At 35.4% G+C, this 71,648-nt stretch overlaps 6 protein-coding genes and 1 non-coding gene across 15 annotated transcripts; 3 read left to right on the top strand and 4 right to left on the bottom strand.

Moving 5' to 3' along the window:
• Positions 1-7,886: 7,886 nt before the first annotated feature.
• Positions 7,887-10,612, bottom strand: LOC125589904. Its single transcript, XM_048762572.1, has 2 exons — positions 10,328-10,612; positions 7,887-10,256 (listed from the first exon to the last, which is right to left on the bottom strand). Exons 1-2 carry the CDS (start codon positions 10,576-10,578, stop codon positions 9,881-9,883), a joined length of 627 nt encoding a protein of 208 aa, XP_048618529.1. The 5' UTR covers positions 10,579-10,612; the 3' UTR covers positions 7,887-9,880.
• A 4,696-nt stretch (positions 10,613-15,308) lies between these two features.
• Positions 15,309-16,637, bottom strand: LOC106432745 (GATA transcription factor 20). Its single transcript, XM_013873585.3, has 2 exons — positions 16,195-16,637; positions 15,309-15,782 (listed from the first exon to the last, which is right to left on the bottom strand). The coding sequence occupies exons 1-2, from the start codon at positions 16,528-16,530 to the stop codon at positions 15,519-15,521; spliced, it is 600 nt and encodes a 199-aa protein (XP_013729039.1). The 5' UTR covers positions 16,531-16,637; the 3' UTR covers positions 15,309-15,518.
• A 20,184-nt stretch (positions 16,638-36,821) lies between these two features.
• LOC125590368 lies at positions 36,822-38,135 on the bottom strand. The gene has a single exon (XM_048763921.1). The coding sequence runs from the start codon at positions 38,133-38,135 to the stop codon at positions 36,822-36,824; it is 1,314 nt and encodes a 437-aa protein (XP_048619878.1).
• Positions 38,136-38,748: 613 nt separating this feature from the next.
• On the top strand, positions 38,749-38,855 carry LOC125590911. Its single transcript, XR_007326912.1, has one exon. It is a non-coding gene; the product is annotated as a small nucleolar RNA R71 (small nucleolar RNA).
• A 4,307-nt stretch (positions 38,856-43,162) lies between these two features.
• On the top strand, positions 43,163-44,862 carry LOC106432752 (ADP-ribosylation factor-like protein 2). Of its 6 annotated transcripts, none has more exons than XM_013873589.3 (6): positions 43,163-43,348; positions 43,450-43,517; positions 43,605-43,715; positions 43,805-43,967; positions 44,077-44,157; positions 44,524-44,862. In XM_013873589.3, exons 2-6 carry the CDS (start codon positions 43,453-43,455, stop codon positions 44,659-44,661), a joined length of 558 nt encoding a protein of 185 aa, XP_013729043.1. In that variant the 5' UTR covers positions 43,163-43,348; positions 43,450-43,452; the 3' UTR covers positions 44,662-44,862. The 6 variants fall into 6 exon arrangements, with proteins under 6 accessions (XP_013729043.1, XP_013729048.1, XP_013729046.1 ...); XM_013873594.3 differs by having other exon boundaries at positions 43,245-43,341; XM_013873592.3 differs by having other exon boundaries at positions 43,262-43,341; positions 43,424-43,517.
• LOC106432753 (60S ribosomal protein L6, mitochondrial) lies at positions 44,828-46,212 on the bottom strand. The gene is made up of 2 exons (XM_013873596.3): positions 46,114-46,212; positions 44,828-45,370 (listed from the first exon to the last, which is right to left on the bottom strand). The coding sequence occupies exon 2, from the start codon at positions 45,304-45,306 to the stop codon at positions 44,998-45,000; it is 309 nt and encodes a 102-aa protein (XP_013729050.1). The 5' UTR covers positions 45,307-45,370; positions 46,114-46,212; the 3' UTR covers positions 44,828-44,997.
• Positions 46,213-46,443: 231 nt separating this feature from the next.
• LOC106432735 (elongator complex protein 5-like) lies at positions 46,444-48,467 on the top strand. 4 transcript variants are annotated; one of them, XM_013873576.3, is made up of 9 exons: positions 46,444-46,704; positions 46,783-46,875; positions 46,957-47,105; positions 47,178-47,224; positions 47,294-47,363; positions 47,453-47,679; positions 47,768-47,863; positions 47,950-48,025; positions 48,120-48,467. In XM_013873576.3, exons 1-9 carry the CDS (start codon positions 46,538-46,540, stop codon positions 48,317-48,319), a joined length of 1,125 nt encoding a protein of 374 aa, XP_013729030.1. In that variant the 5' UTR covers positions 46,444-46,537; the 3' UTR covers positions 48,320-48,467. The 4 variants fall into 4 exon arrangements, with proteins under 4 accessions (XP_013729030.1, XP_048618528.1, XP_048618527.1 ...); XM_013873577.3 differs by having other exon boundaries at positions 46,445-46,698; XM_048762571.1 differs by having other exon boundaries at positions 46,444-46,698; positions 47,178-47,363.
• Positions 48,468-71,648: the final 23,181 nt, after the last annotated feature.

The following is a 71,648-nucleotide window of genomic DNA, read 5'->3' as shown; positions in this document are numbered from 1 at the left end:
TTAGTTTAGCAAACCAGCACCTCGGTGCCTGTTTTAGGCCATATAGAGACTTCCGTAGGCGGCCTACTTGATTAGGGTTTTCGGATTTGAAACCTGGTGGCAGTTGCATATATATTTCTTCTTCCGAGTCACCATGTAGAAAAGCATTGTGTACGTCCATTTGATGGACTTCCCAGAGTTCAGATTCCCAGCGTTGAGCTGCTGAGACTGCAAGAAGGAATCTGACCGTATTCATCTTGGCGACAGGTGCGAATGTATCCTTGTAGTTAAATCCCTCTTTCTGCCTGTTACCAAGCACAACTAGTCGAGCTTTAGGACACTCGACGGTACCATCGGCATTGTACTTGTTTGAGTATAGCCATCTGCATCCTATAGTCTTTTTCCCTGGAGGCAGATCAGTAACGTCCCAAGTGTGTTGTGTTTCCAGTGCAGTGATTTCTGTTTTCGTTGCTCCATTAAACCGAGGATCTCGGACAGCTTCAGATTACGTCTTTGGGACCACTTCCGTGGTAATAGTGGCGAGAAAGGCCTGATTCTTTTTAGTAGGTTGTTAGATAATTAGCAATAGGATACAGTGTATTACCTGAGAATGTTGGTGAGGAGTCAAGATCAGAGAGTGAGTGAGCGTGAGAGGGGTTTGTAGTGTGAGCCGTATTAGTAACGAAGTTCTTTAGTAGAATGGAGGGTTTCTTAGTATGTTGCCCTCGACCAAGAACCTCTAGTAATCCTGGAGTAGAGGTCGCAGTTAGAGATTTATCAAGCTCAGGCGAAGATGAAGTAGTTGCTGTAGGAGGAGAAGATGGTACTTCAGCCAAATCATCAGTCGCAGGCAACGACTCAATTGGTAATATCGGAGACGCAACCACTGGTGGATTGGCTTGAGTAGTAGTTGAAGGAGACGAAACCACTGGTGGATTGGCTTGAGTAGTAGTTGAAGGAGACGCAACCACTGGTGGAGTCGAAGAGGACGCGGGGTTAGTGGTTTGTGAAGTTACAGTAGTCATACTCCCCCTTGATATAGAAGTTGGTTCAAGCCAATCATCACTAGGTGTGTTGATTTGTAGTATTGGGTGTGAAAATATGATGCATCATCGCTTATGCCAGGAAACGTATCCTTAAAGAAAGTAACATCTCGACTGATGAATAACTCGTTGCGCTCGATGTCAAATAGCTTCCAACCCTTAGTTCCAAATGGATATCCGACGAAGATGCACTTGCAACTTCTGTCTCCAAATTTATCTTTATCCCTTGCTCGTCGATGAGCATAGCAAAGGCACCCAAAAACTTGCAAGAGATCAAACGCCTGTGCTTTTCCATGTAGAAGTTCGTAAGGCATTTTTCCTTCCAAAACTGATGATGGTGTCCGGTTGATAATATGAGCAGCAGTCATGATACTCTCGCCCCAAAAATCAATAGGTAGTTTAGCTTGAAATAGACAAGCCCGTGCTATGTTAAGTATATGTCTATGTTTGCGTTCCACCCGTCCATTCTGTTGTGGTGTGTCAACGCATGAAGTCTGAAGATGAATGCCATTCTCTGCAAAATACGGTTTGAGCACCATGAACTCAGTCCCATTATCCGACCGTACCGCCTTAACACAATGACCAAACTGTTTTTCGGTCATGGTACAGAAATTTTTGAGCAGTGTAGAGACTTCTGTATTTTCCAACATTAGGTATGTCCATACTGCTCTAGAATAGTCATCAACAATGGTTAAGAATTATTTTGCACCAGATGAAGAAGTAGTACGATATGGTCCCCAGACATCACAATGAATAAGTGAAAACGGTGCATCAGCTTTATTAAAAATCTCAGGAAAAAACTTTCCGTGTTTGCTTAGCTCGAAAACAAATATCACACTGACTAAAATCACTAGAATCTATTTTAAAATTATCCAACACCGGTAGAGTAGAAAGCACTTTGTAAGATGGGTGTCCAAGACGATGATGCCATAGTACCATAGACAAATCTTTCGACGTTGATGCTGCATTAACCCCCTCACGCTCTTCACCTGCTCTAATCAGAGTCCTCGAAAAATGGTAATGTAAAACACACAACGTATCAGTGAATATTGCAATACAACCAGTTTGTTTTAGTAGTGTGGAAACCGAAATTAAAGTGCAGTTGAAATCAGACACAAATAGGAAGAAGTTCAAGTTCAAGTTAATATTTGTATTTTATAATCATGGTGCATAGATGAATTGTTATAAACTTTGTACTTAGGATTAGAAAAAATACTATACCTAAAAGTTTAAATGAACACAACCCGAAATAAAAAATTGAATGAAAAGCAAAAAGAAATGAAAGTCAAATACACCAATCGAGCCAATGACAACATTATACATGTTTTTATGTACTAATTTAATACTTTACTAAATAATTCTTTAAAATTTTATTTTGTTAGGCTTTTTTAAAAAAGAAAAACATTCTATTTTATAAATCTTCATTTTATTTACAATTAAAAAAATAAAATAATATTAAATACTCTTTTACAATTTTGTTTAAGATTTTAAAAAATGAAAATAACTGTCATATAACCTATTACAATTATCTTCTCTTCAGAATTTTAGAAAAAAATAAATTGCTATCAAATAATTACTTTTCGTTATTAATAAATAATTTTTAAATTACTATATTTAAAATTCATATCAATACTAATTTTACACTTATTTTGTTAATTAAATATATTTTAGTATCATGTTCATAATCAAATACTGTCTTAAAAAATTTAAAATAAATTTTTACAATTCTCTTTTGGTTGTGACTTAAAAATATGATACAAATTTCTTTTGTTTAGGATTTTTTTTTATGAAAAAGGAAAAAACTATCAAACATTCTTTGTACAGTTTTTTAGGATTTTAGAAAAGAAAATTAATATTACATAATCTTTTACAATTATATTTTGTCTAGGATTTAGAAAAATAAAATTTCTATCAAATAATTATTTTCAGTTAATATTAACTATTTTTAAAAGTTACCATTGTCAAAATTCTTTTCTTACAATATCACGAATATTTTTACAATTTTCTTGTTAATTAAATAATTGTTACTATCATGTTTATCATTAATTTTTAAGTAAAAATTGCTATTAAATAAAATTTTTTTGATGAAATGTTAAATTTATTGATCATCATGGGAAAAGAATAGTCATGTTCAAATGAATGCTAAAAGGGAGACTTATTTGCTATTCTGAACCTTAATTGTGTTCAATCCGAATACTAAACCATAGCTGCAACAATCCCAACAACCCTTTCTTTTCATAATATCGTGTACAAAGAACCTGTTGCCTAATCGTCTTCTCGATCATCTTGCCAAATATTAAATAAAATCTTACAATTCTCTCTGGTCATGATTTAAAAATAGAAATAAAAAATATTAAATGGTTAAGATTAGAAAATAAAGGTTTTTTAGAAATCTCTTTTATTTAGGATTTTAGGATAAGAAGAAATTATTTTCACATGATGGCAGTTTTTATTAACACATTCACAATTTAATTTTTTTAATTGACACATGTTACAATCATATCAGGTGAAATATTTGAAGTTAATTTTGGTTTATATTTTTTTAGCACAAAATTATCAAAATAGTAAAGTTAGTTAATTATAAGAAAAATAAGATTATTTTTAAATTTCTATTTTATTTAGAATTTAAAAAAGGAAATTAATTATTTTATAATTAGTGTTTCCTTTAGGTTTTATACAACTATTTTATTTTTAATAGAAAAAATTATGTTTAGTTATTTATATATTATTTCTTATACATACACACATATTCATACAAAATCATATACGACAACAACATCAAAATTAAAAGCTATGTTAGCATCCTAAGATGTAATAAGGATAATAAAAAGTTGAATTGTATCAAGAAATTAAAAGAAAATACTCATGTAATACTTTTCAAGTAAATACTATTGTGTTTTGTAAAAAAAATATGTGGAAGCTTAAACCTATATAGAAATGTGAAATATTTGTAGCTATTTTTTGTCATAATATCTTAACATATAATTATCTATTAAAAAGGAAAGTTAGTAACTTATAAGAAAATAATAAGAGTATTTTTACAATTTTCTTTTAATTAGGAGTTTTAAAAAGTAATATTATTTATTTAAAGTTTAAATTTTTTCAAAGAAAATAATAAGAGTACTCTTACAATTCTCATGATTGTTACTAAATTCGTTTTTTTTTCAATATCGCAAATATTTTTAGAATTTTTCTTGTTAATTAAATAATTGTTACTACCATGTTTATCAAAAAAAATATTATTATTACTTATAAGAAAATAATAAGAGTAATTTTACAATTCTCATTATTGTTACTAAATTCATTTTGCTCAATATTACTAATATATTTACAATTTTGCTTGTTAATTATCTATTAAAAAGGAAATTTTCTAGAAACAGCTACTATTAAATAACTTTTGAAATTAATTCTTACTATTAAATAATTTTAAAGATTCGTTTTTATTATCTTATAATATATATATATTTAATCATGAGAGATTTTAACACATGTCAATATATTTAAAGGAAACAAACATCATAATAAAAAAAAACTTAATAATAATAAGACTATTATAATTAATTTTTAAGAAAAACTGTTTTTATTATTTTAGTATACATATTTTTGATTATGAGATATTTTAACACATATCATTTTTTTAAATATATAACTGACATGTGTCACAATCATGTTAATTAGCAACTTTGAAAAACTCAGCTTCATATAATAAGATAATAATAATAATAATAATAAGACTATTAAATAATATTTATAATTAATTTATAAGAAAAATCACTTTCATTAGTTTAGTATATATATTTTTGATTATGAGATAGTTTAATACATATCACATTTTTAAATATATAACTGACATCTGTCACAATCATGTTAATTAGCAATTTTGAATAACCAAGCTTAATATAATCTTTTATGATTATATTTTTATCAAAATTTTAGAAAAGAAAATTTATATTAAATAAATTGTTTTCAAATCTTTTTTTCGATTTTGAAAAAAGGAAACTTTCTAAAAACATTACTACTAAATATTTTTAAAAAATTGTTTTTAATATTAAATAATTTTTAAAAGTAGTTTTTTCAAAATTCATTTTTATTATCTTATTATATATACATTATACATATATATTTAAACACATGTCACAATATTAGAAAGGAAACTATTATCAAATAATATTTTGCAATTATCTTTTGATTAGAATTTTAAAAAGGGAAAATTACTACTAAATAATATTTAAAATTACTTTTTAATAAAAAATTTTTTTGTTAATATCTTAATGTATATATATATTTAATTATGAGATAATTAATACATGTCACAATCTTAAAATATATAACAGCCATGTGTCACAATCATGTTAATTAGCAACTTTGAAAAACCAAGCTCTATATAATAAGATGTCCATTATGGACCATTTATTTATCAAATTGAAATTATTATATATTTTTTCCTTAAATAAAACATACAGAATTACCTAATATGATTAAGATATATATTTCAATTAATAATTTTAAATAATAAAGATTTGCTAACAATTTGTATATTTTCTATCATTTTTGTTTAATTATTTATTATTAAAATAAATTAAACAATTACATTAATTATATAATAAAAATTTAATATTTTTTATATGTTGTATTTTGAATTTTTAAAAACGAGTATAAATTACTAAAAATGTTAAAAGTTTCACATAAACTTTTGTGATTAAGGTTTAATTTTTTTTTCTATAATAAGATACATTGATTATAAAATCATATGAATAAATAATTTTATTTTAATAGGTATTTATGTTAATATATATATCATATCGTTTAAATTAAACTATACATCATATGAAAATGCATACTTATATTTTGATATCTGCGTTGAACATTTATTGAAAGTTAATATTTTAATTTTGAAATCTTCAATATTTTTTTAAAATGATTATAAATTATTGAAACCACAAAACATTCCACATTAAAAAAAATCGTTGGTATAAAATTTTGTTACACAAATATGCAAATAATCAAAAAATCATATGAGTAGAAACCTCATTTAATAAATATTCATATTAAAAGTATATTATATATATACATCACTACAAGAAAACATGAGATTAACGACGGCGGTATTCCTCGTGAGTTCGTCGTAAAAGAGGCTTTACGAAGAATTAGCGAGGAAACATGTTTCGTCGTTACTCGTTCGTCGTAACGCATATTTCCTCGCCAATTCGTCATAACTTAGCGAGAAAAACATTTCGTAGTAAAGACGAAGTATATCATTTCGTCGTAAAGACCACGTAATCATTCCACGTAAGGAGGTCGCTATATTTTCTCGTAAATACCTCGAAAGGAGTTCCTCGTAAATTACACGTAAATATCTCGAAAGTATTTCCTCATAAAAATCACGTAAATACCTCGAAAGTATTTCCTCGTAAAATACTCGTTTAACCTTCCTCGTCATTTCCTCGTAAACTTTCCATGTCAATAAGTCGTAATTTAGCTACGAATTTACTTCGTTTTTTTTATTTTACAGAATTTAAAAATATTATTAAAAAAATTAAAATTATTTAATTTATTAATAAAATAATAATTTAAAATAAAAATCAATACGGAAATATTTTATATATAAATAAGTTTTGAATTTATAATACAACAACCGAAAAAAAGAACTAAGGGTCGTTCATCACCTGGTAGAATTCCTCACTCCGCCTTGCAACATCCGCCTCGTTATGTGTGCCGGATGACTTGCCTGGAATGGGATGTTATTGTCGCATGTTCCTCACCATAGACTTCCATTCTGGATTTATGGCGGCTATAACGTCCAAGAAGCCCTCGACTCCACCCATACGAGCTGTGAACGCAGCTTTTGTCGAGACTAACTCGTTATGCAGCTCAGTGACTTCCTCATCCCGTCTCTGACCATAAGACGATATCGCTCTCGGAACATCGTTGACGGAACCAATCTCCAACGTATGTCCTTTTTTCTTAGGGACAACCTTAAAAACAAAAAATAAATATTGTTAGTAAAAATTTAAAGTTAAATTAAATGAATAAAAAAAAATTAAAATTTTAAAAAATTTACCTCCTCGTAAATCCTATCCACTTCAAGTGTGGATAAGGTGACGGGTAATCCGTCGGTGGACTGCTGGGTCAGCTGGGTCTGGTGGTCGTCAACCCGAGCAACCAAGTCGTTGAAGATTTGCTCGGACTTGCCATCTAGAAATTGGCCCGCCTTGTTCTTCTGGGTCCTCTCGTAAAGTTGCAAAGGAGACGGGAGTTGTCCCGTCTCTTTAGCCTAAAAAATATTTAAGAAAGTTAGAATATATATATATATATATATATAAAATAATTAAAAAAAATATTTAATTACCATTTCCAAACGGACACCGGCGTGGGGTTTTTGGCCCGTAGAGTGAAGCATCGGCCCGTGGCCAAACTCATCTACCGTGTTACGGGAGGTAGAGCAAGACTGGCGACTCTAACGGTGTCAGGATCCCGCCAATAACGGATGAGGCCATCCCACACATCCGGGGTAAGCTCAGCGGGTTTGCCACGCTCATATAACTTCACGATCCAGTCACCCTTCCAGTTGGAGAACGTGTCCAACAAGCGAACTTTCGCCTTCGCGTAAAACGCTTTCCTCACCCTCTCATTGACCCCCTGGACCAATGATATTTTTGCTGTAAAAAAAATAAAATTAATAATTAGTTTTTAAAAAATATATATATATAAATCATGAAAAAATTAAAGTAAATATAATTAATTAATAGTAACTTACAGCGTAAATTTTGAACCACGTATTTCTGACGTAGATCGGCGTCTTTTTCCAGTTCGGATGTGCCATGGAGAAGTAACCTTTGATCGTGTCGGTTACGTCCAATGCAAGACATCCGTCAACCCCAAACCTGAAAAAAAACAAATTTAAAGTATAAATTATTTATTAATGTTATAAAAGAATTTTAAAAGAATTAAAAAATAATAATTAATGTAACATACCACAAAGTTCCGTCCGGTCGGTCGGGGTCTATGACTGGTAAACCTTCTCTGCCTGGCTGACTGAGAAGGTCCTCGACAGTGTACAGCGAGTAAGGAGCACTCGGAGGCACCATTAAATCGGGATGAATCTCAGCGTGCATCGGAGGAGCCATCGGAGGAGGCACATGAGGAGGCATCGTCGGAGGAGCCATCGGAGGAGGCACATGAAGAACCAATAGTGCACTAGAAGAAGGCAACCGAAAGACTCTCTGAGAAGGCTGAGTCTCGGGGACAGTCTCCGGACCCGAAGAACTGTGATCTGAAGAAGAACCAGAAGCTGAAGAAGACGGGTCTAAACGACTACCAGGCTCACCGAACATCTCTCTGTAATGGTGAGTAAGTCTGTTCTTTCGAACCGTCTGGAAAAAAAATTAATTTTTAAAATTAACATCAACAGTAATTAACAAATTCTATAAATAACAAATTCTATAAATCTAGCTAAATTCCCTACATTAACCTCATAATCAACACTAATTAACATAAAATCAGTAAACCTATCTAAATTCCCTACACTAACCACCTAATCTACCCTAAACTAATCAAATTAGAGAGGAAATAGAGAGAGTACGTACCATTGCTACGAAATAGAGAGGAAGTGGTGACGAAATGGAAGTGAGAAGCTCGCGTGTATATATAAGAAATTAGTAATCGTCGTAATTTCCTCGTAAAGTTATGGGAACTAGCGAGGCCCGTGTTTTTCTTTACGAGGAATTAGCGAGGCCCGCGTTTTGTTTCCTTGTAACGTCCTCGATGATTAACGAGAAATTAGCGAGGCCCGCGTTTTTTTTTACGAGGAATTAGTGAGGCCCACATTTTCCTATTACGAAGTCTTTCCGACGAATTGTGCTTATGTGGAATTAACGAGTCCTGCGTTCTTTATTTTTTTAGGATTCGGCGTAAGCTCCTCGTTAGTTTACGAGGAAATAGCGAGGATTATGTTTAAATCCATAAAATCTGAAACCCCAAACCCCATCTTCCATATCTTCTACTTCATATATTCCAAACCCCAAACCCATCTTCCCTTTACTGAGGAACTCGCGAGGCCCGTGTTTGGGGTCTTCGTAACGTCCTCGTTCATTTATGAGGAATTAGCGAGACCCGCTTTTTTATTTACGAGGAACGAGACGAAGCTAATTGGTCATAAAACCTTTCTAAATTTCCTATAAATACTCACCAGTTTGCTTCTCAAATCAAAGATAAACTCACCAATTTGCTTCTCAAATCAAAGATAATTACTCACCAGTTTGCTTCTCAAATTAGAAAGATTTGAAAAAAAAGAAGGAGAAGAAAATACTGGAACACATGTGGGCGGAGACAAGGCTAGACTTACATAGGTCTCGCCTTGTTTCTTTCCACCTGTGATTCCAATATCTTTCTTCTCTTCTTTTTTAAAATATTACAACGGTAGTCCCTAATTGGTTGTTTATTTACGAGGAATTAGCGAGGCCCGCTTTTTCATTTACGAGGAATGAGCGAGATCCGCGTTTTCTTATTACGAGTTTTTTACGACGAATACGGCTTACGTGGAATTAACGACTCCCCCGTTCTTTATTTTTTAATTTCGTTGTTATTTTTGAAGGAAATTACGAGGATTATGTTTAAATTCCTAAAATCTGAAACCCCAACCCCATCTTCCTTATCTTCTACTTCATATATTCCAAACCCCAAACCCATCTTCCCTTTAACCTCAGTCTATTCTTTCCATTCCAAACCCCAAATTCTAAAACCACAATTCCTTAACTTATAATCTCAATCTCTTATTTCTAATACAAACTCCCATTACCTTACCCAAAATCAAATTATATAAATAATTTTTCATGATTAAATCGATCAAATCACATGCATTAAGTCTGAAAATCAATCTTATTAAAAACAAATACATCAATCGGATACATCGACATTCTTGCCATCACTAGAATCATCATCATTTTCATTAAACTCATCTTCAACAGCTTCGTCTGTGGCATCGTCGGTAAGATCTTCGTACTCATGATTATGCGGATCAATGAGAAGGATGTCATCAATTTCGTGTTCGGGTTCCCCGACTTCATATATATGTTCTTCTTGCAATGGTGGTTCTTCTCCACTGATGATTCGTCCTCGAGGTGTAACTTTGTCACGGCTAACCAATTTATTCTTGATTCTCTCATCCGAGGGTATGGAAGGAAGCTAACTTGGTTTGCTTGTGAAGCTAAGATGAAAGGCTCGAATTTGTTGTACCTGCAAAAATAAAGAAAACGTAGAAATTAATTTATTTTGCTCATGTGTGGCAAAAAAAGAATTTGTTGTACCTTCGTCCACCATTGACATCAACTACACCGAATTTGTTAAACCGAACACCTCTGCTGACGACGGGGTGGAACCATTTACATTTGAAGAGGACGCATTTCAGCTTCAGTATCCTTGGGAATTCGACTTCATTAATCTCCGTCAAGATCCTGTAGAAATTTGTTTCCCCTTTCACACATATTCCATAGTTACTGGTCGCCCGTTGTCTACAATACTCATATGTGTGAAAAGTATAGTCTCGTGTGAAATACATATGTGATGTGGTGACCTTTACAAGTGGAGATTGAATTACTTCGTGTAACCACTTAGGATAATCTGCATCGTCGTCATAATCAACCTGCAAAAATAAGAGAACGTTGAAATACAGATCATGTATGAAAAAAGAGTTTGATCGACCTGATAAAATTAAGAGTTTGAGTTAATACCTGATTCTTCAACCACTTAATAAAGTGTTGATCTTTCCTTTTGTCTACGTCACTTGTGGATATAACTGGGAATGTTTATTAGACTTGAGAAACAAATATGCTGTAAAATCACATTTTATATTAATTAATCTTTGGCAATTATATAATTTATACTTATATGTGTTTAGAAGTGTCCATATATGTTACCTTTCAAAATATCTCATCAATGGATCCTCGCAATTGAGTAGAATATTTGTCCACTATGAGCGTCTTCTTCACTCGACCACCAAACCTCTTTTGATTTCCCACCGAGTCGCCCAATCTGGCTAAAGATGTCTGGAACACCAGCAACTGTATATGTTGGCGCGACACTACCATCATCATATCTTCTTGGAGCTCTTTTCCGGGTACGTACTTTTGACGCAAAGTAGTACGATGTGAAGTGAGAAGTTTCTTCCGTCAAACTTCCAGCAATTATAGAACCTTCAACTTTTGCGAGGTTCTTTGCTTTTCCCTTCAAATATTTCATGGCTCGCTCATACTGATACATCCATCCGTAATGTACAGGTCCACGAAGCAATGCCTCATATGGGAGGTGGACAGCTAGATGCTCCATGGCGTCAAAAAATCCCGGAGGAAATATCTTCTCCAAGTTGCACAATAAGATGGGAATGTTCTCCTGAAGCTGTTCCACGACTTCTTCTTTAAGAGTGCGTGTGCTCAGATCCCTGAAAAATGCTCCAATGCCTTGTATATTCCAAAAACAATTAAACACATTATTAGTCATATATTATTGCAAACTAAACCATTATAAAATTACTGCGTTATAATATAGTACCTGCAAGTGCTTTATGTACGTTTGTTGGAAGTAGCTCCGCAAATGCAAAGGAAAGTAGACGTTGCATAAAGACATGACAATCATGACTCTTTATCCCGGAGAACTTTTGACCATTTTCAACACATTTAGAGAGATTTGAAACATACCCACCGGGGAACTTCATTTCTGATGCCACCCAGTTGAACAACACCGATTTTTTTTCTCAAGACAATCTGAATATCGGAGCGGAAACTTGTTCATTGCTCTTTATATGTAACTCACTTCTTGAGAAAATATCCGTCAAGTCCAACCTCGATTTTATGTTGTCTTTTGTCTTCCCTGGGACATTCAATATTATATTCATGATGTTCTCAAAGAAATTCTTCTCTATATGCATCACATCGAGGTTGTGGCGCAGAAGAAGATCCTTCCAATATGGTAACTCCCAAAATATACTCTTTTTGTGCCAGTTGTGATGAACACCGTAAGAATCAGGCATATTACCGGGGACATGCCAATTACCACCACAACGAACTGTTTCGTTAGCTCCGTAGTAGTCGATTTGCGCTTCAATTTGTTCTCCAGTTAGATATGGAGGAGGAGTGTCTCTCACAACCCTTTTGTGCCTAAAAAAATTATTTTTTCTTCGGTACGGATGGCCAATGGGAAGAAATCGACGGTGACAATCGAACCAACTTGTCTTCCTACCATTCTTCTGTTGAAACACATTTGTCGTTCCATTACAATATGGACAAGCTAATCTCTCATGTGTAGTCCATCCAGACAACATCCCATAGGCAGGAAAGTCACTTATGGTCCACAAAAGCATCGCTCGCATCGTAAAATTTGTCTTTGTTGAACAGTCATACGTCCTCACCCCTGTTGACCACAAATCCGTCAACTCTTTTATCAGTGGTTGTAGGAAAACATCCAGAGACCTTTTTGGATGGTTCGGACCAGGTATTAATATGGTCAAGAATAGCAACTCCCGTTGCATGCACATCTCATGTGACATGTTGTATGGCGTAAGAAAGACTGGCCACAATGAATATTGTCTCCCTGACAATCCGAATGGACTAAATCCATCTGTGCATAATCCAAGATACACATTTCGGCTATTGCTAGCGAATTTCGGATGTACTTTGTTAAAATGTTTGCAGGCTCTTGCATCTGATGAATGAGTCATATCACCATCCCTCTGATTATGCTCGGCATTCCATCTCATCCCTCCGGCTGTCTGCTCAGATTGATACAATCTTTTCAATATGTCTGTAATTGGTAGGTACCACATCTTTTGGTACGGTACCCTATTACGTCTCCGTCCTTGCGGCTTGAATCTTGGCTTCTTGCAGAATCGACATTCTTCTAACTTCTCATCATCTAACCAGTATGCAATTGTCGATGCAAACGTCTATCATCTCTGAAGGCAACCTAAGACTATAAACCAGCTTCTGAATCTCATAATAAGAATCAGCTGACACATTGTCTTCTGGCAAATACTCTTTAAACAAGTCCGCCCATGCATCCATGCAACTTTCAGGTAGATTGTGATCAGTTTTAATATTCATCATTCTAGCAGCCAACGACAATTTAGAGAGACCTTCTCTACAACCACTGTAAAGTGGCTGATTCGCCGCATTTAACATTTCATAAAACTTTTTTGCATCTATGTTAGGTTCTTCATCTTCATCATGAGCTACGAATGCATCAGCTACCATATCATGAACCCTATCATAATCTACCATCTGCTCCTCCCGATGGTAACTATGTTCATTATGCAAATGATGATCAACCGGTTCTTCCTGAAAATTGCTATTACTACTACTAGCTTCATTCTGATCATAATTATAACCTTCTCCATGTTGAAACCAGGTATAGTAATTTGACGTGAAACCTCTATTTATTAAATGCTTCCAAACATTTTCACGATTTGCCAATTTCTAATTGTTGCATTTCCGACAAGGACAGAACATCTTACCGCTTTTTTGGGCGAGCGGTGTGGAATCTGCTTGATGCATAAATGTCTCCAGCCCCGCAAGGTATTCTTTCGTCACTCTCCCGTTAGCATCTCTATGCATATACATCCACCTCCGCAACTCGAAAATATTTCCGGAGCCCGACATTTTTTTTCTTTCATGTTTTTTTTCTTGTTGGTGTGTTTAAAATGATGTTCAAACGACCATATTTATAGGAAATTTTCAAATATGGTAATTGTAATTTTTCTAGGAATTTACGACGAAATTTAGTTAGGTTGCCGAAAAAAAACGTGTTACAACTACAAAGTTGGTGGATTCAATATTTCTTCGCTAAGTAGATGTAAAATATTTCCTCGTAAAGTACACGCTACATTTACGTCTAGTTTACGAGGAAAGCGTATTTCCTCGTAAAAGCCACGTGACATTACATCGACTTTACGACGAAATGATTTCGTTGTTATTTTACGAGGAAATAACGTTGATTTTATATTTCCTCGTAAGTTCCTCGTAAAGTCGACGTAAATTTACGAGGATTAATTTTCCTCGTTAAGTTTCCTCGCTAAACTTGTGTTTTCTTATAGTGATATATATATATATATATCTATGTTACTATCATTTAAATTTAATTATATATTATATACGATAGATAAGATTGATTGTTTTGATTTATTTACTCTAAAATGATTGCGAATAAACAAGAACGGTTGTTTGATTTATATGTACACACCAATTTATTAAATAATAGTAACTGATTTCTTATTCATTTAATATATAATTATTATTTTATTATTTCATAATATACAGAAAAACATAAAATAAGTAGTATATATAAAATATTTATTCTGCACAAGTCGCATATCTTAAGTATGTATCTCTTTAATAATTTTAAATCTTAAACACTTTTTAAATCTCAGGCCAAAACAAAATAACGAAATGAGAATAAACTCAAAAATCAATATTTATATCGAGCAATAACCAAAATGAAAAAAACGACACAAAAATGAGAAAAATATTAAAGATAGATAGGATGTGAACATAAACTTCTCATAACCATAATTAACTTTTAAATTGGTAAATCATGATATAAAACCGAGCTGACATAGTTTCATTGTAACCCAAATAGTAGGCATGAAATTTTTCGTCCTAAACGTTAAGGTTCTTATACGATAAGTGATTTTTTTACTTAAAATATTTTAAAAATAGGATCAGATCATCAGTAAACAAATGATGTAACTAAAAAAAGAGTTTTAAAAAAAATTTAAAGGCCAAAAATATTAATTCGATCAAAAATATAAATTTTATTTTTTGTACGATATTTCTTAAATAATTTTCTTATAATTCACCATGCGCGAGACGAATTTCTTATCGTAGTACACCTTAAATGTTATGATTCGAATCTCTTCGACCAACGATTTAAAACGAAAATTAAAAGGTACATGCGACTTATAGTAGTCGATCCGTATAAAATTTTACGTCCATTTACTTTCATTATAGAATTTCACTTTAATCTTGTTTGAAATGTCTATAAACTTTTATATTTCATGTCCTCTCGTTCTACATTAATAAAGAAAAATGACGATAAATATTAAATAAAATAAAAAACGAATCCTTAAAACGTTCTGTTCAAGTCCATGTAAATTTTATCAATGATTAAATTTAACATTTGTAAAAATTCTAGGAGACAAGCTATTGCCCAGGCCTCAGGTTGCATTAAAAATGTTAAAAGATAAAAGACTATTTAAAATAAAGTTGGGAACTTGAAACATTATGAAAAGGGTCAATAAAAGAAAAGAAACAGTACGTATATATATATATTACTTTCAAAAATTCATGAAAAGAAAACACAAGTAGATAGAGTCGAGGTAAGACATAAATAAAAACAAAAAAAAATGAATTTGACCAGCCTGATTTACTTTGGGTGATAATCTATGGTATAGGACCTTTCATCATCATCGTCCATGATTAACGTTTCTTCTTCTCTCGCTATACGTAAACATCAGTTCCAGGACAGAAAGGAGGCAGCCGTGGCGTCATCAACGAACGGATATTCCATCTCCGGCGCCGGCGAGAAGTACTGAACTCTTTGTGTGTTCGGATGAGCCCATGACGGCGACGACGAAGCATAGTGATGATGATTGTAATAGTTTCCACCAGCCGGAATTTCCGCCGCTGATGAACCACCACCGGAGGTTATTGAGTTTCTGGCGGCTGCACGCCTCTCTTCCTTCTTGAATCGGATTCCACACGCATTGCATAACGACTGCACCAAATTAAACCATATAAATAATTAGTGAAAGTTAGATACATTGCTGATTTAATCTATTTAGTCATACCATATAATATATAGATAGATATGTTATAAGTTCGAGATTAAAATAATAAATGATAGCTATATCTTTGTAATTCTAAAAACAAATTATTTTGGCTATAAATTGAAAACAACCTAGCTGTTTTAAATATATTAACAACAAAGATTCATAAAAGAAAAAAGAATTGTAAACCATCCATACTTTTTTACGATGTGATAAACAAAATATATAAGGAAGTTTTGCTTGCAATAGTTTTAAAGTTTTTTTTTTTTTTTTTTTTGTAACTTTAGTTTTAAAGTTTTGAATAACCAAATTGACGCTTTTGCTTTTATCACAATCTAGATACTTTTATTATTAAATTACCTTGGGTCCTTTTGGTCCGTTTCTCCATAAAGGAGTAGAAGTTGTGTCGCAGGTAGCACAACGGCGAGGTAAGTTGTGATCACCGCCGCCCTTCTTGTACGACGTCGTTTTAGCGCTTCCTCCGTGATAGAAGTAATCACCGGTCATGTTAGAACTAGCGGAAGAATATCTCCGGTGGTCGTCGAGACGAGTGGACGGTGTTCCAAGTGAAAGAGTGCAATCAACAGAAGTTGATGAAGACGGATTGTTATAAGAATCATAATCTTGATTATTTTGGTCGTCATTTTCCAAGGAAAAAAACATGGAGAAATTAGAGTTTGTTTGGTATCCCATCATGAAATTGAAGTTTAGAATGCGAGCGAATTAGAGATGTGTGTGGTTTTTTTTCTGGTTGCTTTGTGATAAGTATAAGGTACAAACTGTGACATGGCTACATATATATAGATACCCTTTGGAAACTTAACGACAAAAGGGATTGGTATGATCGAATCTATTGTAGTGAAGATTACATATTTGTTACTTTATCTAAAGAAAGCAACACTTCTTCAATGGATATTCCCAAGGGCTTTAATTAACTCAGTATTTTTTTAATCGAGTTCTTGCCCTTTTGGGTACGGAACAAATTATTCGTAACTCTGTTTTCCACGCGGCCAATATGCTACAGTGGTTACTAGTTAATCTCAAGACTCTCCAGCAATGACAATATACTATGTGTTAAGTAGTGGGAGCGCCACTTTTTTCAGTTCTTATATTCAAAACTAGATACATGTTTTGTTTAACACTCTTACCTTCTTTTTTTTTACGACAAAACAGTTTAACACTCTTACATAGACTACCTACAGCGAGGGTGTTGAAACTCACTTTCAACAGTTGAAGAGCATGCAGTAGGGGTAAAATTTATGTGTTAATCTACGTATGTTCAACGGACGTTGGAAAGTTGCAACGGTTGAAAAAAAAAATTTGTGGTTCACAGATGTCACGTGTCGTGCCGTGAGTGGGTAAGAATGGTGAGGGCGTGCACGCACACGCGCGCGCGGAGTTACACGATTGTACTTTTTTTTTTAATTCAGGATAAGATTTAAATAGTGTTCTTATTGGTTGTGCAGATTTTTTTTGATTTTTATCCTCATCCAATAATTTGAACTCATTTATTTTATAATAAAACTATTTAAAAAAACATTATTTTTCATTATAATCAATTATTTTAATGTTTTAAACCTTTTTTGGTTAAATGGATCCCAATAATAATACTTTCAACACCCAAAACTCTTCTAATTTTCTGTTTAACTTCCAAAATCCCAAAAATTATCAATTTCAAAACAAAACTTCCAGTCAACCCCAAAATATACCAAATTATGGTTTCCTACCAAATTTCTTCATGTCATCCTTTGTTCTAAATTATCCTCCAAATTACGGATCAATGATGCAATATTTTTCTCAAACACCTCCACTTTCTTATATTCCAATGGGTGATAAAAATGTTCTGAGAGCAACTGAATTTCCCGAATTTTCTACCGAAATAGCTCTTGGTGGTATGAGCGGTGCTAGCGAACCCATTCCCGACGCAAATGCAGATGAATCAGCTCAAGCTCTCCGTAGAAGCCCTAAGTGGACCACCGATCAAAATTTGGTGCTACTTAGTGGATGGATTAAATATGGAACATATAGCATTGTTGGTAGGAACCAGAAAAGCGAAGCATACTGGAGTAAAAATTTTGAGTAGTGTAATAAGCATTGCTCATTTGATCCTCTCCGTGATGGAGCTTCATGCAGAAATCATTTCAACTATATGAATAAAAAGTTGAGCAAATGGAGTGGTGCTTACGATAACGCTAGGCGTATGCAACAAAGCGGATGGTTGAAGAATGATGTATTGGCAAAGGCGCATGAATTATATTCAAGTGGTAAGAATGAATATTTCAATTTATTGTTGGAGTGGCTTGCTGTTCGTGATCAACTGCGTTATGGTAGTCAAGTAGGAGGAAATACTGGCTCTGCAAGTAGCGGATCTAAGAGATCCCGAGATAGTGATGCCAGTGATTCGAACTCTGTAGGATCAAACTCCGTAGGATCCAGTGCTCGTCCAATGGGGAGAGAGACAGCAAAAAAAAGGGCAAAGAGAAAAGCAAAGGCACAACTTTAGAAGTGGTCAAGAGTGAATTTTTTTGTAAACCAACGTCCATATGACATGGCATACTATCTAGCTGATGATATCTATCCTTCTTATCCAACTTTCGTCAAATCCATCCGACTTCCTCAAAGTGAACTGGACAAGTTATTTGCAAAATATCAAGAAGGGTGTCGGAAGGACATCGAGCGTGCATTTGGAGTGTTACAAGGGTTGTTAACTCAAATATGAATTACGTGATTCAAATGTACATCATATGCGTGCTAGATCTGAATTACGTGATTCAAATGTACATCACGAATTGCAATCAGATCTAGTCAAACACATATGGTCAAAATTTGAAATATTTCATGGTTAAAATTTTATAAATTTATGTGTGTGCTTTAATAGTTTTATTGTTTGTGAACTGAGTCTATTGTACTAATTAAGTTATGTAATTTTATTTTATGTGTTTTGTATTGTGTGTTTTAAAATTTCTTAATAATGTGTGTTTGTATCGTGTGTATTTGAAGTTTCTTAATCTTAGCTGTTTTAATAATATTAAGTTTTTCATTTCTGAAAATAAAATTAGGGAAATATCTAACTTAAAAATGAAGATGTTCTTAATTTTAATTTTTTTAATAATATTATTTTTTTGTATTATTAAAAACTAAGTTAAGTAAAATAATTCAAAATACATATTATAAATATTATGTTGTTTTTTTTTATGTTAATTATAATAAAATTATAAATATGTATTTATTATATTGTAAAAATAAAAATATAAATTAAAAGTTGTTGGGTAGGGTGTTGAATTTTTTTAAACAAACTATTGTACATGTTTAGAATGAAGTGAGTCTTGAATAAATGAGGTGGAAGACAGAGAATATGATGTGGAATGTTAAAAAGAGAAAAAAAAGGTGTTGAATATGGGGAGGGTGTTGAAACCATTGTAGATAGCCTTATGGTACAAAATGTTAAGTTTATATTTATCATCAACTTCTAATTCAAAGCCAATTAAAAAATATTTTCATAATTAAAATGAATAAATTATACTGATAGGCTGGAACAGAGGCTGGCGCGGGAGGGGGGGGGAGTAGGTGAGATTTGGCCTTAGAAGAGTCGAATTTTATCCGAGGAACCGAAAAATACAAAAATTTTTATATTATTTCACTATTTTTCAACAATATGTTGGATTTTTATGCTTATGAATGAACATCTGAAACCTGAACAAGTATGCAATATTTTTTTTCTTCAACACAAACAAATAAGGGTTTTCGCCAAAACCAACCCAAATATTGATTTTAACCATAAAAGTAGACCACATATTCAATCAAATGCAAAACCAACTTAAAGGAATAGTAAAAGTACTATATAACCCTTATGACCAAACAAAAAAACAAGAAATTTATTTTAAAATTCTGTCATTCGTAAATCTACACGTAAAAATGAAAGTCTGCATATCTGTAGACGTTAATACAAGTCTACATCGTAATTTGATCTTATAAATTAATTTAAAAATGTACAAAAATAATTTTTGTGAAACTTTAAACTAATCATTAATATAACGGTTAATATGAAGTTTATAAATGAAAATTTTATATAATTGAACAATTTAAAAGAATACATATTGATTTGGTACATGTGTTAGACAATGTTTATGGTTTAGAACAAAATGTTGTAGCATGTTATGTCTTTTAAGGTTAGATTCTTAGGGTTATATTTTAGATTGATATTTTTTTTTGTTTTATTGATTAAAATTTGCATATTAGTGTTGAGTAGTTTATATTTTGTATATATGGATATTTGATACAATAATTGAGACTCTTTTGATTATCAAGAAAACATTTAGGGTTAGAGTTTTGTAGTATAGGGTTTCGTAGACTTACAATTCAGTCTACTGTAATTAGTGTTTTAAAAAAATGTCATTATTTTAAAATTTAAAGTATGAATATATATATAATAAATATTAAAAATAAAGAAAGAAATGTATTAATTCATATATAAATTGCTAAAACAATAAAGGAAGTAGGAAAATAAAAATATGTGTAAACTGATAAAGAAGTCTACTTTCAACAAATTTAACCTAACCGGATATAACCAACAAAATTCTAACCTAATCAAATTTAAACCAGTCTTATCGGTGCAGACTGATAAAGAAGTCTATCCCCACCGAATTTAACCTGGCCGGATTTAACCAAGTTAATTTTAACCAAATTTAATTTTAGTAGGCTTCAGTGTCATAAATTTTAACTTAATTACAACTTTTGTCTCCCTATATAAATGAAATTTACACAATCTTTCTCTAAAATGGATGCACAAGTTTCTAAAATTCTCTCACTTCTCTCTAAAACTCTCTTCCATCTCTCATTTTTCTCTAAAACTCTCTCATGTCTTTCTCACAATATTATCTTGTTATTTTAGGTATTATGATTCATGGTTTTCATCCTCTCCTTTAAAAAAGTAAGTTAGATCTATAGATTTTAAACGTGTGTTTTTATGCTATGTCTTTCTCACAAATATTATCTTGTTTTTGTAGGTATTATCATTCATGGTTTTTATCTTCTCTAAAATTGTAAGTTTTAGATCTATAGATTTTAAATTTGTATTTTTATGTTATGTCTTCCGCACAATATTATCTTGTTTTTATAGGTATTATCGTTTATGGTTTTCATCTTCTCCTCTAAAAATGTAAGTTTTAAATCTATGGATTTTAAATGTGTATTTATATGTTCATATTCAAATAAAGTTATAGATTCAAAATATGTGCATTTACTTTGCTACAATTTTATCTTACAAATTCTAGTTTTGAAGTATTTTCAGATTTAAAACTATTTTTCACATTTCAAAATGTGCAGATTTTATCAGATCTGAAAATTATTAGATAATGTAAACTTCTAATGAAGTTTTCTTATAAGCTAAAGCTAGTAGACTTAAAAAAGTATACTAAACCACTTATTTTAAGCAGACTTCATTGGAAGTCTACAAAAATATGACTTCAATTTTTTCCCTATGTTTTATTAATAATTTTATCTTATTTTTCAGGTATTTTCTTCCATTGTTGTTATCTCTCTATCCAGAAATGTAAGATTTACATCTATAGATTTTAAATATGTATTTTTGTACTTATATTTAAATAAAGTTACATATTCAAACTTCATGTCTTTAATTTACTACTATTTTGTCTTATAAATTCTATTTTCTAAACTTTTTTAGATTTAAACTCATTTTCATATTTTTTTAATGTATGTATTTTTCACATCTATTTTTTTTCTGACAGAGTAGACTTCAAAATGAAGTCTACTTAAAAGTTAGGGCTAGTAAATATAATTTATGTGAGGACTTTTTATTAAGTCTACTTAAAATTTATGGTTTATTAGACTTTAGTTGAAGTCTACTAATATATGATTTAATTTTTTTGTCTTATGTTTTTCTCATAATTTTATCTTATTTTACATGTATTCTTTTCCAATACTTCATTTGAGGCATCAAGATTATGAAAAATCAAACACGCTCAAGAATATTTTTTAATAAATTACTTTGTAATAAGTTTTTCATAATAAAATATTCATTTGTAAATAATTTTATGATGCATAATCTACAAACATTGTATTATTTTTAGTTATGTTTCACTTATATGATATTATTAATATTTTTAGTTATCATTTTTTTCACAAGATACTCTAATCAACCAAACAATTAAAACCTTCATAAGCTAAAACAATAACTAATACGCATGTGAGAAGAAGAAAATCTATACAAAATTCCTAAGAAGTTTGAAGAGTAGAATTAATCACAAAATTTTGCAATAAGTTTCAAATGTATACTTCAAACAACAAAATGCAGAAGCATACTACTAACACACTGTAATATAATTAAATCGTGAAAAATATGATGACTAATACACAAATGTACTTTTAATAGTATTTACGACGTAGACTGCAACAGCAGTCTACATTTGTAGACTTACAAAGATATCTATAAAAAGATATCTATACTTATTATCTAACATATAGTCAAACCAAAAAATTGTAGTTTAGCTACTTGGAACTGTCTTGATACACAGAGGTGTACAATATGCGTCTTACATAACTCGATCAAGTTTCGCACTTGCCGATCATTTGTGACATGCATAGGAAAAGTATCATGACCCATTTGCTCTAAAATTACGTGTGGTAAGGAATACGTTACCTCCACCATCTCGATTTTCTTGTCGAGATCATAATCTTCTTGTGTCATCTCAACAAGTTCGCCATGTGTACAACCATCATGCACAAGTTCACCATGTGTACAAAATAAGCGAAGAAAAATTTCATGCTTGATAATATTACAAAGTAGATTTACAAAGACGTCTACACTTATTAGCTAACTAGATATTGAAACCAAAATGTTGATAATTTCATAATTATAAGAGATTATCTTTTCAGAATAGTTCAAGACCATTAGGATTAACTAACACACACTGTCAAACTAAAAAAAATCTTGAAAATACATTACGAATAATACACAAATCCACTTTTTATAGATTTTTCTTTGTAGACTTTAATTTGGGTTAATTTTTGCAGTTGAAAAATCCACGGGTTAGTATTTGTATTTTAAAAAAAATATGTTGTGATTTTATACGTGTAGATTTTTTTTTCAGTCTACATTTTGAAAAGATTAATTTTTGCAATTGACTAAAATTCAACCAGGATTTGACTTTCAAAAATAGACTTCATTTACGGTCTACATTTTTTAATTTTTTAGAACATGTTAGTTTTTGCAGTTGACCAAATTTGACTTTCTACAAATAGATTAAGATAAACGTGTACGCAATTCAAAAGAAAAATTTGTGTCAAATTCAGTTTTATTGAATACCTTAGGAAACAAGATTTACTAGTATATAATTGATGAAATGAGTTGTTACCTTTTCATGTTTGTTTCAAATAATAGTGACAAAGGCAAACTCTAAAAGTTTAACATTCTTAAGCAAGATACGGTGAAATTTGAATGAAGTTAAAGAATTCTAAGTTTAATATTTTAATGCCAGTAGATAAGCAGTGAGAATGAGAATTTATATATCTGTAGTTTTAGTGTCGGGAGAGTTGGTCAAAAGAGGCCCACGTGAATGACAGTGTCACGGTCTTCTAAGGAAATGGTCTCTCTCCGATTACGAAGCCCCTTTCACTCACTGCTCTTTTTAATCATCCGACTCGATCTCTCCGCGGACATCTAAACCAATGGAAGAGTTCAAATGGAAGAACTTTTTTTTCGAATGGAAGAACTTTTTTTTTCGAATGGAACAGTTCAAATGGTTGTATTCTTAGAGGGATAAAAATTAGTAGAATTACGAATTTTTGATTTTTATTATATATGTTGAACAAAAATTAGCTTAATTAACCGTTCCTTTAATATTTGAGATCGCCATTTGAGTTGAAAAATGTTTTTATAAGAATCAACTAATCCACTAAAAACCTAAAAATGTGACAATATTTTGAAAAATAAATTATTATATTCAATTATGTTCAATTAATTTTACTAATTACAACCATTTGAACTCAAATATAGCTCATAGTACTTATATGAATTTTTCAGTTGGTCAGAAAACAAAAGGTGGAAAACAGTGTTGAATTGTAACCCAATTTAATAAATTCTAAAATGACGTTTTAAAATCTTAAGATCAATGGTTTATTACAATATTTCTTACACGAATCCAACTCGAATATGTGATTCATTTGCACACAGTTAATACCTTTTGGGAAATACCATGTATAATTATACTAATAGTTATATAATTTATGAAAATCACTGAAATGTCAAGTTATTTGAAGGCATTTGCATATTTCTTATAAGTATGTGTATATTTGATGTATTCAAAAATATTTCAAGAACCAGCGACCCAGTTTATATATTTATTAAAAATTAATTACATTTTAAGAGAACAGAAATGGAACCATGTTCAAATGCTCTAGTTGCACGTCTTGAAAATAGCAATATCGAGACTTGTTTGTCGTTTTATAAAAGTGTCATTTTCTACTCTCGGAACTGGAAACTAGAACCAAATACTGAGCCTTCTTTAATATAAAGACTATATATGAGCTTTTGTATGTTAGAAATAAGGAGAAATAGTACTGTTTAAGCTAGGAATGAAAAAAAAAAGTGTAAAGATAAAGGGAATTGCGAAGTGAAATTCTTGGCAATGATCAAAAGCAACATCTTGTGTTCTTTCTTTGGCTTGGGGAGCGAGAGATTCAGTTGATCAGTCAAAGAAGCAAACTCTAACTCGAGATATTTTTAAAGCAAAAATCAGAAAGGTACAAAACAACTGGATACACCAAACACTCAATTGCTACTTCTTTTTCTTTATTCTCTTTCCCCTATTTTGGGTTATATACTTCGTTTGTCCCTCTCCTAAAGCAGATGATGTTTTTGCCAAGATAAGAATTATATATCTATCAACAAGAAGCCTAGAAAAAACTTAACTTGAAAGCAAAATGGCTTAGCGTAAGGTGAACTCCTGAATAATTTGTTCTACTGAAATATGGATGTATGTGTGCATATAAAAAGATAACTCTGTAATATCTTATAGATTTAACAAAAAAAACTGTCGCATAATATTTTCAACCATTTTTCCTTTTCTTGTGGCGTACCCCAGAATATGGACTGATATATTATATACTTAATTAGTCTGAAAATGATATGATCAAATAAAGATCCAAAGAATATCAAAGATTCAATAGAGCCAAAGAGGCAGGCTTTAAGCGAACAAAGAGAATAAAATCAGAGTTGTGATTGGTGAGCTAGTTGTTTGTTCAAGAAGACTGCGGTTTTGCCAATAAAATTGATACATAATTTTAGTGTGTTTTTTCACTAGACGAAACGAAACTAAGCTATATATTTTAAAGTTGCATTGTTAAAATCTTGAATAGAAGATTAGACTATGTAAGAATTATGAACCTACACGTTTTAGTTGAAACAATATGATAAACTTTTATGCAAAATAAATAGGTGCATTGTATAACTCATATGTGTACTAAATGTACTATATATATATATATATTTTTTTTTTAAATCCTTGCATGAATCAGTTATATTCCTCCTTAGGAAATCTCTTATATATTAGTTGAAAAACATTACAACATTGTTTGTAACCACGTGTCACCATGAAAATGAAATTTAGATTTTTTAGAGAAATAAGTTGGTCAATCTTAACTTATACTATACATTTTATTAAACTAACTATTAAATTCATAAATAGTGTACAAAATAATATTCTCGCACTTTCTTTAAATAAAAACTACGGAATTGCTTAATATGATTAATGTATATATGACAATTAATGATTATGAATGATAAATATTTGATAATAATTTTTTTATCTTAGCTATTTTTTGTTTAATTTTATATATTTAAAAGATATTAAACAACCACATTAATCATATAATAAAAAAATATTTTTTTCTTATATGTTATATTTTGAATTTTTAAAACGACTATAAACTATTAAAAACGTTAAATGTCTCACACTAAAATTTTGTGAACAATGGTTTAATTTTTTTTGGTAATAACAAGATACAAATAATCATAAATCATATGAATATGAAGTCTCATTTACTAGGCATTCACATTATATATTAATATAGTTTTAAAATAAACTATATAACATAGAAAAATACTTAAATATGATAATTTCTAAATTTGTATTGAAAAAGTATTGAAACCTTAATATTTTAATTTTAAAATTTGCATTAAAAAATCTCACATTAGAAATTGTGTCCATAATCTCAATAATAAATATTTATATTAAAATATAATATATATCTATGTCTATGTCATTCAAATTTAGTTATATACTATATAAAATAAATAAAATGATTGTTTTGATTTATTTACCAAAAACTTATCGTAAATAAAAAAATATATTATTTTGATTTATGTCTTTACTATACATAATACGTAAATGAATACAAATAGATAATAATAAATTAAAATTAATTTTATATTTAATATTTATTTCGCTCAATTGCGCGGGTCTTAAGCTAGTAAGGTATGATATGGCTTAGCACTGCATTAGTTAATCAGGAATTATGAAAATCAATCAGAGATTTGTTTTGTGTTAATTCTCAGTTTTAGTGCTTATATATATTTATTGGTGCGTAAAAGTATAATGATTCTTCGTAACATAAGTGGTTAATGTTGCATTTTAAACAAGTAAATAACCAGTTTGAGTCTCTATTCATGCATCTATATCTAGTCTATTAGGGTCTTATTTTTATTTACTTTTGACAAGTCATAGTATAACCATTTAATTAATTATTCAATATGATATATTTTATTATTTACCTTAATTAATCAAATATGTACTATTTCTATAAAAAAACTTAATAATCAATAAATATATTAATATTAAAGTAATTTTAAATATAAATTTAAATTTAATATTTAGTTATAAGAATCCGTTGAGAAAAAATTTTAATAAAATCCAACTAAAATTTTAAATCTTTTTATCCAATAATGCATTAATAAATTTCGTAGTTAGTAATACTATTATTATTAATTAATTTAAATTTAAATTTATCATAGATAAAATTCGATACCATCTTTTATAAATTTAATAATTATATAAAATTGTATAAACTAGAAGTATTATATTAAATAATTATGACAATTTATATTAAATTGGTAAATTAACCTATTTTAAAATTACTTTCATTTAAATAAAATATCATTCAACGTTAAAACGGGTTAAATTTTTTAATATATGTCATATTTTCTACACAAAGTAAAATTATGAACATATGTTAAACTTCATATATACAACTACATATTAGCTCTAGCTTGCAACCATTAAAAGAATAAGAGTAATAAGAAAGAAAAGAATGAAAGGAAAACAAAAAAGAGGAAAATATATTTCTCTCCTAATTTGATGAGGAATGATTGTAGTCTTTTATTCCTTAAAAGTTAAAGAATGTTCAGGGTTCATAGGTAATAAATATTCCTTGTAAATGGTATAAATTGTAAGGAATGGTAAGAAATCAACTATTCCCATTCATTCTCTTGAAATTAATAGCAATATATTATCTAACAATGATTATATAAAAAATAAAATAGTATATAACTAAAATTTAGTTCATTTGTTATTAATAAAATATGCTATTAACAAACTCTGAAATCTTAATAATTTATTAAAGATACTAATGAAAAAATAATTTTAAATATAAATTTAATTTTTATATTAGTTATAATAGAATCTGTTGAGAATATATAAAAAATCTTACCAGAAATTAAATTATTTTTATAAAATAATAAATTTGTTCAGTAATAAAAAAACAATTCAAAAGTCATATAATCTTCCAAACTCTAAAATAGTTATGGAATTTTCCGAATTCCTTATGACCAAATAAACATTTTTGAAAATAAATATTCTAAACTCAAAATGATAATATTTCAAATTTTACAAATGATAAAATCGATCAAAAAAATGCAACAACAAAAACAAATTATTTTGTAAAATCAAAAGTGATATAATGTTTTGAAATTTTAATTTAATAAAAAAATCAGAAAAACATAATACCATAACATCCAAAAAAATGTTCTATATTGATAGAATTTATTAAAATAATTTATAAGGCAGATGATATTATGTATAAAATTTACTAAAGTAATACGGTTATATTATTTAAACATAACAATGTATTTACTTATAAAATCCTACAACATTAAAATATAAATTATCCTAAAAAAATATGTTTTCTATACTATAGCTAAATCAATTTTAAATATGTAAGCTGTAGTCATTTAAAAAACATATTTTAAAGAAGATTTTCTTATTTGTAATAAAAATTAATAACAAAGTACATTGTATAAAACAAATCAGTATATATTAATAATTTCGAATAAAAAACAAACAATAAAATTAAATAGTTACACAATATATAATAGTAACTCTTTAATCACATTTTATAAAATTTACAAAATGAAAAAGTATCCGCACGAACTTGACGGGTCAAATTCTAGTTCATATTAAGTAAAGGTAAATCATAGTTTTTGGTTGTCCTCTTCTTTGACTTATTTTTTTGTATGGCCACCATTTATTTCACTTAGGCTCTAAATGAAATAGATCGATAATTTTTTCGGGAATCCATCAAAAAAGTATTTTTGACAAATTCTTGATGGACATTTTTTTTTCAAATCTATTTTGTCAGAAATTTGTTTTGTCAGAATTTTGTTGAGACATCCTGATAAATTTTTGAAAGATGATTTTTCGACAAGAATTCCTAACGAAAAAGTTTGCATAAATGATCAGAAATTTTGCGACAAACTTATTTTTGTCAAAATATTTCTCTACAAACACAAGTGTTTTAGTTGGAAAAAACATGTACTATTTTGATAATAAAAACATGATATCCTTCTATGTGATGTCCATCCAGATAACATATCATATGTTGAAAAATCATATATATTGTTGATACACTAAAATTAGATCTTTGTCTAATGTCAAGTTAACAGTCTGTTGTAATATCTTTAGATTCAATTTCAGATGACCAGTTCACACTTTATCTTAGTGGAATCAAAATATAGCTAAAACGAAGTGGGGGTTTTTAAATAAGTAAATAACGTAAAGAGCAAGTAACATGATTAGGTTGTTTTGAGTTGATTTAAAGGCGCTAGTCTAGGGTTTTTTCTTCAGGTTATGAAATCGCAAACCAATCAATTATTCAAGTCCAGTTTATAACAAGTCTAAACTCGGATCACTCTGATTGAATCAACCCACTCTCGTGGTGTTGATTCCTTTGCAAATCGGTCTTGATCCCTAAACTCTCGTTTGGATCAAGATACGATGGAAAGCCTTAGAGATCAAGTCAAATATGATCACAATGCACCCTAATATCTACTCTCGCTGACTAGGGATGCAAGGCTCATTCAAATCATGTCAAGTTATCAATTAACGGCTAGCTAAATTGATTAACCCTAATTTATGCACTGAGTGATCGGTTCAATGCAAGCAATAAGAACATATATGAATGTAGACAATCTCAAGATGACTTATTTATGCTTAGCTCACGAATCCAAAACCCTAGAACCCTAAACTAACTCGGTGACTACTCAGACATGACACAAGAACAGAGAAGCATGATTTCTGAATAATACTGCATATACTAGATCAAAGAAATCAGAGGGTTTAGGATAATCTTCTCTATGAGATAGATGAGGCCTTCTCCCTTACAAGTAGCAATCGCTAAAATCAAAGCTCTCTCTCAGGTCTTTTCTTGCGTAAAAACTAAGGTAGGTCTAAAATAATAAATAGGAAACTATATATATAGGAGCCACAGGCGGCTAGAGGAAAGAAATAGGAAATCTAGGGCAAATTCCGAAATATTTGGAAACTTCCTTTTTTTTATCTCTGTCGCTGGAGCAGGCACTCAGGCTTCTCTGGTTGGCTGTTCCGCGCGAAAGACTCCAAATCATACTTTTCTCTCTTCGTTTCCTCTAGCTGGTCCATTTCTCATCCAATGCAACTCTAGACCTGTTATTACTCGAAAGGGACTAAAAAGACTCGATAAAACCTAGAAAACTATTAGTAAGACATACGTATAATGTGCCAAAAATACAATATATCAACTCCCCCAGACTTAGATCCTTGTTTGTCCTCAAACAAAATCAAGTACCAAGAACCGAGAGAAAGATTTGAAAGTGTGGGAACTCGCCTATTCTCAGCAACCATGCAATAACCACGAATCTCTGAACCATATAAGCAGTTTAGCTAAAACGACACATCCTTACCGAGAAACCCATTGACTGATGTTCAAAACGGCTTCATACTATGTATCTCATACCTTCCAAAGTTAAAACCTTCCAGACAAAACTCCTTATATTCAATTAAGAGTAGTGTGAGCTCCTCATCATAGGCATTAGAGAGGGTTTAAGTGGAGCTCATCAGTGTTTAGGGGTTACCAAATTTCGTAGAGGATGCAGGATATCGCGCAAAATTGCAAGAGAGGATAGATCCATTGATGTCCACAGCCTCTACTCGTTTTTGCATGTTCTTCTTTAGGAACAGTCGCTCTGATTTGCATGGTTCTCATCTCTTTTCTTTAGAATCTTCTTCTAATTTACCAGTGGCGTCTTTCTTTAGAATCTTCTCCTTCTTCATCACCTTATTCTGAAGTACATAAAGCTAATTTTTTTTTTTTTGAATAATACATAGGTGATGGTGACGAAGCAGGAGGTAGAAAATGTGATAGTGACATGCCACTGGAGTTCTTGACCTCACATTCATTCTTGTCTCTCTTCTTTTCTTAGTTAGATCATCGGTGGCGGAGCGGCTGCTCCATATGCTTCCGCCTATTCCTCAGCAGAAAATTCTGTTGCATCAACGAGTGAGAGACTGTGTCGATCCTTTCCTCTCCGGCCCTTTTGTACATATCTGCACATAAGATACTGAATAACAAATGCATGAGGGTGGAACAAAGGCCTTAGGGTTTTAAGGTGGGTACTAGCTAAAGATGAGCTAGCCATTTAGGATCAGCAAGATGGATAAAAGGAATAAGAAGTCCTGAGTGTTGATCACGTTAAACCCTATTCTAACGCCCATAACAAGAAGAATTGCATTCAAGATTAAGTTCAAGTTAGATGGAGTTAAGTCTTTCCAGAGTAACCTCGACAAGCTGAAAGCTTTTGGAGAACAAGATGATGTAATGTCAGGGTGTTATGGATCCACATGTGCGTATGTTGCTTCTGCTAAGGTCACTGGATAAGATGAATTAGAGCACGAGGGTGGTTAATACACATCATAGAATAAGGACTTGATTCCCACAAATTTTAGACTGACTCGTTCTTAACAAACTGACTCGATAAAAACATCAAAGCGGACTGACTCTAAAACATAAAACCCAAAGGTAAACGATTAGTAGCAGATAATCGCTTCCCCCAGACTTACTTCTCACCATCCCTGGTGAGAAAATAATTCAAGGAAAGGCTAAAATAATAAACAAGTGCAGGAAACAGAAACAGAAACAAAAATAGTTCAAACGTATATAACAATGGAGATAGAACTAGGAGACTGCCTAGTCAGTATCATCGCTCTCTGACTAGCCCGCGGAACGCCTGTTCCTTCTGCGTGGAGTGGCCCATGGAGTCTCTTCGTCACCCCTTGCAGTTCCTGCTGGCTCCTTCCCTGGACGATGACTGCACGATGTAGGCTGGTCTTGACGAGGTTTAGCTGTGCTCGGAGCTCCCATGCATCCTCCAGTGATCGCCTTCAGTATCCTCTTCATGAGGCTGTTGTTCTTGCGCTGAGAATCTACCATCCAGCGACGGTATGTGGCGTCATCTGAGTTGTCATCAAGGGGGGCCAGGTCATATGCATTGTCGCCTCCATCTGTGCGGACAAACACAACATCGTCCATAGTGTCATCACGGTAAGATGACTTTGTGTCGGCGCAGAGATACTGAGCATCAGGGACGAAGCAGATGTTGGTTACGTCACTTAGCGAGGTGATGTTCGGTTGAGGCAGCTTGCAGTAGAGGTTTCTCCCGTCCTGACTGAGGAAACTGTAGGTGGTCTCGTCGCGGAGAATCTGACAGTTAATCAGGTAAGGGATATCAATGAACGTCGCTGTCTCGTTACACTGATAGACGCTGAGATCAAGCTCTTAGTGGCGGAAGAGAGGAGTAAGCAAACTCCCAGAACGGTCTTTCTTCAAAGAACCCTTAACCACTCTGGCTTTCTTGTCCACAAACATCTGAACAAGCACACAACCGGGACTGGTTGTCATTGACGCGGTCGGAATCCCAATGGCGGAGGATTTGAGCTCGTCCTCAACACCGACACATAGCATCTGCAACTCTCCCCGTGTCACCTTTGACGCCTGGTCCTTTGTGAAGAGCAGATTGCTCAGGACCTTAGCAGTAATTCGCAGAACAGGGTTACGGATGTGAGACTGACTGGCTGATCGGGATTTGAAATCCCCTGAAGCGATGAATTTCCAGAATGCTTGCTTTGGGATAAACTTCCTTGGGAACGACGTCTGAGTCTACTCCTCGGACATCTCATAAATCTCAGTCAGCGTCTCCAAGCTGATGGAGTGCTTAACACCACTCGCAAAGAAAGTGAAAGAGGCTTCCTCAAAGATCGGGAAACCAGGCCTCTTGAAAGTTAGCTCCGCGGTGGCGAGGAATTGCCTCGCCAAATCAGGGTACAGCGGGTGAGTTCTGTGACAGAGATCAGCTATTCCCAGCACTTAGAGAACCGCATGTAAATCCTCTTGGAGGCCTTGGTCGCTCAAAGCCCCGGCGTCGACGAAACGGGTGGGGAAGATGTTGGTATTGAGCAGAGTGTTGTAGCGGCGTGAGGCTTCCTTATCCCATCTTGTCTCCGAGGACTTAGGGATGTTCGGGTCTGTGATGGAGATCTCGGTTCCCTCTTCTCGTGGCCATGGGTAGGTTGGGGGAACAGTGTAATCCTCCGGTTCACCCCGAGCGTATGGTGGCTTGATCATAGATGCTGCCTTGGTTCGCTTGGGAGCCATCTGCAAAACAAAACCAAAGGAAAAAGTTAGTACCATTTGATTGGGTTTAGTAGGAAGAGTTGGAAGCTTTTGCGATTTCATTGCTCTTTCCAAACTATCCCATAACCCAATGTAGAGAGTTCAAGCGATTGATAACGGTAAACCAAATACAATCACTTTAGAAGTCTAGGTACTTAGATCAACTTGCCAATCAAAAATCGATTCAATGGATCCCAAAATCCATATCTTAGCAATCGATGTATGTGTAATTTAAAAACGTTGGCTAAAGGTGATGACTTTCCATCGAACCTAATCGATTTAACCATTCTCATCTCAACTTCTATTAACCATCCTAGCAGCAAAAGGAGTGGTCGATTTTGATTTTGATAAACCCTAAAATCGATCTATTCAAGCGCAAAAAATGAGAAGAGAAAGAGATATTTAGGCCGAGAATCACAGTGTGATTTCGCCTCTTACCGTTCGATTGGTGATGGTAAAGTCCTGCAAATTAGCCAAACAGATCGAAACCAAGCAAGTAGAAACCAAAATAAGTTGAAAGAGTTTTAAGTTTTTAAAGGAGAGGGGAGAGGGGCGATGGGGTCGGTTTTTGTTGAAGTGGGAAAGAGATGGGGAAAGTTCCCTTTTTATTGGCCCACTTCGTGCCCCACTTCCTATTTCCTAGGGTTTCCCTCTATTTTACAAAATTAATTCAAATCTAATAAAGTCCCTCTTTTTTTTTCTTTTTTTTTTGGTCCCAAGGAACTTACCTGAGCGGAGCAGCTGCTCCGAAAAATCAGAGACTGTTACGGTTTAGTAACTCGGTTTTTGTTTTTTTTTTCTTTTTTTTTATTTTATCCTGCAAATAAGTAAAAAGAAACACAAAAACGAAATCTAAAAAAAATATTTACACTCACCAGGGAGTTGCCTCCCACCAAGCGCTTGGTTTAAGTCACTAACTTGACTTAGTTGGCCTATTAGGCTAAGGGAGGATCGCTGAGGGGAATTTCTTCACCCTCTGCGATTGTTGTCTCAGAAAGGTATGGCTTTATGCGTTGGCCATTGACAACAAATTCTTCCCCTTTCGTGTTCAGCAACACAACAGCTCCGTGGGGGCATACCTCTTTAATGGTGAATGGTCCGGACCACCTAGATCGCAGCTTTCCAGGGAACAATCGTAGCCTTGAGTTGAACAGGAGCACCTGATCCTTAGGTTGGAAGTTGTGGTTGATGATCCTCTTGTCGTGGTAAGCCTTTGTTCTCTCCTTGTAGATCTTAGAGCTTTCATAGGCGAGATGCCTAATTTCCTCCAGTTCGTGAATCTGCATGGATCGTCTCTCTGCTGCTGGTTTGATGTCGAAGTTGAGTAGTTTCACAGCCCAAGCTGCCTTATACTCCAACTCAACCGGAAGGTGACAAGCTTTACCGTACACCAGATTTTAACGGGTGGTCCCAATTGGTGTTTTGTAAGCTGTTCTGTAAGCCCAGAGAGCGTTGTCTAGCTTGAGCGACCAATCCTTTCAACCTGTGTTAACTGTTTTCTACAGGATGCTCTTGATCTCTCTGTTTGAAACTTCCACTTGGCCACTAGTTTGAGGGTGATATGGTGTGGCTAATTTGTGTTGCACGCCGTTCTTCTTCAATAGACCTTCAAAGATCTTGTTGATGAAGTGACTACCCCCATCACTGATGACTACGCGTGGTACCCTAAATCTTGGAAAGATTATGGTTTTGAACATCTTAGTAACCACCCTTGCGTCGTTTGTGGGACTGGCAATCGCCTCCACCCACTTAGAAACGTAATCAACTGCTACCAAGATGTACTCGTTCTTGAAGGATGGTGGGAATGGTCCCATGAAGTCGATTCCCCAACAATCGAATACTTCAACCTCCAAGATGAAGTTCTGAGGCATCTAATTCCGTTTACTGATATTCCCTTGTCGCTGGCATGAGTCGCATCTAGAGATGTAGGAATGGGCATCTTGGAACATTGTTGGCCACCAAAAACCGGCTTGAAGGATCTTAGACACGGTTTTAAATGTCGCAAAGTGCCCTGCATAAGAGGAACCATGACAGTGATAGAGGATCCCTGGAATCTCAGACTCGGATACGCATCGTCAGAATACTCCATCCTTGCAACTATGGTACAGATAGGGTTCATCCCAATAGTAATGTCTTTCTCCTCTTAGAAATTTCCGTTTATCATTGCCAGTGAATTTGACAGGTTCTTTATCAGCAGCCAGATAGTTGGCGATCTCAGCAAACCATGGAAGATTGGGATGTTGCTTTTTGATTGCACAAACAAGGTGTTCCAGAACGCTGGAACAAACTGGACGAAGCGGTTGTTCTGTGACGCTTCCCAGACTGATCGAGTAGACATGCTCGACTGGAAGGTTATCATCAAGTGTTGTATCTTCATCTATCTTCATTCTGGAGAGGTGATCTACAACGCCATTCTCAATGCCCTTTTTGTCTTTGATTTCTAGGTGAAATTCCTGGAGGAATAAGATCCATTGGAGTAGCCTTGGTTTCGCATCTTTCTTCGTTAGCAAATACCTCAATGCTGCATGATCTGTATGCACTATCACCTTAGATCCAACTAGGTAAGATCTGAACTTTTTAAAGGCGTAGACAATTGCTAGAAGTTCCTTTTCTGTAGTCGCATAGTGATATTGAGCTTCATCTAATGTCCTGCTCGCGTAATAGATCACGTGAAGCTTCTTATCTTTTTGTTGTCATAGCACAGCTCCAACTGCAAAATCACTTGCGTCTGTCATGATCTCGAATGGGAGCTCCCAGTCTGGTCGTTGCACGATGGGTGCGCTGACTAAAGCTCCTTTGATCGTGTGGAAAGCTGACAAACAATCACTGTCGAACTCAAATCTTGTCTCCTTGCAAAGCAGGCGAGTGAGTGGTCTCGCGATTCTGGAGAAGTCCTTGATGAATCTTCTGTAAAAGCCAGCATGTCCGAGGAAACTCCTGATTCCTTTGACAGAGTTTGGGAGTTGTAAGCTCATCATCACTTCTATCTTTGCCTTGTCCACTTCGATCCCCTTTTCTGAGATTTTTTGACCGAGAACAATCCCATCTCGCACCATGAAGTGACACTTCTCCCAATTCAAAACTAGATGCTTTTCCTCGCAGCGCTGAAGGACTCTGCACAAGTTTGACAAACACACAGAAAAGGAGTTCCCATAGACGCTAAAATCGTCCACGAAAACTTCCATTATATCCTCAATTAGGTCAGTGAAAATAGACATCATGCAACACTGGAATGTCGCAGGAGCGTTGTACAAACCAAACGGCATTCTCCTGTAGGCAAAGGTGACGTATGGACACGTGAAGGTCGTCTTCTCCTGATCGTATGGCTGAATGGGAATCTGAAAGAAACCTGAATAACCATCTAAGAAGCAGTAATATGGGTGCTTAGTCAATCTCTCAATCATTTGATCAATAAATGGGAGCGGGAAGTGGTCCTTTCGTGTAGCCGTATTTAATTTTCGAAAATCGATACACATACGATGACCGGTTACTGTCCTAGTGGGTATCAATTCATTCTTTTCATTAGCAACCACCGTGATCCCCCCTTTCTTAGGAACTACATGAACAGGACTAACTCACTTACTATCAGAAATAGCATAAATTACACAAGCTTCTAGAAGTTTCATTATCTCTTTCTTAACAACATCTTTTAGATTTGGGTTTAACCGCCTCTGATGTTCTACAAAAGTCATCGATTCATCTTCTAGGTGTATTCTATGCATGCATAAATCAAGTGAAATACCGGGAATATCAGCTAACGAATATCCTATTGCCTTGTGGTATTTTCTCAACTAACACAATAGTTTAGCAGTTTCCACATTATTAAGCTCAGATTTCACGATGACAGGGTATGTTGAATTAGGTCCAAGAAACGCATACCTGAGTCCTGCTGGAAAGGACTTTAATTCGATCTTTGGAGCTTTGAGTTCGCTCCATGAATCACCGAGCTGGCTGGTTGGTTTTTTAGGAGCAGTTGCTCCTTCTGGTGAAATCTAATTGCTCGTTTCCCCCAGACTTAGAAAAGCGACCGTCTTCTCGATGATTTCGCACAAGTTTAGCATCTTTTTGTATCCGTCAGCATCAACGTTGCACGTGTTCTGCTCAGACTTTACTCGTATCAGGGCTACTTCCAAAGGATCATCTGCGAGGATTTCTTCGATCATCCCTTGTTGAGGGGTCAAAGCGGCATTCTCGTCGCTAACCGTGAAGTTCTGACCATCTAGCATAGGTCGTTTGAGAAGCTCATCCATCTCGAACTTCATCACAATATCTCCTAGTTGGAGATCAATCCTCCAGTTGCGGACATCAATGATTGCACCAGCTGTGCACAGGAAAGGTCGGCCCAGAATGAGAGGGTCTTTTGGTTCATCTTCGAGCTCTAGAACCACGAAGTCTGCCGGAACAATGGTGTCACCAATTTGAACTTGTAGATCTTCAAGAACACCTACTGACAACTTGACTGATCTGTCTGCGACTACCAAAGAAATCCTGGTTGGCTTGAAGTTGGTTAGTCCCATGCGTTTTGCAACTGAGTAGGGCATGAGATTCACACTGGAACCCAGATCGCATAAAGAACAAGCGAAGACTGTCTTTCCAATCTGATCAGATAGGACAAATTTTCCAGGATCTTCCAATTTCCTGATTGTTCTGTTTTGAAGGACTGCACTGCATTCTTTCGAGACCATCATGATGTCGCTGTCTGCAGAAGTCTTCCCGGAGATCAGCCCTTTCACAAGACTGCGCATTGAAGGAATCATTTGAATAGCGTCCATGAGAGAGAATTTGACATTCAACTTTTCAAGCATCTTTTTGCACTTCATCTCTTCGCAATCCTTGCGTGATTTCTTAGCAGGGACTGGGTAGGGAACTTTTGGAATGTAGACGCGAGTAGGTACATATTGATCTTGCGTCGTGGGAGCTATTGGTTCTGCGGCTGTTGGCTGTTCCGGTTCATGGTCTTCGTGGACATCCTCAAGCGGAGGTTGTTCTCCCTCTTTCTGTTTTCCCTTCTCTTGAGCAGTGAGCTTCTTGGGGACTGGATCTGATAGATGTCTTCCACTTCTCAGCTCGACTGCGTTATAGTCCTTGGGATTCTTGTCTGTTTTCCCTGGGAGTGTTCCCTGTTGCCTTTTTGTTGTTTCAGCAGTTTGAGCAATCTGAACGTCCATCTGCCTTATGTGGCTTGCTACAACATCGTATTTGGAATTCAATTCTGTGAACATGTTGTCCATCCGAGTGTTTATCTTGGTTGTAACCTGATTCAGTGCTTTTCCTTGAATCTGTTGACCTTGCAGAAGTTGATGCATCATTCCCTTTAGCTCATCAGGCGGACCGCTCGCGGTTGCAGGAGCAGCCTGTGGATAACTCTGCCGGTTCTAAGATTGATTCTGAGCCTGGCTGAGGATGAACATCTTCCCATTATGATTCTGATTCTGGAAGTATGGCTTCTGATATCCAGTGTTTTGGAACTAATTTCCCAGAGATTTGTCGTTGGGATTGTCTGGATTAGTCTTGTATGAGAACAGATGCGGGTTGTTCCTCACATTAGGGTTTGGATGGTTAACGTAACTGACCTCTTGCTGATCTTCTTCCGATGTTTCGGTTTCTGCTGCAGCATCTGTAGTACCTGGTTCCAGATTGGTTTCTTCCATGACATAGATCTGATTCTGATTGTTCTTGAGCAGCAGCTCGACCTTAGCGGCGAGGTCATCAATCTTCCTAGTGTCCATGCTGTTCACCTTCTTGGAATGGTCAGTATCCTCGTTTTTGTTGGACGAACTAGCTGCCATGTTCTCTATTAGCGCGTGAGCTCCTTTTGTGGTTTGAGTCATGAAATCTCCTTTGCTCGCTGCTTTTAGAGCATTGCGGAACTCCCATTCCACACCATCGTAGAAGATTCCTAGAACATGGTCATCGTCGAACCCGTGATGAAGACATTCTCTGAGGGTATCATTGAACCGTTCCCAAGCTTCGTTGAAAGGTTCATTAGCGAGTTGCTTGAAGGAGGAGATCTTGTTCCTTAGGGCAGCTGTTTTGGCTTTCGTGTAGAAGTGTCCCAAGAAAGCTGCTCTAACCTGTTCCCAAGAAGTTAGGGAACCTGTAGGTAATGACTTAAGCCATCGTGAAGCTTTGTCCGCTAGAGAGAATGGGAACAACATGCATTTGATGTAGTCGGGTGGGACGCCGTTTGCACGAGTGAAACTGCATATTTCTTCAAAAGCTTCAATGTGTTCCAATGGTATCTCAGCTGACATTCCATGAAACATCTTTCTCTGGACAAGATTGATCATGCCGGGTTTTATCTCAAAGTCTTCCCTTTGACATGGTGCTGGAGCGATAGCAGAGCGCGTAGCAGGGATGTTACGCGGTAGGTTTCTCTCACCAATTGGGACAGGTGGTTCCCGCTGTGCAGCTAGTTGCTGCGCTGCGATTGTTTGTTGTAACTCTTGCATCTGTTGCATCTGCTGTTGCATCTGTTGCATCTGCTGTTGCATCTGTTGCATAGACGCGGCCATTTGTTCTGGAGTGCCGAAGTCGGCCATTGTTGCAGTGATTGATTTTTGTTGACGGTTGGTTCTTTCTAAGCTTGCGAGTTCCTGATTTGTAAGCGAAATTAAGTCCCCTTGTGTATTGCTCCGAGTATGTCTACTGGTCATGCACATGGGTCATTAACTGCAAAAAGGATTAACCAAGTCAGAAGTTTTAGACTAAGTAAATAACCGAAAAATAAAGGTAAAAATCTGGTCCCCGGCAACGGCGCCAAAACTTGATACACTAAAATTAGATATTTGTCTATTGTCAAGTTAACAGTGTAGTTGTAATATCTTTAGATTCAATTCCAGAGGACCAGTTCACACTTTATCTTATTGGGATCAAAATTTAGCTAAAACGAAGTGAGGGTTTTTAAAGAAGTAAATAACATAAAGAGCAAGTAACATGATTAGGTTGTTTTGCATTGATTTAAAGGCGCTAGTCTAGGATTTCTTCTTCAGGTTATGAAATCGCAAACCAAGCAATTATTCAAGTCCAATTTATAACAAGTCTAAACTCGGATCACTCTGATTGAATCAACCCACTCTCGTGGTGTTGATTCCTTTGCAAATCGGTCTTGATGCCTAAACTCTCGTTTGGATCAAGATACGATGGCAAGCCTTAGAGATCAAGTCCGATATGTTCACAATGCACCCTAATATCAACTCTCGCTGACTAGGGATGCAAGGCTCATTCAAATCGTGTCAAGTTATCAATTAACGGCTAGCTAAATCGATTAACCCTAATTCATGCACTGAGTGATCGGTTCAATGCAAGCAACAAAAACAGATATGAATGTAGACAATCTCAAGATGACTTATTTATGTGTAGCTCATGTGGGAACCGGAATTCACACCGTCGAGATTTGTTAATCGGAGGAAACCCAAGTTAACCTAGCCTTCCCTGAAGGTCCTGGTTATCTGCTGGGCCACGCACAACACAATCAATATGAAAGAGTCGAAAGTAATAAATCGTAAAAGAGCGAAAAGAGAACAAAGAGGTCTTAGTTTCGAATTCTCGTTTGAGCGTGAACAACAGGTAAGATCCTAGGCCACCAGAGCTGTCGGTACGTTCGCTAGTCTAGCCACCTAAGTTCTAACCTAGTCGAGTCGCAGCTCGATAGTAAAAACGGAAAAAATGCCTTAATTGCTCTAAGAATTAAGTTTTCTCTGAGAAAGCTCTCCCTTGCTCCTCGCCTTAAGCCCTCCTTATATACTCTCTCTAGGTCGGTTTGCACTTTTTCCTGGGCCGGATTCGTCGCGAGACGGGCTTTTCCATTTTTTGTCACCCTTCATGATTATCTTCGGAAACTTGACATTTATCTTTTCCTACGAATAAAAAATAGACCGTCATATCAGCCTTAGGCTCAATCCTGTTCTAAAATCGTAAGTGGGTCGTTTAGCCGCGGTTCATACCCCTTTTGGGCCGTTTTGGGACTTAGACGTTTTTACGGTTTTTCCTAAGAAACAGCCGTTGGTTTTTCCGAAAGGATTCCAATTCCCCGTATAGTTAAGGCAACTGGTGTTCAAGCTAACCATAGCCGTTTTATACGGCAGGTAGGAATCCATTTTGCTGACCAAGTTTTTATAACTTTTCCCGAAGTCTTTCTTTGATAATCCTAAGCGAGACGAGACATGGGTATTGTGTCCAAGGGCCCGAGGATTGTGTTACGGGAACTTAGACGAGGATGCACGGTTTCGGGACGAGAGGTCGGTCCTCGCCCATGGGTGAGGTGACCTCGGTGCGGGTCGTCCTCGCCCATGGACGAGGTGACCTCGGCGCGGGTCGTCCTCGCCCATGGGCGAGGTGACCTCGGCGCAGGTCGTCCTCGCCCATGGGCGAGGTGACCTCGGCGCGGGCCGTCCTCTCCCATGGGCGAGGTGTCCTCGGCGCGGGTCGTCCTCTCCCATGGGCGAGGTGACCTTGGCGCGGGTCGTCCTCGCCCATGGGCGAGGTGACCTCGGTGCGGGTCATCCTCGCCCAGGGGCGAGGTGACCTCGGTTGAGACGGTCCTCGCTTACGATCGAGACCTCATCCAGACTGATCCTCTTCTCGACATTCCTCGGTTAGCATCCGTGAAAACTGTCTTTTACTTGATTAACCATTTTCTGAGAATGTCTAGTTTTCAAGGATCGATCGAGAGTTTGTTTTCCGGGAACTTTCAGGCATTGATTCCGTCGTGACCGGACAGCTCACGAATCCAAAACCCTAGAACCCTAAACTAACTCGGAGACTACTCAGACATGACACAAGAACAGAGAAGCATGATTTCTGAATAATACTACATATAATAGATCAAAGAAATCAGATGGTTCAGGATAATCTTTTCTATGAGATAGATGAGGCCTTCTCCCTTACAAGTAGCAATCGCTAAAATCAACGCTCTCTCTCAGGTCTTTTCTTGCGTAAAAACTAAGGTATGTCTAAAATAATAAATAGGAAACTATATATATAGGAGCCACAGGCGGTTAGAGGAAAGAAATAGGAAATCTAGGGCAAATTCCGAAATATTTGGAAACTTCCTTTTTTTTTTTTATCTCTGTAGCTGGAGCAGGCACTCAGGCTGCTCCGTTTGGCTGTTCCGCGCGAAAGACTCCAAATCATACTTTTCTCTCTTCGTTTCCTCTAGCTGGTCCATTTCCCATCAAATGCAACTCTAGACCTGTTATGACTCGAAAGAGACTAAAAAATCTTGATAAAACCTTGAAAACTATTAGTAAGACATACATATAATGTGCCAAAAACACAATATATCAATTGTCTACATAAGTACTGTTTGCATCTGAAAAGTTTCTTTGCACGAAACTTCATATGTAAGAAAAACGTGCTTCTGTAGTAATTCGAACTTATATACCAATGGTTGCAAAAACACATCAAGTGATCTCTTAAGATGCTCTAACACATGAACAAAAATGGAGAACAACAAAAACTTATCTTGCATATACAAATATGGCAATATATTGTAAGTTGTCACAATTACTGGCCGCAATAAATATTGACTTTTATGCTTTTCATATGGGTTGAACCCAACAATACAGTCCACAGTAGACATTTCTTCTCTCATACACACATTTTGGTTATTTTGATTGGAAATTCTTCCGAACTTCTGCATCTGAAGGATGTGTAATCTCATAATCTGATGAGTGCTCCGCATGTCATGTCATTGGTCATGTTGTGTGTTCTGCTAATATAGTCTTTTAAACCTTTCTTTCAAAGAAAAATAGCACATCCATTTATATGGAATTGGAACTCTTATGCTTGTCTCTAGATACGAGGTTGTTGATAAAATTTACATCTCATCTGGCCTCATATGCTCCCCTGTAAAAAAAAAAATTATCGATGCATACATTGATCACTTGATACGGTAAACTAAACACCAACTACCAGTTTCTAAATTTCATAGTATGAACCATATGCAAAATTATCCTCACATAAAATATTTTTCAGAAAATCAAAAATTGCATCCACGCATTCCTCAACCAAATTATCAAATATGTTCACCAACACGATTTTTTTATCCGTCCTGTATAATACCTTATCCAACATTCAAGCAACAAAAATAAAGGAAAAACAAAGAGAATGACAGCCAAATAGCCAACAACAACAAAACAAAGCAAAAGATAAACAGAACATCCCTCAAAAGGTTCAAGATCCGATTGGGTTCGGCTATCTTTTCCTTTTTTGTTTAAATACGTTTTTTTTTAATCATGGAGTTTGACCGGTTGACTTTCTAGATAACTTACCGTCCACTTTTTACTCCACATGTGTTTTGAGGAATGGAACCAGTAATCTTTCAGCCATTTGTCGTTAATGGACCTACTCACTATAGAATAAGGCCTATTCTTATTATTAATGGGCCTAATTTTATAAGAAGAAGGCCCATACAGTTTCATTGCAAATTTTCTTGTCCGTCTGCACTTGCCAATCTCCGTCGGTGGTCCCCGGTGGAAGAGAACGTCGACGATAGCGTCGGCGTGCCTGGTAAGAAGTAAGAATGTTAATGGAATCATACATTCACGTGGGTAGTGTTCGAGTCTCATTCTGATTTTAATAATCTTTCAAGCTCTGTTGTGTGATTCGAGTTAACAGAAAATGGGACTGTTAAGCATCATTCGGAAAATCAAGAAGAAGGAGAAGGAGATGCGTATTCTCATGGTGTATGTCACAGTAACAATCTTGTAAACTCTCCTCTGATCTATATATACACATTTCTCTAACTTGATGATTTGGTATTGTGTTTGTAGTGGACTCGATAACTCTGGGAAGACGACGATTGTTCTGAAAATGAACGGAGAAGACACAAGCGTGATCAGTCCAACTCTTGGCTTCAACATCAAAACCATTATTTACCAAAAGTCAACTCCTTTTTCACAACTGCTTGTAGTTTTCATGTTTTTGGTCGAGGAATAGATCATCAAACATGTTATGGGCAATGTGCTTGTAGGTATACGCTGAATATATGGGATGTGGGAGGGCAAAAGACTATAAGATCTTACTGGAGGAACTACTTTGAGCAGACTGATGGGTTGGTTTGGGTTGTGGATAGCTCTGATCTTAGGAGGCTTGATGATTGCAAGATGGAGCTTGACAATCTCTTGAAGGAAGAGGTATGAGACTTTGCAATGTGATGCTTGGTTGCTATTTGTGATGATGATGATCTATTTACAAATGGTGGAATGAGTGTTGGATACTGATCTTGGTGGTTTTAATGGGCAGAGGCTTGCTGGGTCATCTTTGCTGATACTAGCAAATAAGCAGGATATTCAAGGTGCTCTTACACCTGAAGAGATTGGCAAAGTAAGTGTTTTGAAACTCTTATGTGTATATAGTAATTGTTATTGTGTTTTATCTCTTTGTCTTGAAAGGTTCTATCTATCTAGATTTCAGTGAGGCTTAGTCGGTTAAATGAGATATGTGTGAAAGGGTTAATCTTTGTTTCTTTTTTCGAATGAATGTAAAATTTATTCAGACAAAAAACTTTTTTACTTCTAATTTTGATTTGTGTAAAAAACCAAAGAATAAATGAAAAAATCAATCTCAGTCATATGAGCCTTGAATCTAAGGAGGTACTTTACTTAGTTTCAGTGAGGATTAGTGGGTGAAGTGAGATATGTTTGTGTTGTACTTTGTGCTAAACAGAGTTTCATCTTCTTGCTTGTGCAGGTGCTAAACTTAGAGTCCATGGATAAGAGCAGGCACTGGAAAATCGTGGGTTGCAGCGCATACACAGGTGAAGGATTGTTGGAAGGATTCGATTGGTTGGTTCAAGACATTGCCTCCAGAATTTACATGCTTGATTAATTTTTGTGCTCCTCAAGTACCGAAGATTCACTTTTCCAGACACACCACATATAGAACCTGTCTATTTATTACCACTGTCTTGATTCTACTCAAGAGACTTCATATCTCCCCATATTAGCTTTTCTTTCGGTTTTAATTGTACCAAATGATTCTACAAACATACATATACGTTTGAAGACAAAATCTTCTAATCTTGTTTGATTCAAAGTGACTTAACAACAAAAATGATGTTTCATACATCCAAGTACAACTTATTACTGATAAGCAAATTCCAAATCTATCACCAAAATTCTCCGTAAAGGAGAATGGTAATAAGCATAGAAAAAGAAGGAAAGATCATTTCGACTTCTTTCCAACCTTCTTCTTAACAACTTCGTCGACATACATGATGCCTTTTCCCTTGTAAACTTCAGGAGGTTTGCAACTCCTGACTGTGGCAGCAAACTGGTGCACCCTGTCCTTGTCGATTCCAGTGCAGCAAACCACATTGTTCTTGAAACAGAAGACACGAACAGCAGGAGGAACCGCGAGTTCGACTTCGTGACTGTAACCCAGCTTAAGGTATAAGAAACGCCCTGCTTCCTCAGCTCTGGCTTTGTATCCAACTCCAACAATCTTCAAGAACCTAAAGAATTTTGCCTCCATCTTCCCGTTTTTTTGCCTACAGATGAGAGCTTGCCACAAGAAGTACCTGTCTATCTTAACTTGTCTGAATCGCCAAGTGTTTTTTTTTAAGAAAAAAGGGTTTTACAATTAGAAAACAAAAGGGTGCTTAGATCAACTCTCATAGACAAAGAAAGGCAGCAACTTCCGTCTCTCTAGCCCTCAATCACACAAAGAATCGAAGTTGTCTAAACATGTCGAAGGAAGTATTATTTCATTCACAAATCATTCAAGAGACGTGGAAACAAGTGATGAGCTAACCAGGAAATACGTCTAACACTTTCCGTGCAATATTATTACGACAAGAGTAAAAAATGCAAAACAATCCAATTAACCCAATTTTTTTTTTTTTTTTTTTTTTTTTTTTTTTTTTTTTTCACATGAACACAGTTAGTTCTCCTCATTTGCAACTAGTTCAATGCAGTAGCAAGAGGAGAAAAAGGGGAGAGATCCACACAAGGAACAGTACCCTTGGCACTAAACATGCTCAAAAGAAAGTATTATTTGGTTCATATATATATTTATCACAAACCATCCAGGAGACGTGGAAACAAGCGATGAGTTAACAAGTAAATACGTCGAACACTTTCCGTGCAATATTACTATAAGAGAACAAATGCAAATCAAACCCACTAATCCCATTCAAAAGAACACATCTACTTCTCCCCCAATCTAATCGATATCGAAATCAAAATGAGAAAGAAGCACAAAAGATTTGCAAATGGTTCATTGCACTAGACAAGAGGAGAAGAAAATAGCGAGGGATCCCTATAGAAGAACAATATGTACCTTGATTTCCGGCGAAAAGAAAAGAGGGTATTGCGACGGTTCGCCGGCGGATAAAGATCACTCCCCAACTCCCTCTTTATTGAGAAGCAGATAAAATGGAAGATGTTTTTTTAGGCGTGAAGAAACGACACGCTGTTTTGTTTGACATTGAGTGCTTAAGAAGCCCATTTGGCTATTTTATAAAGCCTAAAAGACTGCTTGCTTCCTCGCCGCTCCCCTTTGTGATTTTGTTTCTTTGCGAGGCAGATAAAACATTTTTTAGCCGTTAAGAACGACACGCTGTTTGCTTCACATCGAATACTTATGAAGCCCATTTGGGCTAAGTCATAAAGCCCAAAAAGCCTTTTAAGTTGTATTCTTGCTCCCTTCTCATCACCTTTTGAGGTTCCAAGCTTTTCTTTGACCGGAGGAGAGCCTCTCAGCAATGGCGGATTCGATTTTCAGAAAGCTAAGAGACGGAGGCGAAGAAGGCGAGCTCGCGCCAGCTCTCACCATAGAGGAAACTGTAGTTTCACCTTTCGCCCTCGACGTCTCCTGCTATCTCCTCGCGAATCTATCTTCATCAATCCTGGCTGGAAAATCCAAGTCGGAGTACATCCTCGAAACACTAAAATTCAATCTCTTTTTCCTTCACTATCGTGTTTTCATAAAATCTTCGTTGCTATGCAGAGGCCTCGTGCTGGTCACATTCTCTCGGAGCCCTTCCTTCTATTTGCAGTTCTTGAAGCAAAGAGGAATCGTTGTCTCTTCATCCTCTAAATGGTGAGTTTGATACTATCTGTTGATAATTGTTTAAGGCTGTCTAATCATTGGTTTTTGGTTTTTGGTTTTTGGTTTCTGAAGGATTCGTGTTCTGGATTGTTACACCGATCCACTAGGCTGGATTGATCAACCTTCCACTGGTGTTACTGAAGGTCCAAGTTTAGTTAAGTTAAATAAGTGTGTTAGTGACTTGAAGAGACTTTTCTCTTCAGTCATTGATGCAGGGAGAGGTAACTTTTTTGCATCATGTTTTTCAATTTAGAGGATGATTTGAGGTTAAAGTTGATTCCTTTTTGCTGTAGAGATGGTTGGAGATGGGAAGACACGTTTCTCTGTTGCCATTGATTCGGTAAGCAAATCCTCTCTTTGGAGTTTTAGATATGAGATTAACGATGATATATATTTTTGGTTGAATCAGGTGAATGAGCTGCTAAGACATTCATCCATGCCATTAGTTTCTGGTCTTTTAACAGATCTTCGAAGCCACGGTATATTTACATTCTTTGCTACCTGAACCTGAGCACTCACCATTTTGTTAGCTTTTATTCCTTCTTCAGTTGAATTTTGTTTGGTGTAGCACAAGTTTCCAGTTTGTTTTGGTCGTTGAACACTGACCTTCACCAAGAGAAGGTCACCAATGCGCTTGAATATATATCCACCATGAAAGCCAACTTAGAACCTTTTTGTCCATCTCCCGATGGGAAAAGGAATGCTTTGGAAAACCTCTTCTTGGCTCATCAGGATTTCGGTAAAGGACGGTTCCATGTCCGGTTTAAGCTTAGAAAGGGACGTGTCAGAGTAATGGTGAGTGTTCTCTCTTGCTCCATTCTCTATACCCTATATTAGAGTATCATATTTGAGTTAACAACCCTTGTAACGCTTTGCCTTACAGTCTGAAGAGTATCATGTTGATCAAACGGGCATAAACCTTTCACCCATTTCCTCCGCTGAATCTGTTATTGCAGCCACCAAAAGCCTTATACCTAAGGCAAGTTATCTTGTTCTTTCTTAGTTTCTTCTTATCTCTTTGCTGTTAAGCTGTGTGGTCTCAGGTTAGTGGTCCTTTTGGTTCAGGTTCATTTCAATCTACAGTTGTCTGAGAAAGAACGTGTTGAGAAAGAAAAAGTTGTCCTTCCCTTTGAGCACCAAGGTGAGTTCGTTCATCACAGCCAAGATAATTTTAAGCTCATTAATGTCTGACATCTTGTGGATAAAAACATTTTTGATGTGATTATGTTCTACAGATCATGGAAAATCGACAGAGATCTATGATGGGCGGAGAACTCTTGCGGATGGCAAGACCGAGGCAACGCCATTGTCTTCAGGAGAGTTGCAGGCCGATGTGGTTTCATCTGGTAAGGGTGGAGAGATTATATATTTCAGAGATTCAGACGATGAGCATCCAGATTCTGATGAGGACCCTGATGATGATTTGGACATTTAATTGCTCTTGTAAGAACCAGAGAGTGTGTTTTGGTTTTTGTAAGTTACTTTGGATTATAATCGCTGGGATCTTAATTGTTTAGATTTATCCAACTTTGTATACTAGATAGCAGATTTGTAACACTTGAAGGATTTTTTTCATTGTGTTATTGTTGCATTATCAACACAAATTTAGTTTAGATAGAAATCATCTTGTACTAAATCAAATAACTTCAGTTGCAATGGTAAGGGTTTAATAATTCAGTTTGGAAAATGAATCGTATTTTATAAATTTGTTTTGAGTTCACAATTTTTAAAGGTGCCAAGAAAGATGCTTTGACATGTAGTTTTTGTGGTGAGAAACACAATGGAATATGATTCATGTACGTCGAATAATAGACATGTTTATTGCTTGTAAAGCCATATATATATATTTACACAAATAAAGTCACAACAACAACAGTGGATGGGCTGGTTCCTTAAAGCATCAGCATATGAGCGAACTCATCAAATCTTAAAACTCCATCAGCGTTAAGATCATAAGCTTTGATCATGACAATGCAATTATCAGTCGTTCTTGACTCACCAAGCTTCATCAGCATCGTCTTCAAGCTTCTTGGAGTAATAAAAAAGAGCATGAAACTTATCAAACGTGAGAGATTGAGAAAACAAATAGTATTACTCTTTAGATCTGTAGTAAAGTAAAGATATAATATCAGTTACAGTTTACAGTTTTCATCCTCTATGTTTAAAACACGTTTTTTCTTTTATTTATTTTGTTTAAATATAGGAAGTTTGTTGATTGCACATGGTTTCTTATCAGTGATAATATGCATGTGGTCTTTTTCACTCGTGTAACCATATGAAATATGAAGCTGTCTGGTCTGATGTGTTTAACTTGGCTGTCTTTCTCTTTTTTTTTTTGAAAAAACTTGCTTTCTCATATCTCAATATACTTTGATTTGGTGGTTCTTATCAGTCCGATCTCAAATCAGTATCTCACGTTCGATTAGTTTCATGCTCTTTTTGACTTGGCTGTCTTTCTTTTTTTTTTTTTTTTGAAAGAACTTGTTGTCTGATCTTTCTGTGGCTTTTCTCCTCAAAGGTCAGTGGAGTTTAGAGACAAGCATTTGATTTGAGATAGGACTGATAAGAACCATCATCTCTTGAAAGATGTGTTAATTTCGTTTACAATAAGCCTATACTAGTTAAGGTAAAGAGATTCATTGGTACGGCAGGAAGATCTTATCTGGTTCCTTTTGTTGCTGTTATGTAAAGATCTGACTAAGAAGCTCAACTTGAATCTAGTTGTCGTATTATCTGATTTCACATGCTCAGCTTGTGTCTTGAAATGTGTATTTCATGGTCCAATAATGTGTTACACATGTATAGTGTATGATACATCATTCTACTAAAAAACATCTGTGATATATTGATATATACTAAAAACTAGATACTTATCTCAAGAGTTGGCATCACAAGATTATACTAAGTACTTTGCAACTTAGAGACCTTAAGAACATAGCTAGCTGGCTGTGTTGTTGTTTTTGATCAGGCTCTCCTGTGTCTGTTGATAGATTTATTATAGATCTAACTCTTGTAACTAACTCTCGAATCACTCTTTGTATTATGAATATGGAAGTACTTGATTACAGAATGTCTACGATCTCATGACGATCGTTCCGTGACTCATATCGTCAACAAAATACAAACCAAATCAAGCATGAAGAAAATACAACAACTTCTAAATGTATTTATATGATTTATTTTAGTGATCCTTCAGGTAAAGACTGACTACGCTAGAGTCTTTACTCCCTTCTCCACTTGCGACAACTCCTCCACGTCATCCTCCAAGTTGCTCTTCTCGAAATCTCCCTCCAAATTTGAATATAACTGTTCCTCCACTTCTCTAACTCCTCCACGTTTTCCCTTCCTCACATAAGCCTTCCTATACTTATCAATACTTCCCCCTTTAAAACCAAGCTTGTCCTCAGGCTTAAAGAAAGGGAAGACCTTCACAAACTCATCAAACAACATCCAAGAATTATCATGCGAAGGACTCTCACTCCACTGAATCAACAGCTCCAGAGCGCCAGTATTATCGTAACGCTTTGCCAATACATCCACCTGTTGCAATGGAGACTCCAACTCTTCAAGACACACCAGTGGCAAAGGATTCACCACAACTCCCGAACCAACCACAGCTTTAAGCTGTGAGACATGAAAAACAGGGTGAATCTTTGAAGAAGAAGGCAAGGTTAGTTTGTAAGCCGCCTTGTCAACACGTGCCACTACTGCAAAAGGTCCAAATAACTTAGCCGCAAGCTTCTGGCAAACTTTCCTCTGAACCGACTGTTGTATATACGGCTTAAGCTTCAAATAAACCTGAGATCCCACCTCAAACTCGACATCACGACGATGGCGATCCGCTGACTTCTTCATTAACTGCTGGGCACGCTCCAAGTTCAACTTAATATCCTTCAACATCAAGTCCCTCTCCCTCAACGATACCTCCAACTCAAAATTCTTAGTGGAACCCTCTTCAAATCGAACCAAAGCAGGAGGCTCTCGACCATATAACACTTGAAACGGTGTGATATATACGAAGTATTGTACCAAATCTTGGCCCAATTCAGAAAGCGATACCAAGTACGAGGGTGTTGTGAGACAAAACACCTCAAGTATGTTTCTAAGCAATGGTTCAATACCTTCTAGGCAACGGTTCAATACCTCTGATTGACCATTAGTTTGGGGATGAAATGCGGTACTGTATTTCAACTGGGTTTCAGCCAAACGAAATGTTTCCATCCAAAATGTACTGATAAAAATTCGATCTCTATCAGACACAATACTCTTGGGAAAACCATGAAGACGAACAACTCCCTCAATAAACTTCTGAGCCACCTCCACTGTCGAGAAAGGATGCTTCAACGCCATAAAATGACCATACTTGCTGAGTCTATCTACCACCACCAGAATAACCACTACAAGAAATATGAGTATTAGTAGCAGTTCGCGGTAGCACGAATTCACAAACTGCCACCGAAAGTCCCAAAATCTTAGCACTACTCTATTATAGCACTAAGTTTGCGTTAAGATAAAATTTCATTAAGCGGGAAAGCAAAAATCATTATTATAGCTGAAAAAATATTTTGGAGCCAACACTTAGTCAATTTTTGGGTTTCCTTTACATTTTTGTGTTAAAAAAAAAATAGGTTTCTTATCTCTTTGATAAAAAAAAAAAAAAAACTTTCTTATCTCTAGTCGTCTCTGTCCCTCTCGAGTCTCATCTCTGCGTTTCCCCCTTTACTCCATCTCGAGCTCCACCACTCTGTGGTCTCCACTCACCCACAATCGAACAAGGTGGCGCCTCTTGTCCACTCTCGAGCCTCACCGCCGTGCTCTGCTCATCAATCCACCGTGCTCTGCTTCACACCGCAACAGTCTGGCCGTCGTCGCCACGTCGGAGCTCTCATCCATCGCAATCCATCACTGTGTCCGTGACCAAACGACACCACGATAGCACCTGCTCCAAATCCAGCTTCTCTGGCGCGTTCTTGCTTCAACGGAATCATGCCTCACCGTCGGAATCAAAGTGGAGAAGAGAAACAATGGCGTTTCGACAAAAGGTTTGGCTTTTTCAAACCTTTTCAAAAGAGCTTTGAGATGTCTCGTTTTCGAAAATCGATTTGTGGTTCTTGTTGTCTCTATACGTTTTCAATCAATCATTATAGGACTCATACAACTTCGAAATCGATTCTGGGTTAAGTCTCTGCGTTTTTGTTCCTTCTTTTACTTTGTCTCTTTGCGTGAATCTATGAGTGACTGTGAAATCTTAGAGTAGCACTGCCTCTGTTTCCTTTCATTTCTCTGCGTGAATCTATGAATTATATCGTCAAGTTTCTGTTCAAGAACCGGATTAAATAACCCACTTGCTTACAGGTGCTGCTACCAAGTAGTGGGCATTGGAAGATGGTACTAACTCTGTCGCTATGGCTAAGAGAAGAAGTAGGTACATATATATATGTGTTATCTTTGCTCGTTTCTCTTTATTGAGTGAGTTCCTGATTTTTCATTGCTGAAACTACAGTGAGAGCCAACTTTGAGTTTTTGAAGAAACTTGGAGTTAATTGGTGGTGTTTCTACACGTGAGGTGCAGGTGGAGTTCTTCTTGTTTACGACATCAGCAGACAGCAGACTTTTCAGAGCATTGGTAGATGGCTGAACGAGCTGCACAGTAAGTAACATCACACACAAATATTCATCTCTTTCTTTTCTTATACTAAATAATCTCATCTCTTAATGCAAATATTGCAGCACACTCGGACATGAACGTTGTGACGTTCTTCGTTCATTCGTTACGAATTGGAGTTGATTGGTGGTGTTGTGTTTTACTTGTCTCTTGACAGGTGGTGTTGCGGAAACGCCTTGCCCATATCAAAAGAGAAGTTGATAAAAAGATGGTGGAGAAGAGAAGTTGGTTTCTTGTGTTCTTCTGTGTCAAGCTTTGATCTGAGTTAAGTGAGATTCGGTTTGGATTAGATGGTGAAGGAAACAGAGTAATATGATGTGCTCGGCGTTAGCCCAAGTGCTACTGAGTCTGAGATCAAGACTCAGTTTGTTTATGACTAGATTTGATGGTTATATGTTCTTTTATGGAGTTCGTGTGTTTCATGTATTGATTTTGTATGTTTTGATTCTTTGATGGAAAAACATGTGGTATTATATGATTTATTTGTGTTTTATTAGAGTAAATTATATTTATTAATCTTATTGCAATTATATTATAAACATTATGCTTAAAAATTAAATTATCATTTTACAAATTTAGGGATATATAATTTTAACAAAGTGACTAGCTAGATTTATTTTTAACCTCTATACCCTAAATATATTTTTAATCTCTAAACCCTAAAATTAATCATAAAATATAAATTTTAAACTTTAAGAATTTATATGAATCAATATAAATATACTAATGTAACCTGAATCCATCTAATACCCTAAACCTTAACCTTCAAACTTAGATAATATAACAATGCAAAACTGATTTTATATAATTAATTAGATATAAAATCATCATTTATTGTAAAATAATTGTATTTTTAATTTATATGATTGAGTGTAAAATTAAAAGATAAAAATTGATTAATTAGAGTTTTGTTTTAAAATATTTATATATATATATACTAGTTTAGGGGTTCATATGTTTAGTGTGATACTATTATATCAAGTTTGGCGTAGTCAAACCTTAAACCCCTAAACTTTGCTCCAAACCCTAAACCCCAAAACTTAACCTTAAACTATAGACATATATCATAACCCAAATTAGTCATATACACTAAACTCTAACTAAAAATCTTAAAATTTTAAATGTATATCATACCACAGATCATATACCCTAAATCATACTTATATCATAAACTCACATCTTTAATCTCTAATTTTAAATATAAAAATAATATAAGTAGTTGTTAAAAAAAAAAATTTATATAACCAGTTGTTACAAAAGTTAAATTTTAAAATCTTAACCTCATACTTATATAGCTAAACTCTGAATCCATACTCCAAATTTCAAACCATATATAATAAACATAACCTTTAAACTTTAAATTTTAATATTTTAGTTCACATTTAATCATATACTTCATTCTAAATCTTAACCCTAAACCATAAACCAAATACCTCATATTAACATATATCATAATACATTAAATCTTAATTTTTAAATAAATTATATTCATACAAGAAAAACATACTACTCCAAACTAACAACATTTCACATTATACATTTACAAAATAAAATTAAACCACCAAATAATAAACCAAAAAATACAATCTAATCTTTTCAGTCAAACCCTAAACCATATATATATATATCATACCCCAACCAAATACCTCAACATATAATATTAATTAATAAATTTTTAAAACTAAACCGTAAAATATTGATTATAAAATCTTCGTTTTATTCAAACATCAATTTTAAAAAGTTATAAACCAAAAGTCATCAAAATGTTGAAAATAGAACAACAAAAGATAAAAACAAAGAGGAATTCTATTGGATAACTAATAAATAAAAAGGAAAATTACAGGCCAATCCGGTCTCATCACGCGGATCACTCTCTGAGCCGTAGGATACAAATAGATCAATGGATGAGATTTTCTTATTTTCTTTTTTCTTTTTCTTTTTTTCTCTATCTCTCTTTCTCGCTCTTATCTTCACAGATCTTTTTTTTAGATCTCTCCACCTTCGACAAATCTCTTTTATTTTACAGATCTCTTTTTCTTAATCATCTCATACACACTCATCACTGTCTTACTCTCCTAACCTCACTCACACACGATTCATCTCACAGACATCTCTCTGTTTCACTCTCATAATCTCTCTGTCTCACGCACGACACATCCCCAACCATCTTCTTCAGAAAGCGACGGTGGAGGCGCCAAAGCAATGGTGGAAGCTGCGGCAGACTCGTCTCTGGTCAAGCACTGCGTTGGCTTCACCTCCTCACCACCACCGCAGGTCAACTCACTTCACCTTCCTCTTATCTGCTCTCTTGTTCATCTTCTTATATATTTATGATTGATTTTGTTTTGTTTACAGATTTATTAAGGAGCAAGGGAAGGAGAAGCAGTGGTGTGACATAGCGGCGTTTCCGGATCAAGCGTGGTGCGGCGGTGAGGTGGTGGTCGTGCGGTGGAGATGCGAGCATCATGGTAGGCGGAGACTGAAGAAGAATGTAGTTTGGTGGCCGTATTAGGTTTAGTTAGGGTTAATTAGTTAACCAATTTGTAATTCTAAACCAATTTGTAATTGTACCATTTTGTAATTGTAAACCATGTAAACCAAAATTCAATTTATGAAAATACCAATTTATTGTTACAAAAAAACAATTTATTATTTTTCATTAACTAAACCGATTTAATTATAAATTAATCTATAATGTGTTTTTATAAAAAGAAATTAAATGTATATTCTGGATAATTTTTTTTATAAATAAATATATATATTCAGTGGCACTGAAAATGTGTTATTAAAAATAATGTTGCAACATGACCAAAATGCCATAGAAATCTACGTAATAGCAAGAAAAATGTGTTATAAAATATGTTATTATAGGAAGAAATTAACGTTACAACATCTGTATTATTTATAGCACACGGAAAACGTTACGATAGATGGGGGTCTATTATAGCTGCGGCTGTCACGGCGTTCTTCGAAACGCTACGAAAACGATATGATAGCGTTTTTCGGGTGCTACTAATGCCGATTTTTCTTGTAGTGAACGTTGAATCCCTGAGACGTTGGCAACCCTTCAATGAAGTCAAACGTTATATCATCCCACACACGATCAGGCAAGGGCAAAGGCTGTAAAAGTCCCGCATGTGATAGTGTAGAGTTCTTATGGGTTTGACAAACAGAGCATTCTGACACATACTGCTGAATACGTTTGTAAATTCCCTCCCAATAAAATGATTGTTGCACTCTCTTCAGTGTTTTCAACACACCTGAATGTCCTCACAACTTAGAATCATGACACTCGCTCAAGATAATAGGAATAAACCACGACCCCTTCGGTATCATCAACCTACGCTTATACCATAATCACCCCTCCAAAATCTGATAGTTAGGATTACTCAATTCCCCCTTCTTACACTTCTGAAGTAGGCTCTGAATCTACTCATCAGTCTCAATCTCCTTATACACATCCTGTAGCTGTAAGATCGACGGAACAGTTAATGCCAGCAATTGAGAACTAGCCATTCGAACAGGTGATTCCAACCAACGAGACAATCCATCTGCTGCCTTGTTCTCGCAACCTGGCTTGTATACTATCTCAAAATCAAATCCCAGCAACTTGACTAACCACTTCTGATATTCCATGTTAACCTCGTTCTGCTCTAAAAGAAATTTCAAACTCCTCTGATCAGTATGCACCAAAAACTTCCTGCCAAGCAAATAATGTTTCCATTTCTGCACAGCCATCACTACCGCCATTAATTCCCTTTCGTAGGCCGGCTTCAACTGCTCTCTCGGTGTTAAAGCGTGACTGAAGAAAGCTATGGGGTTCTTATCTTGCATCAGTACCGCCCCCACACAAAAACCCGAAGCACCTGATTCGATAATGAATGGTTTATCAAACGCAGGAAGAGCCAACACCGGAGTAGTCACCATTGCAGTCTTCAAACGTTCAAAGGCCCTCTGTGCTTCAGCTTGCCACAGAAAGTGCTCCTTCTTCAACAAGTTGGCTAATGGTTTATCAATCACTCCATAATCTCGTACAAACCTACGGTAATAACCCGTAAGGCCCAAAAACCCTCTGAGTTGCTTAACCATAGTAGGAGTAGGCCACACTCGCATAGCTTCTGTCTTCAAACTATCTGTAGCCACGCCTTTAGTTGAAATAATGTGCCCCAAATACTCAACTTGAGCCATCCCAATCACACTTTTTTTTTTATTCGCAAGCAATTGCTGCTCTCTAAACACCTGCAGAACCAATTTGAGATGCTCCACATGTGCTTCCATCGATCTACTAAACACCAATATGTCATCGAAGAAGACCGAAACAAACTCCCTCAGAAACGGTTTAAACAGTTGATTCATCAGCCCTTGGAAAGTAGCTGGAGCATTAGTTAAGCCGAAAGGCATGACTAAAAACTCATAGTGGCCTTCCAAATTACGAAAAGCTGTTTCAGCTACATCTTCCTCCTTCATATGTATCTGATGGTACCCAGAACGGAGATCAAGCTTTCAAAAGACCGAGGCTCCATGTAACTCATCCAGAAGTTGGTCTATCACCGGAATGGGAAATTTATCTAGAACTGTTGCACGGTTGAGAGCTCTATAGTCCACACAGAAGCGATGGGAATTGTCTTTCTTCTTCACTAAGATCATTGGACTGGAAAATGGACTGTTGCTCGGCCTGATGATACCTGCCCCCAACATATCAGCCACCATCTTCTCCATAACCACTTTAGTAGCATGCGGGTATCTATAAGGTCGAACTGAAACAGTATTCACACCAGGCGCCAAAATTATCGAGTGTTCTTTACCACGAACTGGTGGTAAGCCCTGTGGTAAAGCAAAGACGTCAGACCACTCCTGTAGAAATTTTTGAACCTCCAATGGTATAACGGAACTCATTGATGCCAAGTTAGAGCCAATGTTAAAACGTTCACTCTGATTAACACCGGAATAACTAGCATGATTCAATGACTTAAGGGATAAACGTGGACAATGTAAGCTCATGTCTCCAACCAAAGTCACTTTCTCCCCACCATAAACAAAAGAGAGGACCTGCTCCTTCCAATCCACCTCACATTTGCCTAAAGTTTCAAGCCATTGAATACCCAGGATAACATCAACTGATCCCAACTCTAGGGAGATGAAGTATGATGTGAAGTTAGTTGAACAGAGCTGGAAAGGAACCGCAGTGCAGACTCCGTAACCATTAACAATCACTCCATTTCCTAACAGCACATCCAGGCTACTAGCAGCACAAACTTTCAGTTGTAGCCTCTTCACAACCTCTGGTGAAATAAAGTTGTGGGATGCTCCACTGTTGAGCATGACTATCATCTCCTCATTCCCTATTAACCCTCGTAGCTTTGTTGTTTTAGGAGACTCAATTCCCAAATAAGCGTTGAGAGAAAGGGTTCGCATCTCTGAAGTAAAAGCTCGTATTTCCTCATGAATTTTGACTTCAGAATCTTACACCAACTCCACTTCAAATCCGTTGATTACGTTGAGAATACGAAACTCACGCTTTGGACACAATGCCTCATGAGCCTTCGACCATTTATCTCCACATTTAAAACAAAGGCCCTGTCGTCGCATAGAGTCCAGTTCCGCATCAGAATGGTGCTGTCTAGGTCTTTGAAAAGGCTTAGACGGTGGAATGTTCTCCTTTTGTGTTTTTGGATCCAGCACCACTGTCTTCTGATTATTGTTGTAATACCCCACATTACGAACGTTGTTATTGACCACCGCTTTCTATTGTTTTGTTTCCACCTTAGGTGCAGCACCCAAGACCTTACAAAACGAACTAGACTCCATCTTCATCACCGCAGCAATGTAATTCGAAAGATCTTGAGGTTCCTTCATTCGAATCACCTCCTTCATCTCTTGACTCAACCGAATATAGAAAATCCTCTCCAAATGGTGATCATCTAACCCCGGAACTTTAGCAGAAAGATCCTCAAACTCAGAGACATACTCAGCCACTGTCCCAGTCTGACGAATCGAGAATAAACGCGTGCTAGGCTCATCTTCAATGGACTCTGAAAATCTCACAAACATCCGTTGTTTAAACTCTCTCCAATCCATAAAACCACCTCGACGCATCACCCAAGCATACCACTTCTTCAACGCGCCTCTCAATGATAATGGTACCAAATCCAATCTCGATTCTTCATCATAGCACCCCAATTCAAAGAAATATTCGACATCAACCATCCATTATCCGACTCCAGTACAATCACAACTCGGCATCTCAATCTTTTTCAACATATTCTCTCGATTATCTAGATTCAACAGATCTCTCCGATAACCTAGTGAAGGATCTTCCTGAAACCTGTCAAAATTTGAGTTCCATACCTGAGAACGAGATGACGATAGCATCACCGGATCTCGGAGCGGAGTTTGATTCGGAGAAGAATCAATAACCGGTTGCTTCCCTAACGCCTTAAGCACCGCCGCGAACTTCGTGTCAAGCTTCAGATCCATCGATGAAAGCTTCATATCCAACGAATCGACTCTCGATTCCAATGAATCGAATCTCTTATCCTTCGCTTCCGCATCCTTCGATAATCGATCATAAGCTCCCATCAAAAACTTCAACTGACCTTGTACCTTCGAAGAAACTTCCGTCAACATCTCAGAATCTTCAGATTTCGCTGCCGAATACATCGTTGTTCACCGCGTTTGATCCGATCCTAGTTTCACCGCACCAATGATAGATTTATTATAGATCTAACTCTTGTAACTAACTCTGGAATCACTCTTTGTATTATGTATATGGAAGTACATGATTGCAGAATGTCTACGATCTCATGACGATCGCTCCGTGACTCATATCGTCAACAGAATACAAACCAAATCAAGCATGAAGAAAATACAACAACTTCTAAATGTATTTATATGATTTATTTGAGTGATCCTTCAGGTAAAGACTTTGACTACGCTAGAGTCTTTACTCCCTTCTCCACTTCCTCCATGTCATCCTCCAAGTTGCTCTTCTCGAAATCTCCCTCCAAATTTGAATATAACTGTTCATCCACTTCTCTAATTCTTCCACGTTTTCTCTTCCTCTCATAAGCCTTCCTATACTTATCATCTGTTCTCTTTGTTTTCTCGTTAGCTTCTTCCTCTTCTGTATTCTATCTCTGCATCAGATTTTGAAAAACCAGTGGGATAGGTTCTGCTTCCTTTTTTACAGACTCCATTCTAGATAATAGAGCCTCTTAATCAGCGTGGATGTTGTTTCTTGTTTTTTTTTTTATCTAAGCCACACAATATATGATACAGTTAGCACAATGAATTAACTAATGGTAATGAATGACTCACCAAGAAGCTTTGAAATTAATACGACAACACTCTCACCTTTGTAGCCCTTTGGTGAATTGAAGTCTACAGCTTGTTTGACTCAGCAAATTGGCTCTTCTAGGCAATTTTGTCCATCGCTTGGTGAGTAAGCCCATAAAGAGTCATCACATCAGTGATCTCTACATACTGACTAGTTGTGATGATGTTATCTGCACTAAACCCAAAGGAAGCCTTGTAAGCTTCTAACTCCTCTATGTATTGCCTTGTCTGCCTGTTGTGGTTCCCATTCCCATAACCATTCGTCGGGTACACATATGAATCCTTGGACACATCTGAAATTCAAACATAGTATATCCTTCCATATTTCTTGACACTAGATAGAGACATTTTTGGATTAATCACAAAACAAAGAGTTATGCATCTATACTAGCTTGGTTTATGGCATCTTTGGATAATAATTTACAAACCCTGATCACATGAGAGACTTATATCACAAATGCATCTCTGTCAGATATATGTTCTGCTGTCAAATACATGCCTGGTTCTTTGATTCCTTGCAAGACACTCCAGTGAATATACCCACATACAAACATTTTTTGGTATATATAACTATAACATATCATGTGTATTTAATTCCCAAATGAATAATTTTTTTTCCAAGTTTAACATCAGAAATTATCATAATCAATATGTACTCAAGGGAGTATTATTCAAAGACAAGCTGGCATGCTTTTGATCCTTTGGTTGCATATTCTAGCTTGTTAAAATTTCATTCTTCTTTCCAGATACATATGAGAATGGGGCCATCTTTAAAAAAATCACGTTTTCTAGAACGCATTTTTCGGTTGTATTTTTTTTATTTGTACCTTTGTAATTTCTCAGTTTGAAAATGCCAAACATTTCCCAATGCTATAGTCAACATTGGGGAACAAAGCATTGTTAGTTCAAGTGATCCATCCAGTTTAAACTATATTAAACATAATGTTACAATTCCAACTTAAGAATATGATATTTTGGAGTGCATTTGAGTATGAAGCTTTGTAGATTCCATCACAATGAAAAATCATTTAACCATAGATTAAATCTAAAGTGGATTCAAACTAACTGAATCTGGTTAGATAGATAGTCATCTAGAGTTAACAACTAGTATAGTTGTATAACATTATGAATATATTAAAAGGCAATTTCAGTGCCAAAATAGGGGAAAGGGATTCTGAAATTTTGAAATCACCAACTACATATTCATACATGAAAAGCAATGAATAAGTAACAACTTTATATTTAAAAATTACATCATTTTTTTTTTCATTTTTAGAAGGTAGCATTATATCTTTTGCAATAAGATTTTTGAATGGTAAGCCAAAAGATGAAAAGCAAACTTTAGGATGGGCGAACAATATCTATTATGTCAGTCCATCATATGTTTTTATTATTTATTGCATAATGTGTTACTTCAAATTGCTTTATACATGAGGGTGCAAACATCACTTACATGTCGATCATTTGTGAAGTCTTAAGAAAATTGTTATAAATTGCTTGATCGATAATTTTTAATTTTATTTATTTTAGTTTAGATTTAAAATAAAAAAATTAATCTAGAACCATTTAATATTACTTGCCAAATAATCTAAATTATATTACAAATAATTATTTATAGTAACCAATTGTTGAAATTATAAAAAGAATAATAACGTTCGATCAATTCTTTTTTATATTTATAAACTAAATAATATAATAGACAAAACTTTTATAATTTTTAATTATTTTAATTAGATCTAAAACAAAAGGTAAGTCAAAACTAATTATTATCACTTGTCAAATAACCTAAATGATATTACAAATAATAATTTATGGTAGTAAATTTTTCAAAATTATAGAAAGTGTAATAATTTTGATCAATTCTTCTTATATTTATATACTAAATAAAATAATGAATATAAATTTATTTATAGAAATCGATATAATGATTTCATATTCATATAAAAAATATAGTGTATCTGTAATAATTATTAATCACTTATAGTGTCCATATGCTTTATAAATAATTAGGCTTTGAAGATTGGACGGATTATATTTAACGGAACATGTGAGAACTTTGAATTAAAATTGTTTTGCATTTAAGTCAAATAATATTGTGAATAAGGTAATGTTATGATTGAAAAGAGTTATAAGATGGATTTTTGGTTCATTGATTGTATGGTTTGTATTATTATTTAGAGAGAAAATAAATATTTGGCAAAAAAATAAGTAAAAAATTAGGAAGACATTAGCAAAAAATAAATAAAAAACGAAATGATAACAAGAAAAATAAGATGCCAAAAGAAGATGCATAAAGAGAGGTTAATGTGATAATTACATATATAATTCATCAGGTTCTTGTCAACTCATATAGATTGCACACATAAGGTTAAACAATCGAGATATAAGCATCACCTACATTTTTATAACCCTTATAGTCCATAATGTTTTTCGAATTCAAAGACAAGCTGACATGCTTTTGATCCGTTGGCTGCGTATTCTAGCTTGTTAAATTTCATTCTTCTTTCCAGATACATATGAGAATGGGGCGATCTTTAAACAAGTCACGTTTCTAGAACACATTTTTCCGTTGTATTTTTTTTATTTGTATCTTTGTAATTTCTCAATTTGAAGATGTCTATATGCTATAGTCAACATTGGGGAACAAAGCATTCTTAGTTCAAGCGATCCATCAATTTTAAAAGATATTAGACATAATGTTACAATTCCAACTTAAGAATATGATACTTTGGAGTGCATTTGAGTATGAAGCTTTGTAGATTCCGTCACAATGAAAAATTATTTAACCATAAATTAAATCTAAAATTGATTCAAACTAACTGAATCTGGTTAGATAGATAGTCATCTAGAGTTAACAACTAGTATAGTTGTATAACATTATGAATATATCAAAAGGAAATTTCAGTGCCAAAATAGGAGAAAGGGATTCTGAAATTTTGAAATCACCAACTACATATTCATACATACATATTCATACATGAAAAGCAATGAATAAGTAACTACTTTATATATTAAAAAAATTACATCATTTTTTTTTCATTTTCAGAAGGTAGCATTATGTCTTTTGCAATAAGATTTTTGAATGGTAAGCCAAGAGATAAAAAATTTAACTTTAGAATGGTCGAACCAAATCAATTATGTCTGTCCATCATATGTTTTTCTTATTTAGTGCATAATGTTTTACTTCAAATTGTTTGTTCCATATACATGAGGGTGCAAACATCTCTTTGCTAGATGAGTTATCTAGATGCAAGCCAAGAAATCATAGCTTCACATGTTATAAAGTGGTTCATCTTACACTCAAAGAAAAGCGCTTTAGTCATTGAGCATGACATTATGATGGTGACCTATAGGACGGACCGAATAATTACATTGAAAGAGAACCAAGTGTCGACTATTCACACTCTAGCACCGTCGTCCATTGGAATGAACACATTCTTTTTGGTAATCTAACGCTCTTTGTTATCATAAAGAATCTCTCTGTAGACCCCGAATTGACTTGTTGTCTTTGTAGAACTTGAATATCACATGCAAAATTTCATCCTTTGAGGATTCTGATTAGAAAGCCATGACCTTTTTTCAAGAATTAAAAAGACTAGTAGAGAGACTCGAAAGAGCAAGACTAATTTTGTTTAGAAAAACTATTTACGTTTAGTTGGTTTATATGGTTTAAAAGTTTGTACTTCCCATTATTTAAGCATTTAGATATTGGTTTTGTTCTTACGTATTTTCTTTTTTTGAAAGACTTCCACATATCTTCTTTTTTGAAAGACTTACACATATCTTCGTGCATACCATATATCATAGATCACATATTCAATTATACTAAGACACAACCTCTTACATCAAAAAACCATTAATTTATGCATTTTAAGGTCTCCATCGATACATTATGAAGCTGGAACTCCTTAAATCATGCCTTCGCGCTCTAAATAGAAAACATTGTGTGAAAATCACAAAGAAAACTTTGCTTTTTATTATATGGAAAATAGAATCAAGTCATTTTAACTCCCAACTCTGGAGAAAATTTGAGGCTGAATATGTGGCATCAAATAGTTGGTACCATATGGCTAGAGATGAAAAGAAATTTCTTTTGTTTAGGATCACATGATTAAGACATAAACTAGTGTGGAATGGACTCCTAACTCGGAGCCACAAACACAGTGGCAGCGAATCACTTTCGTTTCTTAAAGTGCATTCCCATAAAATGGTGATAATTGTTAAAAAGAAAATGTTTGATGATTATCTATTAGAGGAGATAAGGATGATGTCATATTTTGTCTTTTTCTTCTAAGTCGGTCACGTGGACCGACCTTGGATCACTATAAATAGGGGTCTCTTCTTCTTGTACGATAAGATAAGTTGAATGAAAAAGTCTTTCAACTCATAACTCTCTCTTTATTACCACTCAGAAATAAATCAATCTATAATAATAAATATAAACTAAACCTCAGCTTTTATTATACAACATGTTATCAGCACGAGGCTCTGACCAACTGAGGTTTATTAATCCGAAAGTTCTTAAACCAGCCGAGGTAATGTTTAAATTTATGTATTCCAATATATTTAATTTATTTAAATTTTATTATTATTTCGGAGTGAGAGGCTGGACCTTCTCCGTTTATTTCTCGGGATGATAGGTGTTGCCTTCCCCGACTGATCGTTATGGTAGGCTATGCCTTCACGATCAGAGAAACACGTGGTAGGCTTTGCCTCCATGAATAAAAAAAAATGTCAAAAATGGTAGACTAAGTCTCCTCGGACCTTGAAATAAGTAAAAGTCAAAATGGTAGACCATATCTCCTCGGACTTTAAAAAATGATCAATATGGTAGTCTATGACTCCTCAGATCATGTGGTAGGCTGAGCCTCCCGATTTTATTTATGTTATTTAAATTTCTGCAATTTAAATTTATGCAATTTAAGTTTATGCTTTTATTTTATGCATTTAATTTTTGCATTTAAATTATGCATTTAAATTCCCGTCTTTACTATATTTATAATATTATTCTATGAATACAGTTATCATGTCGAATTTGACAAAGCTCGAAATTAATGCCCTGGATATTACGGAAAATAATTATATGACCTGGGCAGTGGGTGCAAAAATGCACCTGAGAGGAAGCGGGCTTTTGGAAACCATCGATAGTTCGAAAACGGTGTCGGATGAGAAAAAGGCTAAAGCCATGATATTTTTACGACACCACATCCATGATGGTTTAAAGGATGAATATATTATGAAAGAGGATCCTTGTGACCTCTGGAAATCTTTAAAAGAGAGGTTCGATCACCAAAAATATGTGATCTTACCGAAAGCTAAACACGAGTGGATCCATCTCTGGTTCCAGGATTACAAAAGTGTTAGTGAGTTTAATTCCGCGATGTTCGGAATTACTTCGAGGATGATGTTATGTGGAGAGAAAATAAGTGATTATGATATGATCGAGAAAACTCTCTCCACGTTCCATCCTGAAAATGTAATCCTGCAGCAACAGTACCGGGTGAATGGATATACCCGTTACTCGGAGTTGATGCAAGTCCTCCTTGTAGCGGAGCAGAATAATCAACTCGTGACTTTAAACCATCAAGCTCGTCCCACTGGATCTGCTCCATTCCCTGAAGCGAATGTTGCATCATCCAGTTATGATAATAGAAGAGGACGAGGTCGTGGACGTGGTGGAAACCGTTATCATGGTCGTGGAAGAGGACGAGGAAGAAGATTCCGTCCCTATGATGAAATAAATAATAAAGACTTCCACGAAAATGAAAGGAATGAAAAGGGCCAGAATGATAAAAGGCAAACGGGAAAAGTTTGCTACAGATGCAGCATGAAAGGTCATTGGGTACGTAACTGTCGTACGCCAAAACATTTAGCCGATCTGTATAGAGAATCCCAAAAGGGAAAAGAAAAAGGAAGAGGTGAAACAAACTTCATCTCTGATGAACCTGGGCCATCCTTTCATGGTTTAAACGATGATACTCATCTCGACGTATCAGATTTTCTGGTTGAGCCAGAGAGTATCGATGAGTGATGCAGATCGATGTGATATAAGTAGACTGTATTATAGTATCTATATCTTTTGTTGTAAGATATATGTTATGTTTCATGTTTAATGTTTAATAATATATGTTTTATATTCAGAAAATGCCAAACTTTGAGACTATGGATGGAGATTTGTGTTTGGCAGATAGTGCGTCAACGCACACGATAATTAAAGATAAGAAATATTTCTCCATTCTCAAAATAAGAGATTACGCTGGAAGCGTAAGTACAATATCTGGTAATGCAAAGACTATTATGGGCTCTGGAAGAGTGAAATTTTCAATGCCAGGGGGAACAATATTTGAAATAAGTGATGCATTGTATTCCCCCGAGTCTCATAGAAACTTGTTAAGTTTTAAGGATATCCGAAAAAATGGATATCATATTGAGACTATGAGTAAAGATGGCATTGAATTTCTTTGCATTAAGTCCGAGAGGAAACATATATTGGAAGAGTTAAGAATGTTATCCTCTGGACTATATTGTACGAAAATAACCATGAGTGAGCCCTATGCCGTGGTAAACATGAAGTTTACTGATACATTTAAAATATGGCATGAGAGGCTAGGACATCCTGGTTCAGTCATGATGAGAAAGATAGTGCAAAATTCGAATGGCCATCCGTTGAAAACGGAAAAATTTTGCAAACGGGCGAGTTTACATGTAATGCATGTTCTCAAGGAAAACTTATAACTCGGCCATCACCAGCAAAAGTAGGCATTGAATCACCAATGTTTTTGGAAAGAATACATGGTGATATATGTGGGCCGATCCACCCACCGTGCTGGCCGTTTAAGTATTTCATGGTATTGATTGACGCATCTAGTAGATGGTCAAGTGTGTCTCTTTTGACGACACGAAATACGGCTTTCGCAAAGTTCATTGCCCAGATAATAAAGCTGAGAACGCAGTTCTCAGAATATGCCATTAAGAAAGTAAGGCTTGATAATGCTGGTGAATTTACATCGCAAGCCTTTGATGATTATTGTATGTCAATGGGGATTGATGTGGAGCATCCAGTTCCCCATGTGCATACACAAAATGGCATGGCCGAGTCATTGATAAAACGGCTGCAGTTGATTGCAAGACCGTTGTCTTGAGAACGAAGCTCCCAATTTCTGTATGGGGTCATGCTATATTGCATGCAGCTGCACTGGTTCGGTTAAGACCGAGTGCATATCATAAGTACTCCCCATTACAATTGGCATCTGGGCAAGAGCCAGATGTATCCCATCTCCGTGTCTTTGGGTGTGCGGTCTATGTTCTGATAGCACCGCCACAAAGAACAAAAATGGGCCCACAAAGGAGATTGGGAATATATGTGGGTTATACGTCACCAAGTATAATAAGATATCTGGAACCAGTACCTGGTGATATGTTTACGGCACGATTTGTCGATTGCCATTTTAATGAGGATGAATTCCAGCGTTAGGGGGTGGAATTAATAGAATTCCTAAAGAGATTAGTTGGTGTACACCGTCGTTGTTACACCTTGATCCCCCTACGAATCAAAGAGAGCTGGAAGTTCAGAAAATTGTGCATTTGCATAATTTGGCAAACCAGTTACCAGATGCGTTCACAGATACGAGAAGGGTGACGAAGTCATGTATACCCGCTGAAAATGTTCCATCAAGAGTTGATGTTCCTAAAGAACAAACTGATGGAAATAAAATGAATGAACCTAGGGTCCAGTTAAAGAGGGGGAGGCCAGCGGGTTCTAAAGATAAAAATCCCCTAAAGAAAAAGAAATTGGATGAACAAAGTAAGGTTCTAGAAGAACCTGATATTGAAAGATGTCTGAAAGAAGACATAAATAGAAAGGTTCCAGAAGAACCTGATACTGAAAAATGTCTGAAAGAAGGCATAAATAAAGATGATCCAGATGACGAGAAGGGAACAGAAAAGTATGAGATTTCCATCAACTACGCCCGAGATGAAAAGTTATGGATCAGAAATAAGATAAAAGATGTTGATGGAATGTTCTCATTTTCTCTGTCCAAAGAGATCGATCATGAAAATGATGATCCCGATCCAAGGTCCATTTTGGAATGTCAGAAAAGACATGATTGGGAGGAGTGGAAGAAGGCCATTCAAATTGAATTACTCTCCCTTAATAAAAGAAATGTCTTTGGACCTATAGTCATAACGCCTGAGAACGTAAATCCTCTTGGGTATAAGTGGGTATTCGTGAGAAAAGTAAATGAGAAAAATGAAGTAACACGATATAAAGCCCTATTAGTTGCCCAAGGTTTTTCTCAGAGACCGGGAATTGATTTTGAGGAAACGTATTCCCCGGTAATGGATGCAATTACGTTTAGAATTTTGATGAGCCTAACGGCGTCTAAAAATCTTGAGATGCATCTCATGGACGTTGTGACTGCATATTTATATGGATTGTTGGATAACGATATATATATGAAACTCCCGGAGGGATTGAAAATGCCTGAAGCATTGAAAGAAAAATCATGGGAGATTTGTTTGGTCAAGTTACAGCGATCACTTTACGGATTAAAGCAATCCGGACGCATGTGGTACAATCGCTTAAGTGAATATCTTTTAAGTAAAGGATATGTGAATAATGCGATATGTCCATGCGTTTTTATAAAGAAATCGTCATCTGGTTTTGTGATCATTGCTGTATATGTAGATTACCTGAACATAATTGGAACTCAAAAGGAGGTTGATGATGCTCGAACTCATATGAAAGAGGAGTTTGAAATGAAAGATCTCGGCAAGACAAAGTTTTGTCTTGGGCTCCAGATAGAGCATCTCCGAGAAGGGATATTTGTGCATCAATCAAACTATACGAAAAGGTTATTGAAACGCTTTCATATGGACAAAGCGACTCCTTTGAGTACTCCAATGATTGGTAGTTCTCTCAATGTTGAGAGTGATCCTTTTAGGCCCTGCGAAGATAGCGAGAAGATATTAGGTCCAGAAGTACCTTATATGAGTGCTATCGGTGAGCTGTTATATCTTGCAAACTGTACCAGACCAAATATAGCTTTTGCTACTAATCTACTGGCGAGATATAGTTCTGCTCCTACTCGCAGGCACTGAGACGGAATAAAGCATGTATTCCGTTATCTCCAAGGTACAGTTGATTTAGGGCTAATGTATTTTAGAAAACCCGAGTTTGGTATGGTTGGTTTTGCAGATGCAGAATACTTATCAGATCCTTATAAGGCTCGATCGCAAACCGGCTATGTTTTTACAATTGGTGAAACCGCGATCTCTTGGCGGTCCCAGAAACAAACTCTGGTTGCGACTTCTTCGAATCATGCAGAAACTATTGCGCTTCACGAAGCATGTCGAGAATGTGTGTGGCTTCGATCAATGAGTCACCACATACAAGAATCAAGCGGAATAGTCAATGAGAAAGAGCCGACGAAAATATTTGAAGATAATTCAGCTTGTGTTGCTCAACTCAAGGAAGGCTACATTAAGAACGACAGAACAAAACACATTCCTCCAAGATTTTTCTCATACGTAAGGGAGCTCGAGAAAAATAAAGAAGTGGACATTGAATATGTACGGTCATGCGACAGTCCGGCTAATTTGTTCACAAAAGCTCTTCCGACTGCAACATTCCGAAAACACGTTTACGGTATCGGAATGCGGCATTTGCATGACCTGTGACGAGAAAGTTAAGTCCACTATTTTCAGGAGGAAATTACGGTAGTGTACTCTTTTTTCCTTGTCATGGTTTTTGTCCCAATGAGTTTTTCCATGACTAGATTTTTAACGAGACACTACATAGTACAAAATAGATAATCAAGGGGGAGTGTTAAAAAGAAAATGTGTAATGATTATCTATTAGAGGAAATAAAGATGATGTCATATTTTATCTTTTTCTTCTAAGTCGGTCACGTGAACCGACCTTTGATCACTATAAATAGTGGTCTCTTCTTCTGGTACGATAAGATAAGTTGAATGAAAAAGTCTTTCAACTCATAACTCTCTCTTTATTACCACTCAGAAATAAATCAATCTATAATAATAAATATAAACTAAACCTCAGCTTTTATTATACAACAATAATTACTTTTGAGTAGGGATAAATTGTTGATTTCTCTAACAAGAGATGATATAAAATATTTATTTGAACACATATAGATAGTAACATAACGGCAGGACCGAGTATGGGTTCACTTCAGAATTTTACATCGTTGCTTGGCTTGTTAAAAGGTCGATTGATGTATCCAACTTTTAGTAACGGATACATCCCCAATGGATTGAATGCAACTTTCCTTCCTCTGGTCCTGAAAAAAATGGAAGTTCAATCGATGAATGAGACTCCTGGCACATTTCGTGTTGCAACGAAGCAGTAAGGTAACTTCAAGTCTCAGAACACAGGTCAGCTCCTCTTTAACAATCCATTGATTCATGTTATTATAATCAACCTCCCTAAGCAGTGATTGTTAGCAAGAAACGGAATCCTTAAGAAGGATTCTAAATACTTTACAACTTAGAAGACCTTAAGAACAGACCTAGCTGGCTTTGTTGTTGTTCTTGATCAGGCTCTCCTGAATCTGTTCTTTCTGACTTCTCTCAAGCTTCTTCCTCTTCTGCATTCTATCTCTGCATCGAGCTTGAAAAACCAGTGGTATAGCTTCTGCTTCTTTTTTTTACAGACCACACTCTTGATAATATAGCCTCTTCATCAACGTGGATGCGTTTCTTGGTTTGTGGTCTAAGCCACACAATATATGATACTGTTAGCACAATGAAACAACTAACTAATAGTAATGAATAACTCACCAAGGAGATTTGAGATTAACACGACAACACTCGCACCTTTGTAGCCCTTTGGTGAATGGAAGTCTTCAGCTTGTGATTCAAGATCAGCTTCTGATTTGGAGCTCGTTTGACTCGGCAAATTGGCTTCTCTTCGTAGAAGCTTTTGTCCATCGCTTGGTTTATATTAACTAAAACATATCTGTGTTTCTGCATATAAGAGAAAACAAGATAAAGAAAGTGTTACACTTTTACATTGTAACATAACGCTAGAAGTATGGGTTCACTTCAGAACGTTATTGATGTAAAATTCTTTTATAACGGACACATCCCCGATAACGTAAATGCAACTGTCAGGCCACGTCCTCTTTTAACAATCCAACGTTATAGACACAATATCCCCTTGGAAAAGTGGATGTCGGTAAGAGACGGAATTCTCAGGAAGCAGGACGATGGAGTGAAGATGGAAGGGGATCTCTCGATTCAAAAATTAGGATATCTTATATTAAAAGCACAATAACAAGTTAAGAGCAAATCTGGGTGGATTCGAACCACCAACCTCTCAACTTCAAAAGAAGAACAGCGCTCTACCATTTTGAGCTTACAGATCTATTATATCAAATCTTCAAAAATCAATATGAGCTCATAGCAAGACAACAAGTAACCTTCCACTTGCGGATATAGAAAATCAAAATCAAAAATCATTCAAGGCAGTTCAGATAGGACACAGCTTTTGAGAAAAATTATCAATAAAATTTGTTGGCAGAATTATAACGTAATAAGACGAGCCGTAATAATGGATTTACACTTCGAAATCTATTAAGGAATTCATCAAAGAGTACACAAACTGCCATTTTAGTACCTTCATTTTCAGTAAACAAGGTTTTAGGTCGGGTCTACAAACATACCCTAACTATTGTTTTCACCATGCTCCAAGTGTGTTCATCATGCTCCACGCTTCTTCAGACATCAAATATCGAGTAAC

The sequence above is a fragment of the Brassica napus genome, chromosome C7 (genome assembly GCF_020379485.1).
Source record: "Brassica napus cultivar Da-Ae chromosome C7, Da-Ae, whole genome shotgun sequence".
Taxonomy (NCBI): domain Eukaryota; kingdom Viridiplantae; phylum Streptophyta; class Magnoliopsida; order Brassicales; family Brassicaceae; genus Brassica; species Brassica napus.
Note: the sequence above shows the minus strand (reverse complement) of the source record. Positions and strands in the feature narration are given on the sequence as shown.

Bases quoted from the DNA above. Each gene is read 5' to 3' on its own strand.
- LOC106432745 (XM_013873585.3), bottom strand. From the start codon at position 16,530: ATGATGGGATACCAAACAAACTCTAATTTCTCCATGTTTTTTTCCTTG. The intron at 15,783-16,194 runs GTAATTTAATAA...AATTTGGTGCAG, and splicing joins ACGGACCAAAAGGACCCAAG to TCGTTATGCAATGCGTGTGG.
- LOC125589904 (XM_048762572.1), bottom strand. From the start codon at position 10,578: ATGTATTTCACACGAGACTATACTTTTCACACATATGAGTATTGTAGA. The intron at 10,257-10,327 runs GTACAACAAATT...TTATTTTTGCAG, and splicing joins GATGTCAATGGTGGACGAAG to GTACAACAAATTCGAGCCTT.
- LOC106432735 (XM_048762570.1), top strand. From the start codon at position 46,538: ATGGCGGATTCGATTTTCAGAAAGCTAAGAGACGGAGGCGAAGAAGGC. The intron at 47,864-47,949 runs GCAAGTTATCTT...CTTTTGGTTCAG, and splicing joins CCAAAAGCCTTATACCTAAG to GTTCATTTCAATCTACAGTT. The intron at 48,026-48,119 runs GTGAGTTCGTTC...TATGTTCTACAG, and splicing joins CCTTCCCTTTGAGCACCAAG to ATCATGGAAAATCGACAGAG.
- LOC106432752 (XM_013873589.3), top strand. From the start codon at position 43,453: ATGGGACTGTTAAGCATCATTCGGAAAATCAAGAAGAAGGAGAAGGAG. The intron at 43,518-43,604 runs GTATGTCACAGT...TTGTGTTTGTAG, and splicing joins GAGATGCGTATTCTCATGGT to TGGACTCGATAACTCTGGGA. The intron at 43,716-43,804 runs GTCAACTCCTTT...ATGTGCTTGTAG, and splicing joins AAAACCATTATTTACCAAAA to GTATACGCTGAATATATGGG.
- LOC125590368 (XM_048763921.1), bottom strand. From the start codon at position 38,135: ATGCATCAACTTCTGCAAGGTCAACAGATTCAAGGAAAAGCACTGAAT.
- LOC106432753 (XM_013873596.3), bottom strand. From the start codon at position 45,306: ATGGAGGCAAAATTCTTTAGGTTCTTGAAGATTGTTGGAGTTGGATAC.